General features: G+C 36.2%; 2 protein-coding genes, 1 non-coding gene and 1 pseudogene across 4 annotated transcripts; 2 read left to right on the forward strand and 2 right to left on the reverse strand.

Annotated features, from left to right (window-relative positions):
- The first annotated feature begins 18,499 nt into the window (after positions 1–18,499).
- LOC106432084 lies at positions 18,500–21,184 on the forward strand (annotated as a pseudogene).
- Positions 19,516–22,397, reverse strand: LOC106432086. Of its 2 annotated transcripts, XR_002662019.2 has the most exons (4): positions 22,175–22,397; positions 20,727–21,972; positions 19,859–19,988; positions 19,516–19,759 (listed from the first exon to the last, which is right to left on the reverse strand). XR_002662019.2 is itself a non-coding variant. In XM_048744354.1 (2 exons), the coding sequence occupies exon 2, from the start codon at positions 21,927–21,929 to the stop codon at positions 21,501–21,503; it is 429 nt and encodes a 142-aa protein (XP_048600311.1). In that variant the 5' UTR covers positions 21,930–21,972; positions 22,175–22,397; the 3' UTR covers positions 19,516–21,500. The 2 variants fall into 2 exon arrangements, 1 of the variants encoding a protein (XP_048600311.1); XM_048744354.1 differs by having other exon boundaries at positions 19,516–21,972.
- A 16,437-nt stretch (positions 22,398–38,834) lies between these two features.
- On the reverse strand, positions 38,835–39,917 carry LOC106432069. The gene has a single exon (XM_013872915.1). It carries the CDS (start codon positions 39,915–39,917, stop codon positions 38,835–38,837), a length of 1,083 nt encoding a protein of 360 aa, XP_013728369.1.
- Positions 39,918–40,566: 649 nt separating this feature from the next.
- Positions 40,567–40,673, forward strand: LOC125581121. The gene has a single exon (XR_007318832.1). It is a non-coding gene; the product is annotated as a small nucleolar RNA R71 (small nucleolar RNA).
- The last annotated feature ends 31,416 nt before the right edge of the window (positions 40,674–72,089 follow it).

Below are 72,089 nucleotides of genomic sequence, written 5' to 3' on the forward strand. Positions count from 1 at the left end.
CGGCATTTGGAAACTCTACATTCCCACCTGCTACTGCCTTCAACATGGGAGCGGTGCTGGCCGCAAACTTAGCAGGATACAAGGGGAAAGTAACCAAATCCAAGAGCAATGCATGTGGATTTGGTGCAGTGATTACTCGGATCCTTAGACATGTGGGTGTAGACTGCGAGAACCAGCAGGTAGCACTGGACAGATCGAACAACATTGCTTGGAACTACCTGGATGTCAAAAATCTTGTAAGTAAGGAGTTCATAGCTGGTCCCCACTCGAGGATCGATCGGGATGGTCCTTACGTCTACGTATTCCAGGACCGAGCGAAGAAAACACTCTACTGCCACCTGCCTCAGATCGGCCTGACTGCTCTACTTTCAGAGGCTGCAGTTGAGTTCCTACCCCCTGCTACCGCACTAGTAGACAAGCCATCCTTCTTCACGCCAAAATATCAGACCAAAGGCAAGGCCGTGGTTGATGAAGAAGGAGAAGATGAGGCTGCACAAGCCATTCCAGATGATTCACAACCCCATCAGCTACTCCCATCAGACTCCAGCCAGTACAAGCTGCAAGAGCTTCCACCGAACGCCACTTCGCGCCAGCAACAACATTGGAGAGATCAGAGCATAAAGACAAACAATGACATGCTACACAAGATCTGGGCTGCCATTTCACGTATCAGGCCGTGTCGTTGCCAAAAGGATGATGTAGTTCATCGGGACAACTCTCCATCCAGCTCTGGTTCGGGTTCGAGTGGTACACACAGGGTAAGAAAGAGGTCCAAGAGACCCAACAATGCAGGAACATCTGGAGCAGGAGACGAGGAGTAGGAGCTATCACCGGCCAGTATTGCCATTTGATTTCCGACCGCGCTATTTTATTTTCTTTTCTATTTTAACGTTTTATGGTCTTATTTTTGTTAATTTTGAACTTAGTTTTTTTTTTCTTAATTATGAGTTCGTATTTCTTTTACATGGTTTCTTCGTTTTATTTGGTTGTGTTTTGAGTAGTTTTTAATTCGTATTCAGCTTTGCCTTGCTAGATAAACCAAATAACTAATATCCGAGGAAAGAGGTTATATCAAGTGTTCCTCGGAATTTCCTCGGTATTTCTTAAAAAAAAAAAAATCAATGGTAGTCTGTTTCCGAGTCATCATCACCAGATGAATCTGAATCTGGATCTTGGTGAAACTCTCCAATCACTGGTTCATCCTCTACGTGAACGACGGCTTCCTCTCCAAAGTCGGTTAAATCGACAACAAGGCCAACTCCAGCTAAATCTTCTGCTGCACTTAAGTTGCCGGATGTGCTTGGTTGTAGTGGGTCTTCCAGCTCAGAACTTCCCTGAACTCGGCCTCTCGGGTTGAGTCTTGTAACAGTAACCCATGGATCATCTCTGTTCCTTACCGGGGTACTTGATATAACAAACCTGTAACATTTAGAAAAATTATAAATTAATACACATGATGATGAATCATTCTGAATAATTAACATTTAATTACCTGATCGGCCTGAGAAGCAAGAATGAAAGGATCATAATATTGCAGCTTTCGCCTCGAATTTACTGATGTAACACCAAATGCATCTGTTCTCACACCTCGATCTGGAGTGTTGTCGTGCCAATCACAATAGAAAACAGTACAGCGCAATCCAACCATGCCCAAATACTTGATTTCCAAAATCTCATGTATGTGTCCGTAGTATACATCATCTCCTGATGCAGAACAAACGCCAGCATCATAAGTCGTACTCGAACGTCTCCTCTTCTGAGTTGTGAATGCATATCCTCGAGTACAAAATCTCGGATATGACTTCACAACAAAGTTTGGTCCAACGACCATCTCACGTATCCAATCGTCAAATGTTTCACCTCTGGCCAAACCAGCAGACACCTATTAATAGCACATATATATATGTTATATCAATAAATGTGAATTAGTATAAATATGTGATAAAATATATTTTAATTTGTTTAAAGCACTCACATAAGTAAACATCCATCCAGTAAATTCTCTCTGCTTCATTTCTTCTAGTTCGTCCTCTGTGGCGTATCTATACTCGAACCGCTTTTCTGCCATGAAAATCCTGTATATGATGACAATAATGTAATTAATTAAGATTTAAATTTCAACTTGTTAAAATAAAAATTTGTAAGCTCATTTATTTACCTCTCATATTGAAGAACGTCTTCGCAGTTGGTGAGCAAATATGTTTGCAAATGACTGCGCTCCTGCTCAGTAAGTCGACGGTCCTTTGGTTTTCCGCTAAGTCGTCCAACGTCTGTGAAAATGTCTGGAACCGTAACATGATATGTTGCCCGTTCGCCTCTATCATCATGCCGAGCAGGTCTTCTGTTTTTGGTCTGAACTTCTGCTGGAAAGTAGTACTCGGCAAAGTTTGAAGTTTCTTCATTGATCATCTGTGCGACTATAGAACCTTCCACCCTACTTAAATTTTTCACCATCTTCTTCAAATGGAACATATACCGCTCATACAGATACATCCATCTATACTGCACAGGACCACCAAGTTCCAATTCTCTTGCCAGGTGAATAACAAGATGCTCCATAACATCAAAAAATGAGGGAGGAAATATCTTCTCAAGGTTGCACTGAATCACGGCTATGTTAGTCTTCAAATTTTCAATACCTTCAAGAGTCACTGATCTCGTGCATAAATCGCGGAAGAAACCACTTATCCCTGCAATTGCTTCATGAACATTTCGTGGTAATAGTTCCTTGAAGGCGAACGGAAGGAGGCGCTGCATCATTACATGGCAATCGTGGCTTTTCAAGCCAGTAAACTTTCCTTCCTTTTTGTCGATACAGTTACGCAAATTTGATGCGTAACCGTCTGGAAATTCCACATCGTTTGAAATCCAATCAAAGAACGCATCTTTTCCCGCTGCATCAAGTCGGTATATGGGAAAAGGAGCCCTACCATTCTCATCAACATGAAGTTCTGAACGAGCACATATATCGACTAAATCCAGTCTTGACTTCAAATTATCCTTTGTTTTACCTTGAACATTAAGGATCGTGTTCATGAGATTGTCAAAAAAGTTCTTCTCAATATGCATGACATCTAAATTATGCCTTAGCAGATGATCCTCCCAGTATGGCAGATCCCAGAAAATACTTTTTTTGTGCCAGTTATGTAGTTCTCCAACAGCATCTACCGGAAAACGCTCATGTCCACCGACGTCTGGCGTCCTTTCTGCACCAAAATCTCTTAGTTGTATCTTCAAATCTTTCCCACAAATTTCCGGAGGTGGACTGTCAAACACCCTCTTGTTCTTCGTAAACAAATTCCTACTCCTACGATATGGATGATCAGGTGGTAGGAATCTCCTGTGACAGTCAAACCAACACGTTTTCCTTCCGTGTTTTAGTTGGAAAGCATCAGTGTTATCTTGACAATATGGACATGATAGCCTTCCATGCGTTGTCCATCCAGACAACATACCATATGCTGGAAAATCACTTATTGTCCACATTAGTACTGCCCGCATTTGAAAGTTTTCTTTACACGAAACATCGTATGTTTCAGCACCTTGAGCCCATAGTTGTTGCAACTCATATATTAGTGGCTGAAGAAACACATCAAGTGATCTCTTAGGATGCTCTGGTCCGGGAACGAGAATCGAGAGAAACAAAAACTCTCGTCGCAAGCACAAGTTTGGGGGTAGGTTGTATGGTGTAAGAATGACGGGCCATAGAGAATACTGTCTTCCACTCTTGCCAAACGGACTGAAACCATCAGTACATAATCCAAGGTAGACATTTCTTCTCTCATACGCAAAGTCGGGATACTTTGATTGGAAATGCTTCCACGCTTTTGCATCTGAAGGATGTCTGATCTCACCATCTGTTGAGTGCTCCGCATGCCATCTCATTGGTTGCGCTGTGCGTTCAGACAGATACAACCTCTGCAACCTTTCCGTCAAAGGTAAATACCACATCCTTTTATATGGCACTGGAACTCTTCCACTCGTATCTTTATAACGAGGCTTTCCACAAAATTTGCATGTAACCCGCTGTTCATCCGCCCTCCAATAAATCATGCAGTTGTCGCTGCATACATCTATTACCTGATACGATAAACCAAGACCAGCTACGAGTTTCTGAACCTCGTAGTATGAACCAGGAGCTACATTATCCTCGGGTAGAATACCTTTTACAAAATCAGCAATCGCATCCACACAGTCTTCAGCCAAATTATAATCTGTTTTAATGCCCATCAATCTTGTAGCAGATGATAAAGCTGAATGACCATCTCTGCAACCTTCGTACAATGGTTGCTTTCCAGCATCCAACATATCATAAAATCTCCTAGCTTCTGCATTGGGTAAATCTTCCCCTCTAAAATGATCATTTACCATCTGCTCAGTACCTACACCATAATCTACATCCGTTCTAATTGGTTCTTCTAATCTAACCGCTGGCTGAGGTTCGCTAGTACTACCATGTTCATAATCAGTTTCCCCATGATGATACCAAATTTTGTAACTTCGTGTAAACCCACTCAAATATAGATGAGTCCAAACATCCCACTCTTTAATAACCTTTCTATTTTTACAATTAGAGCAAGGACATCTTAACATACCTGTTTTTTCTTCCGGTTGTCGGTGAACTAACCCCATGAATTCGGTTATACCTCGTTGGTATTCTTCCGTAAGCAATCTCGTGTTCGGATCCAAATGAGGTCGATCGATCCAAGAACGAAAATAATTTGAAGAAGACATATTTTTTATGAATCAAATTCGTGTGTAAATAGAGTAAGAGGGAGGATGAAGATATGGAGTGAATGAAGAGGAAGAGGAGTGCTTGTATTTATAGTTTAAATCCTGCCGACAGACCGAGGAAATTCCGACGGAATTCCGACGGAAAAGGCTAGTTCGTCGGAATTTCCTCGGAATTTTGTAAAATCCCCCAACGGCTCTCCAACGGCTATAATATTTCCTCGGAATTCATCGGTTTTTTCCGAGGAACCCATTTTTCCTCGGAATTTCCTCGGAATATTCCGACGGATTGATATTTCCTCGGAATTCCGTCGGTATATTCCGAGGAAATTCCGATGAAACCCAATTTTGTGTTTCCTCGGAATTTCCTCGGAAATTCCTCGGGATATTCCGAGGATTTCATTTTCCGTCGGAATGTCCGTCAGAAAAACGCTGTTTTTATGTAGTGTTAGTCTTTCTCTTGAACTCGTATGTAACACACTGTGATCATTGTGTAACACAAGCGGTTGGTAAAAGATTAATATAGGAATGGGAATGGTGGCAAAGGTTTTGCGGATGATCAGGGTACCGCTGGTTTATCGAAGAAACCTAACAAAGACATAGTTGAGCATGACCGTAAGCGTCAGATTCATCTTAAGCTTGCTGTGCTTGAAGACGAGCTTTCTGATTCTGAGATTGCTCACAAGATTGAGGAAGAAAGGTTGAATTTTGAAGCCACTGCTGCTGTTTGTGATGCGAAGATCTCTGATACGCAAACGCACAAGGTTGCTGCGAGGAAAGAGAAGCAGATGGAAGCGTTTCGAGCTGCGCTGGGAACATTCTTTTTTTGGACAGAGGTACTGTGAGGAAGAGAGATGTGAAAGATGGTACGTGTGAGGAAAGCAAGAAGCAGCGGGGTGATGATGGTGTGAAGCGTCACAATAAGACAAGACATGATGATATGAAAATGGTCGTGACCGCAGAAGGCGCTCTAACAACAAGTTTAAGGCGCGTAAACAAGAGAGTGACAGTGATAGTGACTCCAGCATCTCGAGTTCTGACTCTGACAGTGACAGTGGAGACAAGAGGAGAAGGAAGGCAACAAAGAAACGCTGTAGAAGTGTCTCTTCTGAATCTGAAGTTGAGAGTGACGACAGCATGAAACTTATGAAGTCACACAAAAAAAGTCGACCCTCCAACCTATCTGGTTCGAAATAAGTAAGGGGCAAAAATGATGAAGAACGAAGAAGTGGGCGGAAGAGGTATGATTCTGAGGATGAGACACAACAACTGCGCAAAAAAGAAGAATCTAACCGTGGAGGACCAAAGCAGAAAAGAGAGGAGCCCAATCATCTGAAGGACAAGTAAGGTGCTTCTAGTGGCAAGAAAGCTGCAAGAGACTATTCTGGATATAGTGAGACCGATTATGTGGACAAGAAACAACTCCGCAGTAAAGTAGAAGCTTACAGTGGAGGAATGACCCAGCAGAGAGAGGTTAAGAAGTGACTGTGTCCAAACATGACAAGGACATATATATAAGTGATTCTCGTAGCAAGAAAATTGCAAGAGACTCTGATGACAGTGAGCCTGAAGGATGAAAGTTACCAAAGAGGAAGGAAGCACGTAAGAGAGGACGAGGACTACAATCACCATGGGAGGGACATGGATGATGCTGGTCAGAGACGTGGAACAGTCAAGGATGACGAAGATGAGGATGGCTATAATCAGCGTAAGATGGATAGGTACAGAGGTCGAGCCAGTGATGAAGAAGATAATGACAGGGATAGAAACAGACAGAGACGTGAGAGGGTTAAGTAGGATGATGAAGAGTACAAGCATGGCAGGGACAGGTGCATAGGCGAAAAGGAAGACAGGTTTAGAGGTGATGTTGCTGCTGGAAAAAGACATGCTATGGATAAGGAACGAAAATGATGAAAGAGTTAGCAGGGAGCGTGAGTACTCATACAAGGGTCGAAGTGGCCGATCTAGTGGGAAGAGATCTTCCTATGGTGATAGAGATCACTGATTTTGTTTCATATGTATGTCTTAAGTTTCTCAAACGTTTCTTTTTTTTGGGTTTGTCACAACGTAATCCCTGTTTTGCTTGCAAACTATCTTTGGGACGTTTTGCTTCATATTTGCATTATATAATTAAGGCTACATGTTGGCTCAAAGGTGGTAACATGTCAGTTATATTTGCATTATATAATTAAGGTTACATGTTGGCTCAAAGGTTGTAACAGGTGAGTTGTATTTGCATTATTCTATAACATGTAGCAGCTTGTTTATCTAAAGCCTTTTTGTTTGTCAACATCTTGAGCTGCGTTTATCCAAAGTAAATGTGATTATTTGCATTAGACTGATTAATCTTTATCCACTATTTTTTTTATCCTCGTTAGGTTTGTGAGGAAGCCTTGAGTTGATGCTTGATGCAGAAGCTCAGTTACTCTGAAGGAGATGATTTTTCGGCCTAGTGCGCAGAAAGGAGGCTCCAAAGTCAATCTTAGAGGCATCTAACTCGAGCTTTGAGGTGGACCCTCGTACTTCCAAGCGTTCTCAGAGACTCGGAGAATTAACAATGTGAAGCAGACCAGCCTGAAAGTTTCTGTAACAACCACTGTGTACCAGTTAAAGATGATATGGCAACTACTTGGGGGTAAAATTAATGTTTTCTGACACTTTTTTTTTGGAATGCTAGTCTTAAAAAAATTTCCTAGGCTACTTGTGGATTATATACATCATACATGCATGCTTTACTAATATGCAGGTGATGAAGGAGAACCAAGAACTTCACAAAGAGAACCCTTGCAGACATTAACATAGTCCCTGGCGATAAGTTTGGTTGAGAGATACCACGATGCACGAGTAACCGCCATATTCCTGGTTAAAAAAGACATTTTACCACATTACTTAGCTTAATTATAGATTTGTCTGTTAAAGAATAAAGATCTTGATGTTTTTAACAGATGATGATGAGCTTCTTCGCTATACAAAGACAGGACCTCAAGATATGGAAGAAATTTTTTTCAACACGTTTTAACTGGAGATATCACTTCTGAAATCTGCTAGTTAGAGAATTTGCAGTGAGGATATCTTCCATAGTTTTTCACCGGTAAAAAAAAGAATGTAAAAGAAGTGCATGAAAGAAGAGAGAAGGATCTCTTATAAGAGACACCCATTTTCATGTCTAAGAAACCCAAACAACTGTCCGCTGTTTAAGTGATCCCTAAAGAGTAAAACAGATTTAAATAATTAAAATTAATTTTTTTTTTTCTTTAGAAAAGCTTGTAGTATCTCACCACTAAGGAGGGCCTTAGTTTTGACCAAAAATAAAAAAGGAGGGCCTTAGTAATGCAGGAAATGCATAGCAGCTATTTTGGGTAAGTTTTACTTAATATGTGACTATGTTGATGATCAAATCAAATCATAAGAACTTGAAGCCAAGAGTGTTAATGGAGAGTTTTCCTAAATGTCCTCTATTTAAAAGCTTGAACTTAAGTGAAAACAAGAATCAGTATGTTTTATCACCATAAAACTTTTTCATTTGGTAAAGCTTCTATAAATGTAACTATACTGAAATGAAAATAAAAAGATATCAAACTTTACTAGTACATTACATATGTGCATATTGATTAAACCGACCCTGCAAATGTCTACGCATTAATTAAACCGAAGTGAACCGAAAAGAACAGTATTACATGATTTGGGAAGAATAAATGGGAGAAGAAAGCAGATACATTGAACCTTTTTTTTTTTGACATCAGATACATTGAACCTAGACATAAAAAACTCAAACAAGCTATGTGGGGGGGGCTGGGCAATCATCCCTTGTTTCAAACTAAGACAATTTTCCCAAAGACTTTTTTAGTTTTTGTCACAAAAATATGTTTCAATAAGGAAAATGATCAAAATAGCCTCATCTGTTTTGAAAATTTTAATATTTTTGGTCATTTTTTTCATTGGAGGCTCATGAAATTCTATCCTCAAAACCTCACTCTTAACTCTAAACCCTAAGTCTAGGGTATAAATGTATTTTTACTTTTTAATAAAATTTATTTTGGTCATTTTTTTCATTGGAGACTATTTTTGTGACAAAAACTTAAAAAATAGTTATCCTAAGAAATTTCTCTTCAAACTATCTTGGCATTTTTAATAATTGAGCTAAATCATAGTACTTTATTGTATATAATTGTTTCAAAGAGCGGGTATATTTTTTTTTTTAATTTTTTTGAAAAATTTAATTTTAAATAAAGATTAGGATCTATATTAATCTAGATTTTGATCCGCGCTTCGAAAACGCGAGCTTTTTCGGTTAATATTTTTTTTGTCAACTTTAGGTTAATAAAAATGTGATATGATTAGTGTTTTTCATTAAATTTTGATGATTTGATTTCATATATAATGATAATAACCGCTATTATTACATATATGCGTATAACCACATTTTAATCATAGTATATAGTTATTATGTAGTCGATTCCAGAAAAAGCGAGACTATGAACTAAAAAGTGTGATTTTATATAACTAAGGAGGCGCATAAATTTCTAAAAGGTATAATGTTCGAATCGATGTACTCACTAATTTTCAAAATATAGAATTGTACACGACGAAGGTATTCTTTGTAATCAGGAAACAAAAGAAACCAGTTATATAAGTTAGTGGATCCCTATTATTATGGAATTGAAGTGGTGGTTACAAAATATATATGTAGATGGAGTTAGAAAATATATGATTTTTTTTTGAAGTAAGTAACATGGGAAAGTAATCGGTGGACTACACATATATTCCTAATTTAATAGAATAAACTAGCTTCTAACCCGCGCTTGAAAAACACAGATTTTTTTTTATTTTTAATAATTATGAAATTTGGGTTTTGAATCATATAATTGTGTTTTTATGTTATAGGTTTTTTGATATTTTATTTTGTAAAAGTGAGTTTTTTTTTGAAATTACAAGCGAAAATGATATGTATATTTAATTAATAGTGTTGTTATTTAATATTAACAAAAAAATATCTAATCAAATAAAAAAATTATCGTATAAAACTACGAATTCAACATATTATTGTATTTTGTTGTTAAGGTTTAAATTGGACTTCCGTTTACAAATTATGATATATGGGCTTCAGACAATCTAATTTTAAGTGGGCTTCGATTAACAAACTCTAGTTCATATAGATGGATTAATAAAATAATATTTTTGTGTGGGCAGAGTATAGATGTGGCCAAGATCTGATATTAATTTGTACAGAAAACGTGGGCCTAATAAATAAGAAGTATTGAGTAAATTATTGGTAGAAAAATATATGGTAACATATTGTTAGTATAAATTTAAGTTAAGACCAAAATATTAATAGTCTAATAAAAAGGTGCAACAATCTTGTATAAGTAGATTTTTCAGAATGTTTCTATTTTAATAGTATAGAAATTGTTTTTTGTTTTTCTTGTATCAATTTATTCATCATTTTGTAACTACATTGGATTTGGGTTTTTGCTACGATATCCGTTGTCGTAAATATGATTGTTTATCAGATTATAATTACCTACATGAGTAATTTATTTCTACTGTCCATTTATACAAATGATAACAAAGCAAACGATCTTTACTAGTCACTATTTTTACCACATTATGAATTTCCGAAAAGATACACGTTTTAGAAATTTTTACACATATTAAAAAACATATCGGTTTTTGCTTGTCAATGCATTTTTGTAGTTAACTATTTCACATAATTTTTACCAATAAAATTTTAAATACACAATTTTTTTTTGAAATTTACGATTTGTCATTAAATAATGCATTAGAAATATAAAAAATGTACTGTTTTAGAAATCAATTTTCACTCTTCCTATCTTATTTCTTATGCACTAAAACATCTCTTTCACTTTCTCTCTTTGTTTATCCAAAAAACTCAAGATTTTGATTCTAAACTTTTTAAAGTTCATAGAGCCATTCAAGCTCAAGATTCTTGGTCCTTAACAAGTGGGTCGCTTTTGTGTTGAACCTCTGTGTGCTTAGAGAATCTAATCAAGTTATCTTACTAGTCAAATGTATGAAATCAAATTTTTTTCCAGATCTGTTTGCTAAAAGTCTTCTGGTCGTAGAAGACTTATATAAAAGTCTTTTGGTCAATTTAGAGGTTAGTTTTAAAATTGACTTAATGTTTGTTTTCTAGAGAAGACTTCCCTCGAAGTCTTCCAATTTTTCTTTGTTAACAAAAAAAATCTCAAAAATGCTAGAGAAGACTTACACGTAAGTCTTCTCGGATAAGCATATTAGTTTTGTAATTGACCGAATTGTATCAGAAATTTGACTCTTTCTAGAATACTTACATGAAAGTCTTCCGCCATAAAACTTCCGGAGAAGTCTTATAAACTGTCGGTGGAAGTCTTCTAATTGTCAGTGGAAGTCTTCTTATTTTACTTTTGCAATTGAAAAATAAAATTTAAATATTCAATTTTATTTAGAAGACTTCCATGTAAGTTTTCCGAGAGAAGACTTACACAGAAGTTTTCTAGAGTTTTATTCCGAGATTCTGGTCAAACCTTTGGTTATCACAGAAGACTTACGTGTAAGTCTTCTGCCGGAAGATTTACGTGTAAGTCTTCTGCCGGAAGACTTACATGGAAGTCTTCTAGTTAAAATTAAATATTTAAGTTTTATTTTTCAATTGCATAAGTAACATGAGACGACTTACATGGAAGTCTTCTAGCATAAGTAAAAAGGTCAAATTTCTGACACAATTCAGTCAACTGCAAAACTAACTTGTTTATCCTAGAAGACTTACCGAGAAGTCTTCTCTGGTATTTTCAAGATTTTTTTCAAAAACAAAAGTAAGCTAATATTTACAAAGGAAGACTTCCAAAGAAGTTTGCTGAAGAGTAGACTTTCCTAGAAGTATTCCTTTGTAAATTTTCAATTGCAAAAATGACTTAAGTGGAAGACTTCCTCTTCTGGAAAACTTCTGTGGAAGTCTTCTACGCCAATGTTTAATAAACTTTCATTTTCTCTAAAATTATAAAGATTTTTTAATATTTTCTTGTTAATTCATGTATATAAGTCAATATTGGGCTTACTGAATGAACTTGATAACTTATTTGGTGATAATTATGAGGTTACCAACATTCATATTTATTAATGTTTCTACGTTAGTTTTTGAAAACTTGTTAAATAACTTTAAGATATTTTTTTTTAACTTTCAAAAGTGTTAAGTAGCTTCAACAATATCAAGTCATATGGTTTAATATGTCTTCTTAGATCATAAGATATACTTTTAAACTTTCATGAAACTTGAAATTTCAATTTTCACTAAAAAATTGAGTTTCGCACTTAAATTTTAATTTCCCGCTTTAAAATTCCGCTTGAAATTTAAGTCTTCCGAGAAGTCTTCTCAGAAGAATTCTAATGAAACTATTATATGTATGAACTTATGTAATGTCTGATTGTTTATGAATTTGACTAAGTTTTCTTGAGAAGTTTTCTCCCTTAGTTGTAGTAAATTTGATTAATTTTTTTGTGTTATTGTGTTTTGCTATCGAAGTTGTATCAATAACTTTTGACAATATAATATTGTAGATATGAATATATTTACCAAAATTTTTTTTATTAATATATCTTCAAATTTACAAAAGAAATCTAACTAAAAGAGTACACCTACAAATCACAAAACATACCATAAACAAAACTATTATGGATCATTCATCCGCAAAGACAAGCTTGGACTCCACTTGACATGAGAGAAGACTCCACCAGAAGACTTCCACAAGACTTCCAGCTGTCTCAGATCTAAAAAAACTTGCATATCCAAAAGCATTCAAATGGCTTCAAACATAGAAAAGCTTCAAAAATAAGGTAAGATCTTAAAACAACCAAAAGAGTTTTAAAAAGAAAAAAAATTAAGCAACAAGAGGTTAACAAATAAAAATGATTTATAGATCTATATTTAAAGGAGTGCAAGATGAGAACCATGTAATAAAAAACCTAAAAAAACAAGATGAATTAGTGAGAAAGACATGTGACAAAAATAATAAATTGATATAAATTTTGTTTTTTTTTTAAGTTCTAAGAGATTAGAGAGAGGTTGGAGAGTCTTAGTTTGGAAAAAATCTAAGAGCTTTAAGAAATCAGAGGTTACCAAATGAAAAAAAAAATCAGACATAGAAACTTACCAAAACACTCAGATTTGTTATGAAAGAGGAGATATGAGAGAAAAATCCGCTAGAAGACTTCCAGGACTGGTATCACCAATGTTTTGTCTGATGGTATCATAGCCAAGGTTGAGTAGGCGTCTAAAGTTTTGGGTGTTGGTGATCTACTATTTTTTCGATCTTTGGTTCTTATAGGATTAAATCTTAGTCCTCCTGAGTTTTTTTTCCGGTCTAGACAAGGTCCACAGTCCCGTAGGTGTTGCGAAAACAAAACCTCTCTCTAGACAGGATTGTAAGGAGTCTTAGATTTTCACTTTTATTATCAATGATGGAATCATATTTTAGATCATCATCATACAAATCTCAATCCGCCTCTTCTTCTTACAGATTGGAAAAGAAAGCTATAAAAGATTCAAAAAAGATAGTAACTAGTCAAGAAACAACTATAGATGATTTCCAAGGATCAATTGATAATTGGGAGATCCCGAAAATTCATAAAGATCAAATTTACCAAATCTCAAAAATGAATTTTCTAAGAACAAATTTTTCTATTAAAACTGAGGAACGTGATATTCAACTTACAAAAACTTTTGAGACGATTCATTTATTTTCTCAAAAGCTTTACAAAGGCATAAAAAAAAACACTTTAAATATATTTATATTGGCTTGGTTCAAGTCGGTATAAAACCTCTTTCTAAAGAAGGGTTAAATACTTCAATATTAGCTATTTTAAGAGACACAATTTAAAGTATTTGAAGATTCTTTGTTAAGCTCGGTTGAATCTAGTATATGTACTGGACCAATTTCATTTGATTGCTATCCAAACTTAACTGCTTCTCTAAATGACAAAAATATTTTAAAATCTTTGGTGTTACAAGTAAAACGTAAAACTATGAAATGATTGAAGGATCAATTCCAATTGCTTTGATCTTTAGAGTTCATTACAAAGCTATGACAAGTGTTTTTTCTTCAAAAGTAAAACTTTCCAGCAAAAAAAGGGGAAACCCTGTTGCTTCAAACTGATCTTTCAAGATCCAACTCCGTTATTCCGAGATCCATCCAATGGAAAGATATAAATCTTCCTGACGAATGGGTCCTCGAGGGAGCTGTCCAACCAAAACTCCCTTCAGCCAAGAATCTATAGAACCAAATACATGTTTAAAACATATTGAGCAATTTCGTGATGGAAAAGTAAAACTGTCATTTATCAGAAATAACCAAGATAGGATTGATGAATATTTGTGTGGATCTTCTTCTAACACGTGTGAATCTTCTTCTAATCCAGAAACTATTGATTTAGAAAGAGTCTTGCAACTAGGTCATGATTTTTCTAGAGAAGAAAAGAGTATAAAGTTCCGTCCCCGGTTTTCAACCTCGGCTTTTCCAAATTCTGTTTTAAGAAATGTTAACTTTCAGTCACAAATTCCAAAACCGGTTTACTCTGCTGAAAACGATCTTTCACAAAATGATTTTGTTATAAAATCTGAGCCAACAAGTCCAAATTTTTCAGCAATTACAGATAACATGTTAAATGAATTAAATGTTTTAGAAAAAGAAACAAGAAAAATATGATTGAAACTTTATTTATTAAAAACTTACTTAAAAAGATATTGTAGCAATGTTCTCGATTACAAGGACGAGAGAGAATGAAAGAGAGGATATGCATGAAAGAGTAGGAGAATGAGAGAATGAGAACTTGGTTTACAACTGAAGCAAAGACTCCTATATATAGGAGTTTACAAGGGTGCAGTTATACATAAAATTAAAATAAAAATAAAAGTGGCATATATGGATAACTCCACTAGCAAAAGCTTGCTCCATTAAGCTCCATAATTGTTTGATGTCTGCTGGAAGTGGACCTTACTCTTCATGGCTACAGGAGATAGCACTTATTTGATGTTTTGGATTTTTATCGGGTATCGTGGAAAATATTCGTAACAATGTAACCGTATCCGACAGAGTTGCAACAAAGATACGTTTTGGATTTTGAGGAGATTTGCATTTCTTGGGGAGATAGATTTAAACTCCATTGTTGCCAAAAATTTCTTCACCGATATCTGGCACTTGGGACCTTGAATCACTCCCTGAAGTACGAGAGATTTGATCTGACATTGACGGTAGAAATTGTAAGGAGATAGCCTTAATTTCTTCTTCAGATTTTGCACCTGCCAACATTGCTAACATTTTGGATTTTTGAGCCAAGAAAAAGGTTATCTCTGGTGTTTGGTTTGGTGTTTGGTTAAGTGTTTGGATTTTTGAGTTTTGTTCCTTTATCCAGGTAAGAATATTTGATGTGTAAAGGTTTGAAGGAATTTTGTATTTATCCCACCACTTAATTCTGAATTTTCTTCGGATAACTGGAATTGGATCAGAAGTAAATTCAAGGGTCCATGAAAATACCCAAGGAAAATGACATTTTGAGTGGAAGAGGGCTAGTGGGGGAAATTTCTTTTCTTCTTCAGACGGAATGAAATTTGTCTTGAAGATTTGGAATGATTTTTGGATATTGGGTTTAAATATTTATGTGAGAGAACCAAAGTAGTTCCACTACGGTAAGAACCAATAGGGAGATTTGGATAAGTTACAAGTGGTGTCAAAGAAGATCAACCACATGTGTTTTTGTTAAGGAGATTGGATCAAAAAAGAATTGTACCATGTTTGGCAATAATCCCAATAGTTAAAGAGTACATTGTAACAAGGGAGATTTTTAAGATCTTCTGTAAAATTTAGATTGTCGTTAAGATCATATTCCCAATCACAAGGTGCAATGATTTTATGGATTTTGAAGGTGGAATAAGCAGCATCAATGTGGTTTTCGTTTAGATAAAAATGTTAGAAGGACACTGAATCTGTAATTTCCAAAATGGTTTGAAAAAATAACACAGTTTTATTTGTATAATGTGGTTTAAAGAAATTATTTTTGCCAAAATATTTTTCGATTTTAAAAACGGATCATTGTTTACAAAAAATTACTTTTCGATATTTATAATATTTTGGTATGTATGTTTTTCAAAATACTCCGATGGAGCGGTTTCGGATATCTCCTTCAGAATAATTTGTGAATTATTTGAAGGTTTTGAAACAATTTTCGAGGTCTGGTTTTCTCTTGAAATCATTTTTGAAGGGACTTTATTATATTTTGAAATAGCTTGAGAAGGAAGGTTTTTGGAAGATTCTCCCAACTCTTGCTTTGAAAAACTAAGCTCGAAAGCTTTTTGCAATTGTAACATTTGATTCATGATAGCTTCTCAAGATTGGAGAGATTTTGGGGTTTTTGGTATTTCTTCCTTTTTAGCACTCTTTTTTGTTACTGAGATCCAGGGTTCTGTTTTTGGATGAGTGTTTGTAGGTTCAGGTTTTTCTGAGATTGGTTCAAGGAAAATTTCCTTGCCTTTGTCAATCATCTTCTTCGGAGGCATTGTACCTGCTTTGGAGAAATTATCGTGTCAAGAAATTTGGGACAAAGTTTGAATCTCCTTTTATAAATTCAATTTCAAAATAAAAAATACTCAAAATCGCTTGCCATCGCGCAAAAATTTGTTTTGATGCAAGGTTTTTCACATTCTTTTGTAAAACATCCTTAGCACTTTTGCAATCAATTTTTAAAAGAAATTTTTTATTTAAAAGATCGCTTTGAAATTTTTGTATACACAAAACAATACTCAGGATTTTCTTTTCGATAGTAGAATAGTTCTTTTGGGTATCGTTCCAGTGTGATGACGTAAATTGCACAATACTTTCGCGACTATCTAAATTTTTTTTTTAAGAATACCCCCATATCCTAAATCAGAAGCGTATGTTTCTACGATTTTTTCTAAATCCGGATCTGCTATGTGCAGACATGGGATTTCTAAGACATGTTTTTTAATCTTTTGAACTATTTCAGTATGTTCTTTTGTCCAAAGAACCGGATTTTCTTTAGAGGATTTTCACAACCTGTTTTTAAGTAAATGTAATTTAGAGAAAATATCTGCCACCCGTCATATAAAATGGCTTAAAGCGTTGGGATGAACTAGTGTTCGTAAATGTTCCATGCAAAGACGTGTGAATAGTCATGTATACTATGCGCCAGGTGTGGCTACTTTTCAAAGAGAGACTATAGATAACGACTTGACATAACAAAATATTGAACAAAAACAAGAACGCGGGGTACATTGAACCTGGACACTCCCGATTCCATATACCAAAACGCAAACGAGGCTTAGACCATCTCCAATGTATTCCCCTATTTTTACCTCTAAAATAGAACATCTCTAAAATAAAGATGAGTTTCTCTCTAACGTATTTCTCTATTTCTGCCTCTATAAAGGAATATTTTCAAAAGATTCTATTTTAATTTTACAAAAGATACATTTTGTTTATAAAAATTGATAACTAACCCTATTTATTTTTAACTTTTAAAATATTTTCATAAACTTATGAATTTTCTTAAACTAAAGTTTTGTTAAAAGACTATTATGTAAATAAAAAATGTTATTATACTCCTACAAAAGCTGTATTTCTCTATAAATATAATTATTTTGGTTACAAATATAAAAATTTGAAAGTTAAAAGACTATTTTGAAAATAAAAAAGTATGATTCTATAATAGAGGAATGCTATTTTTTTCTCTATAAATAGAGGAAAAAATAGAAATCTCTATTTTAGAGGTGAAAATAGAGATGAGATGAAACACTTTTACCTCTATTATAGCATATAGAAGTGAAAATAGCTAGGGGTTGGAGGTGCTCTTGATAAAAGGATCAACACACAGACAGAACTACTACACCTACAGAGGTAATAACACCACCAAAATAAATAGCTTTCTCTATACAAAAGAAGAAAATCTACGGAGAATTAGCAACTGAAATTAGAGCATCTCCAAAAGAAACTCTATAACTTCAAATATAGAGTTTTTTGCTCTCCAAAAAGAAACTTCAAAACTTCAAATTTAGAGTTTTAAAAAGTGAAACTTCATATTTGAAGTTTCATTTCTTAAGACTCTAAATTTGAAGTTTCATCTTTTTATTTGCATCTTTGTTCTTATAATTAATTATACATCACATTTATGATTCTTAAATATTTTCTCATCCATAATTTTAATCTTTAAAACTTTTTTATACTTTAAATATTTCAAATTTATTTCTATAAATTAAAATTTTACATATAGAAGTTTTTTTTTAAATCAAAATAAGATTTATAATATTTTAAAAGTAGAATTAGACAACAAGAATATTACAAAAGAAACTTAATAATTTTTTTTTAAGAAGATATATACATGAAGACATAATTAGTACGCAAATTTAAATATTACATCAACACTAATAGTCTAGTAAATTTTCTTCAGAACTTTTAAAATATTTTCCAAACAAATTTTGTATAACCGAAAATGGAGCATTTTAAAATAATTTTATGTAATAATGTAGTATTTTTCTTGTAGTTTAATATTTAATTAAGTATTTCTATTTATAATTTTATATTTTAGTGTAATATTTTATTAATTAATATTACTATAATATTTTATATATGTGCTAGTTATCTACAAAAGTTTTATGGATTTATATTAATTATGACAAATATAAGGAGCATAGTGTAAATTATAAATAATTTTGAAGTTAAATTTGAAGTTTTGCTTTTGGAGAAGAACACCTTGAAACTTCAAATATAGAGTTTGCAAAACTCTATAATAGAGAGTTTTTTTGGAGATGCTCTTGATGGGAAGAGGAGGAGGTTACGTGACGGTGGCGGCGGACGAGGTGGAGGAGCTACGGAGGAGAAATGGAGAATTGGAGAGATAAATGGAGGAGATGAAGAAAGAGATGGTTCAATTGTGGCGGCGGACGGTGGTGGCGGAAGAGGCTGAGGAGAGACTCTGCTCGCAGCTGGCGGAGCTAGAGGTAGAGTCTCTAGATCAGGCGCGTGAGTATGAATCTCGTATACTCTTCCTCGTCGACCAAATATCTCGTCTCTCTTCCTCCTCGCTTGAAGTCATAGTTTCGAATTCGTAGACTGATAAAATGGATAAGAATCCTAAGATCAATGTCATCTTTTAATTTTATTTTTTATTTTTTTAATCTCGTATACTCTTCCTCGTCGACCAAATATCTCGTCTCTCTTCCTCCTCTCTTGAAGTCATAGTTTCGAATTCGTAGATTGATAAAATGGCTATGAATCCTAAGATCAATGTCATCTTTTAGTTTTATTTTTTATTTTTTTTGAAAATCCAAAACCTCTCAGGAGGATTTTGATGTAAACAAAAGTAAAAGTAAAATAGAATATCCTTATCACAAGTTTAAAAATTTCACAATTATAGTCATGCTTGTTTAGACTGTTGATACTATTCAAATCGATACTACGTACGTCCTTCCGTTTTCAATAAATGACGTTAGAGATTTTTTTTTTGTTACAAACTACATGAGGTCTTAAATGTTCAATGTAATATTTATTGATTTTTATACTATATGACCTTTTATATTTTGCATATTATTTTTCTGTTGGTTTAATTATGATTAATTAGATAGTCAATGATATTTTTGTTTAGAAAATGTATAAAATTAAATATTTTATTAGTTTGTTGCACGACTCTAAAGCTTTAAAGAAAAAGAAAACAAAAGACGTCTAATTTTTATTTTACTGTTAAAATTTTGGTTGTTAATTTTAATTTTAATTTATAAAAGTATTTGTGTTTAAATTGTCTGCGATTTTAATATCTCAAAACTCTCAACAGATTTTTTGTACGTACACAATTACTTTTTAAATAGAATCCTATCATAACTGACAGAATGTTAGATTTTCCTCTCGACAATATTTCAGACAGATTTATAATTTTCAACTTCATCATGTCATTTGCTCTCTGTTTCTCCAGTATCTGATCAACGCCAGCCCTGGTTAAGAGAGTGTTATCTTCCCCTAACACCAGCCACCTTGCTCGGAGGAATATCAGAATTAGATCGTCTTAATGGTCGAACACACCTAATGCTGAGAATTATTTAACAAGTTAGAACTACCGTTTTGGAACTTACTTTTCCGGTTTGAATAACATTCACAGAAACTAATGGGAGGCTTGCCCGTCAGCAACGAAGAAGCATCCGCGCAAGAAGAAGTTGCAAAGCCCCCAGCAAGACATACAATACAACCAAGACACTATCCTTCCTGTTCAAGTTGAGGACATTAATGTTGGTGACTTAGAACGAGGTACTAACCAATCAGATCATCCATGATCTATAACATGACACCGTAACTTACTTCACTATGTTAACATGAGTTTCAGTTAACACAAGGACAGAGAGGGCTTTGAGGATGGAGAGACTAATCACCAAGAGAGTAGCCACAGGCCCACAGCAAATAAGAGTACAAGTGCGAACCCTAGCGCCGGAATACCCCTAGTATAGCTATATAACATGGCTATATGCAATCTTTTTTTATCAGGCTATCAATGAAAACAACTAGTGATAGAATTAAAAAATGTTGACCTTTGGCCTATTTTACTAGTCTGAAGGAATGATTTTATAACCAAAACTAAAGTTTTATGTATTCAGCTACTAAGAACATTAAATTCAAATTCCAACGAGTATGAAACCTTCAGTATAATATAATAAATGAAGAACCAGTAATTGCTAGTATATGCTAATACATACCAGGACCTCGTTCTCTCGCCAAGATGTAAGATGTAAAATGTCCAAATCCGTTGACGTAAGATGTCAATACTTGTTATCTTAATCAACAAACTAAAGTTTGGGAGATGTTGGAAAAAAACAGATCCTCAGACACATGAAGAGAGAATGAAAAAAAAAAATGACTGGGTGATACAGAGGCCAAAAAAACTTGCAGCATAAACAAACCAAAGAAAATAATTTGACATTTGCCACAGTTTATCGAATGCAAAATTACCATGTAGTCTATGTCATTAGCTAATGTATTATCTTTCTTCTATACCCGTCCTTCCTCTCCCCCTAGTTGCCTGTTGAGATCATAAATGTACCTACAAGGAAGCTTCCAATTGTTAGACTTACCCCTCAAAACACTTGAAATTTGAGAAACATATCAGTCAAAATAATTGATTCATTGTAAAGAGAGTAATGACAATTTAGCTGTCCTGCATGACAACACTATGAAACCTGCACGCACATAAAAGAATTCAGGACTTGTAGGGCTCATCAATCATGTAAAAGAAGAAACTTGATCTTAAACAAAGTATAGGTTGTAATCAATCATGTCTCCATCAAAAGGACAAAAGAATATTCTGCAGGATAACAAACCAAAACGATTCTTCATCTTGAAGAACCTGTCGTAATAAACTTATCAGGAATCACCAATGCTATCTTGTAACAGTTAAGAACAAACCAAAACAAGATACACAACCAAAGAAAGGCTGCCTCTACCCTGTATACAAACACAAGGACAAACTGCGAATATAAGACAGAAACAAGTGGGTTATTATTCTACTTAACCTAGTTATATTAAAAGAAGAAAGTCCAGAACAGAGTAGCAGAATCACAAAGTCTCTCCTAAGTTATAACTACTACATAAAGTTCAACAACACTAAGATAAAATGCTTCATCAGACAGGGAGCTACAACCCAGTGTCCCTGGAAAAGCACATGAATAACGTCTCTTATTGTGCAGTGTTATTATTCTAGGTGAGCAGATAAAAGAAAAGCCTCTTCTAGTTCATATCCATTCCATCCCCAGCTCGGCTGCAGATCGGGCTAACAACACCGAAAGACCTCTCGAAAGGAGAAGAATGAAAGTGAGCATCACGCCGACGACGCTTAACGAAGCTCTCAGAGGGCTGACTCTCATCATCAAGCTTCCTACGGACACCTCTAACCGCCTGTTCCTCAGCCGAGGAGAGCGGGAACATCCGGCCACTAGCTCGGCACAAAGAGGTATGGTTATCATAAAGGATCCTTTGGTTGCAGTTCTTGTCACAGACGTGGGTTAACCCGGTTAGCTTGCAACGGTACATGTTCCCACAAACGTTCTCGTTCTCGCATTTGCAGTCACATTTGTGACTCGGGTCGGGTCCGTCACGACGGCCCAGTATCGCAGACAAGTAAATAACATTGGCTGAAGATTTTCCAAATACCTCCATCGTTGTGTGATCTCAAATCTCTGAACAACACCGTCTTCACACTCTGCATCATAACAAGGTTAGAATACGATGTGCAATCTACAATCTCTCACATTATGTTCCCAGATCGAATCGATTTCGTTTCAGATCTAATCGGAATTAGATAAATTGCACGAAAAATCAATCAATTAGACCTAATAGCGTAAGAGAAAGGGAGAAGATGGAGAGAGAGAGAGAGAGAGAGAGAGAGAGAGAGATACACACACCTTAGCGGAGAATCTGTAACTCTAATTTTGATTTGATGCGAACTGTATAATAGCTAGAGAACAAAAGTGGATGAAGAAGACGATGTGAGGTATTTATTCGTACTTTCTTTACGGATATATTGCAACTCCGTTACTAAACAAACGGTGGAGGTATTTATAGAACTCGTACTGTCTTCCTATAGATATAATGTAACTCCGTTAACCAAACAAACGGTGGAGGTTACCGGGGTCTACCTTATCTGTACTTTCTTCCACTTCGTATCATTTATTTATATTTTCATTCATTAATTTTTCTCGATTTGTTTTGTATTGTATTGGCGGTAAGTTGGGGAATTCACGTGTCAGTTCATTAACCGGTTAGATCCCATGTTCAAAATTGCGTTAAACGTGACGCGTGCGTTTGATCTGGACCTAGCGCCGAATCGAATAATTAGAGATTATATGGGGATTATATATACGAAAAATGCTCTGAAAGGCGACAAAAAAGGCGAAACCGAAACGGTTAGATTTTTTCAAATTTCTCGCCACTCTTTGGGTGGTTGATGATGAATTCTTGAGCAATGGGGTGGTTAATTCTAAGATTTCGACCACGTTGCTGACTATCTCCACGATTGTGGATCGTGACGAAGTGGTATGGAGGCAGTTATTGTCGGAAAGACTTTATAAGTTCCCAATCAATTGGGGATATTATAGATTCATACTTTCTCTTCTTGCAATCCATCTTTGGAGATTTTCATTTTTCAAAACTTGATGGCTGATAATATTCGAAGAGCGATGCAAGATATAACTTTGGGAAGTGAAGATCTCCCTTTTGTGTTACCGGCGGAGGTGGTGCGTCAAGCCGAAGAAGAAAATCGATTCATCTTGGTGGGTCATCCGGTGATGCCACGACGACAGAATCTCCGAGCACTCCTTGCTACAATGCCAAGAAACTGGGGCTTTGAAGGTTTAGTTCGTGGACGTGTCATTGAAGGCCGACGTTTCCAGTTTGTCTTCCCCTCCGAGGAATCAATGGATATGGTGATCCGAAGGGGGCCGTGGGCGTTTGCGGATCGTATGATTGTGCTCCAGAGGTGGACACCATTGATGGACATGGAGATGCTTAACTACATTCCCTTCTGGATCCAAATCCGGGGAATTCCTCTGCAATACATGAATCGACAAGTAATTGTCAACATAGCAAGACTTTTGGGAGAGTATATCCAGATGGATTACAGTGAGGAGATTGGGAGCCGTCTAGAGTATGTCAGAGTCAGATTGAATTGGAATGTCAATCATCCTCTCCGGTTTCAGAGGAACTTTCAGTTTGTCCCAGGAGTCAACACGCTACTGAGGCTGCAATACGAGAGGCTTTCGTGGTTTTTGTGAAGTTTGTGGTCTGATCACTCATGACTCAGGCGCCTGTCTGATTCAGAATGGAGGGCCTGATAATGACGATGGAGCTCATAATGGAGATGAAGAAGATGATGACATTGAGATTGTATCTAATCAAGGAGTGGCCATTGAGGAAATAAATGAGGAAGTTAATGAGGGTGCGGTGGCTGATGGTAATGAGGCAGCGGAGGAAAATGTAGAGCCGTTGGTTGAGGAAGAGGATCATGAGCAGGAAGAGTATGAGAGGAACATAAGGATCATGGAGGAGGAAGCAGATGATGAGCAACTCTGGAGCGGTAATGGAATGCAAACCATGTTCACGAGTGATGTTGATCGAGACGAGATGTATAATCCTCTTTATCCAAATGGGCAACGTTTTCCTAAAGATGTTGAGGAGGAATCGGGGCATAAGCGGAAGAGCTGGTTGTCTGGTGCTAATGAGAACACATTGAAGTTCTCTAGGGGTGAAAGAGGCGAGTCTAGTGATTCTTCCAAGTCCAAACGTAAGAAAAGCAATGAGGCGGCGAGTGGTGAACAGGTTACTCATGATGGGACTGTACAAAACGATTCAAACACGGTGAGAGGCGCGGTGGGCCCTGAACCACCTCTTCCGCCATGAGGACAGCCTGCTGGAACTGTCGAGGCCTAGGCACAGACTCAACAGTTCGACGCCTTAAGGAGATAAACCGCAAATATCTCCCGGACATTCTGTGTTTGTCAGAAACCAAGCAGCAAGACGACTATGTGCGAGACGTTGGTGCTCAATTAGGATTCCCCTCTTCTGTTATTGTTTCACCTGTTGGTGTAGGAGATGGTTTACTTATTTTTCACAAGTCTTTGGTTCAGTTAAGTGTTGTTAGTCAGTCTGCACATCTTATCGATTGTAAATTTGTGTTTAATGGAATGGAATACTATTTCTCTTACGTGTATGGGCATCCTGACACCTCTCAGACACTACTTATGGGAAAGACTAACAAGACTAAGCTTAACCAGAAGACAACAGGCTTGGTTTCTTCTTGGGGACTTTAATGAGATATTAGGGAACCATGAAAAAGATGGTGGAAGAAGGCGATCAGAAAGCTCGTTTCAGGAGTTCTGACAGATGATGAGGATTTGTGATTTGGTCGATCTTCAGTCGGTAGGGGACATATTCTCATGGGCAGGACAAAGAGGAAATCATCTTGTTAAATGTTGTCTAGACAGAACAATGGCCAATACTAAATGGTTTGAGATGTTTCCTGGTTCTCAAACAGAATTCTTGGAGATTGGGGAATCAGATCATCGACCACTGGTAACTTTCATCGCAGTGGAGAAAGAAGAACCGCGCAAGTGTTTTCGTTTTGATAGCCGCATGATGTCAAAAGATGGTTTTGAAGATACTGTTCGTAGAGGATGGAAAGGGATAGGGCAAGCTCAACTTCTACAAATACCTTTAGTTCAACGACTAAGTAGATGTAGAACCCATATATCTCGATGGAAGAGACATAACAGGAATAATGCAGAGGAGAAAATAGGAATGCTGCGAGCCTTGTTGGATCAAGCTGTAACATCTACAACAACAAGCCAGGAAAGGAGGTCAGAGATCATACAGGAATTGAATCAAGCCTATATAGATGAAGAGATCTATTTGAAACAAAAAAGCAGAATCAATTGGTTAAGGTCTGGAGATCGAAATACAGGTTATTTCCATGCTGTCACAAAAGGAAAAAGAATCAAAAATACTATCAGTGTAATCCAAGATGACCAGGGAGTTATTCATAGAGGTCATAAGGCGATTTCGACAGTGGCGATCAACTACTTTAATGAGCTGTATATATCTGAAGGGGTTAATCCACAAATGTATGAGAAGGTTTTTCACGACTTTCAGAGACGAGTTACTCCAAATATGAATCATGATCTGACTAGAATGGTTACTGAGGAAGAAGTCTATAGAGCTGTAATGGATATTGGTGCACATAAGACTCCAGGACCTGACGGGTTTACTGCGGTTTTCTATCACAGTTATTGGGAGGAAATTAAAGAAGATGTGATGAAGGAGATTACGGGTTTCTTTGAGACAGGAGAGATGGATCATCAGCTCAGTCATACTAATATATGCTTGATACCAAAGGTATATCATCCCACTGGTATGAAAGAGTTTAGACCTATAGCACTTTGTAACGTCTCATATAAGATTATTACTAAAGTCTTAGTCAACCGGCTCAAGGAACATCTGAGTAATATCATCTCAGAGAATCAAAATGCTTTTATCCCGGGAAGAATGATTTCAGACAACATTGTGATAGCTCATAAGGTATTCCACAGTCTTAAAGCTAGGAAAAGACATGCTTCTTCTTACATGGCAGTTAAGACAGATATTACTAAAGCATATGATAGACTGGAGTGGAATTTCTTAGCTGAGACTATGAAGGTTATGGGTTTTGACGGCAAATGGATTCGATGGATAATGAGTTGTGTCACTGCAGTTAAATATTCGGTGCTAGTGAATGGATCTCCGGAGGGTCTTATCACGCCAGCTCGTGGACTGAGACAAGGGGATCCTCTGTCCCCTTATCTGTTTATACTGTGTGCAGAGGTGCTATCACATTTGATGACAAGAGCAATGCTGGATAGATCACTCTTAGGAGTGAAAATATCAAACAATGCACCAACGGTCAATCATTTGTTGTTGCGGATGATTCTTTATTATTTTCCTTGGCTAATGAGAAGGCGGCAAAGAAGCTCAAGACTACATTTAGCATCTACGAAGCAGTTTTAGGCCAAGCAATCAATCTCTCCAAATCTTTGATTACTTTTGGAACTAAGGTTAACCCCACGGTTAAGACAAAAATGAGGTGTTTGCTAGGAATATTTAATGAAGGAGGAATTGGTAAGTACTTGGGACTGCCAGAACAAGTGGGAAGCAAGAAAATTGAGATGTTTGCCTATATTATAGATAAGGTTAAATGTGTTACACAAAGCTGGAAACAGAGGTACTTATCTACAGGTGGAAAGGAGGTTCTATTGAAAGCTATTGCAGTGGCGATGCCAATCTTCTCAATGAATATATTTCGGTTACCAAAAGAGGTATGTGCTGAGATCAATGCAGTCTTAGCTAAATTTTGGTGGGGAGCTGGTGATAAGAAAGGCTTGCACTGGTATTCGTGGGATAGAGTAAGTGTGCCATAAAGAGAAGGAGGTCTAGGTTTTAAAGATTTGGAAAATTTTAATCAAGCTCTGCTAAGCAAACAAGTATGGGGAATTATGAAACATCCTCACTGTCTGATGGCTCGTATTCTGAAAGCGAGATATTTTCCTGAGGAGGACATTCTGAATGCAAAGCTAAAAAAGAAAGCTTCTTATGCTTGGAAATCGATTCTACATGGGCGTGATCTTATTAGTAAAGGAATGCGTTACATTATTGGTGATGGAACTCTGGTTAATATGTGGACAGATCCATGGATACCGGATCACCCACCTAGACCACCAAGAGCCCGTGGAGTGTATCAGTTAGAGGAAAAGGTGAAAGAATATTTCAACACTACTGGAGATCAATGGAATGAACAAAAACTGTGGGAAGTGATCATTGATGAGGATGTGGATAAGATTCTAGCTCTAAAGATAAGTTCAGTGGCACGACAAGACTTATTGGGTTGGCACTATAATGAAGATGGTATTCACACAGTGAAATCAGGATATTGTCTAGGTACGCACTTACCGTCCAACACACCTACAACTCCAACTCATGGACCTGCAGTTTTGAAACACAAGGTTTGGAAAACAAAAACTCCTGCTAAGCTAAAACATTTCCTGTGGAGGCTTCTGTCTAGGAGCTTAGCGACTGCTAATAACCTGAAGAGACGTCACATAACTCAAAATGATCAGTGTCGAAGATGTTGCTCTGCAGTAGAAATGGAGGATCACATTTTCTTTGAATGCCCTTATGCGAAAAGGATATGGAGAACATTCGGAATCTCTAATCTCATTATCAACAACCCGAGTTCAACGCTAGAAGAGAAAATTGATGCATGCTTGCAATGCTCCTTATTAACTCGATTGTCACACATGCAGGATTTGCCCTTCTGGTTGCTATGGAGATTATGGAAGAGTAGAAACATGTTAATATTCCAGCAAAAGGAAATTCTCTGGAGAGGATTATTGAGATATACACGAGAGGATGCAAAAGAATGGAAACAACTGGATAGTAAGATTGAAGAGATTCATACAAGACGGAGACAGAGCCATCAATTGCCTGAGTGTCTACATTGGAAGAGAACTATGATTGGGTGGGTTAAGTGTAATACAAATGGAGCTTATAATCCACTACTAAATCAAAGCTCGGCTGGTTGGGTTATAAGGGACGCTAATGGTTCTTATAAAGGTTCGGCTCAAGCGAGGGGGAGGGTGAATAATGATGCTTTGGAAAGTGAACTACAAGCTATACTGATGGCTTTACAACACTGCTGGAGTTTGGGTTATAGAAAGGTTATTATAGAAAGTGATTGTCAGAAGGCGATAGATATCATTAACAAGAAGAGACTTCACTTCGCATATTGTAATTGGAGAAGAGAGATTCAATGGTGGGCGGCAAAGTTTGAGGATGTTAAGTTCCAATGGACAAGAAGAAGTGCAAATAAAGTTGCAGATTTGTTGGGAAAACAAATTGAAGATGGTGTTGCATTTTCTTTTCATTATTATGTACCGCAGTACTTAAGTGTATTACTCCATGATGATCATTTACATTCAAGTTAAATTAATAAATCAACGTTATAAAAAAAAAAATATATATATTTTATATATGGTGAATTTACCTTAATGTTGTAACTGGTTTGGTGGTCTGTGTACTAAAACTTTCTTGCTGCCCCCAAGATCGAAAGGGATAACGTGTCTGGTGTCTCTTTTTCTTTTTTTTTTTTCTTTTTTTCAGTTTAATGAACGAAAATTACGTTTGTATCCCTATCTTCAACCTCTCTTCTCTGAAACCTGTAACCTAATATATGTCGTTTACATTTTTCTCTTCGATTTCACCATTTCACATGTTTTTTCTTGTGGGTTTTACATACATATGGCATATCTAACACAAAACCTGTGATTTCGAACTTGAAAATCTGAGATTAACAAGCTTTTTTTGAATTGACCAAATCGATTTTGGCAAAACTAAACGGGGATTTGATCACTTCCACGGATAACACGGGCATAATACGGCTCACCGCCAAGCCCTGCCGATTATCACCTTCTCGCCACGGTGATCTACCGCTAAGCGATTAACCGCCGAGTTCTCGGGTCAACTCGCCGCGTTTTAGAATCTGGGTTAGATCTATACGTTTTTAACGTTCATATTTATTAGGCGTGGCAAGTCACGCGGTATTAATTATCAACGTATGTATTGGATATTTAATGATATAGTAGAAGAGGATCGTGTTACAGGGAAAAAAAAAGTAGAGGATCAAATGCTCTGGTTTAAAGAGAACTTAGCTCAATATATTATTGGAAAAAAATTATTCTCTTTATCCTCTCTCTCTATTCTCACTGACCTTGTCTCTTTGTCATCCCTAAATTACACTCTAATTGTTTAATATTTTTTTTTACCTCACCAATTCATAAATTAAATAAATTATTAATAAATCAATTACCAGTTTGATTCTACAACAAGTCTCAACCAATTAAAATTCAGGTCGGGCTCAGTTTTTTTTTTCTTTTTCTCTATAGATCGTATATCCTTTCCTCGATGGATGAATTGAAGCTTTAAAGAATATGTAATATACATCTATTTTTGATGAAATTTGTTCAAGAATATCATTATAATGAATTTTACATCATGAGTGATAAGAAGATTGTAAGATCTGATGACTATTTCGAGAGACTGAAAATGATTTTTTAAAACTGTATTTACGGGTTGGCGGGGTTTATTATGGCTGTTTTTGGAAAAAAGAATTATGAAATATCATTAAAACAAAGTATACATCATAGGTAAAGTAAAAATATAAATTTTGATGTGTATTTTGAGAGACTGGAAATAATTTTTAAAACAGTGTTTATGAATTGGTGGGTTTATTATGGCTGTTTTTGAAAAAAAAATTCTGGAATATCATTCAATAAAGTAGACATCAAGGGTAAAGTAAAGAACGTAAGATTTGATGAGTATTTTGAAAAATTGAAAATAAAAATTAAAACTGTTTTTTGGTTGGTGGGTTTATTATGTCTGATTTTGATGATATCTTTTCTGGAATATTATTAAAATAAGATGTATATCATAGAGATAGATAATGTAAATAATGTAAGGTTTAGTGAAAATTTAGAGAGATAAAATATTTTTTTGAATGTGTTTTATGGGCATTGGGTTTATTTCACTTTTGTGAAGAAAGAAAAAGATGGGTTACCTACTACATATATTTGAAATGGTCATAGAAAATGATAGTATTGGTTTAATCAAACAATATCGTCCTAAAAATTAAATAAGTTCGTAAAAGGAAAATTTCTGGGTATTTTTAAGAGTACTAGTATTACTGAGACAAAATAGTTTTATTAGAACTATTAGTAAAACTATGTTTAACAGTTCTACTGGTATTACAGTGTTGTATAGTAGTACTTAAATGATTTAGTATTAATAATAGAAAGATGTATGATGTTAAAATTGATTTTATTGTTTAATAATAATAATTCTAATGATAGTTATTTTCCAATGGTATTGTATTTTAACTGATAATGAAAATATTGATGGTATGCTCACACTTTATAAAAATATACTCCATCCGTTTCTGAATAAGTGTCGTTGTAGAGAATTTTTTTCATTACAAAATAAGTGTCGTTTTCGATTTTCAATGCAAAATTTATTAGTTTTATTCAGTAATTTATTTTTCTATTGGTTGAAATATGGTTAAGTGTATTGGTAATTGTGTTTTTATATAGAAAATGTACAAAATTAATTGTTTCCTTAATCCGTGTGCATAGACCAAAACGACACTTAATATGAAACAGAGGGAGAGGGAGTAAGATGCAAGAGAATGTTGAAAATGTCATCGAAGGAGATAGACATATGTTTGAAGAGCTAGAAGAATAAGTATGGGAAAGTGGTTTGAATATAGAAAGTGATATGACGCCTCCGATCACCGTTGCAAGGACGGTGACAAAATTTGTGTATACGCCAACAAGGTCGACCATGCTTCACAATCCAAGGTAATCAATAAGTTTCTCGGTAGGTTTCCTTTGAGATTTGGTTACCTTTCTATAGAGCTAAAATTGTATCAGTTTCTAAATTGATCTTCATGCGATTGACTGTAAAATCTGCGAGTGCGAATAAATGTGCAATGAATATGTTAACCATCGAGATATTGTAATTCGAGGGAGTTAAAAGAGATACACTTTGGATAGTACGTTTTCTTGTGCATTGACACACTAAAATTGGATCTTTGTCTACTGCCAAGTTAACAGTGTAGTTGTAATATCTTTAAATTTAATTCCAGAGGACCAGTTCACACTTTATCTTTATGGGATCAAAATTTAGCTAAAACGAAGTGGGTTTTTTTAAAGAAGTAAATAACGTAAAGAACAAGTAACAAGATTAAGTTGTTTTGAATTGATTTAAAGGCGCTAGTCTAGGGTTTCTTCTTCAGATATGGAATCACAAGCCAAGCAATTATTCAAGTTCAGTTTATAATAAGTCGAAACTCGGATCACTCAGGTTGAATCAACCCACTCTCGTGGTATTGATTCCTTTGCAAGTCGGTCTTGATGCCTAAACTCTCGTTTGGATCAAGACACGATGGCAAGCTCTATAGATCAAGTCCGATATGTTCACAATACACCCTAATATCTACTCTCGCTAACTAGGGATGCAATGCTCATTCAAATCATATCAGGTTGTCAATTAACGGCTAGCTAAATCGATTAACTCTAATTCATGCACTGAGTAATCGGTTCAATGCAAGCAATAAGAACAGATATGAATGTAGACAATCTCAAGATGACTTATTTATACTTAGCTCACGAATCCAAAATCCTAGAACCCTAAACTAACTCGGTGACTACTCAGACATAACACAAGAACATAGAAGCATGATTTCTGAATAATAGTGCATATTATAGATCAAAGAAATAAGAGGATTCAGGATAATTTTCTCTATGAGATAGATGAGGTCTTCTCCCTTACAAGTAGCAATCGCTAAAATCAAAGCTCTGTCAGATATTTTCTTGCGTAAAAACTAAGGTAGGTCTAAAATAATAAATAGAAACCTATATATATAGGAGCCACAGGCGGCTAGAGGAAAGAAATAGGAAATCTAGGGCAAATCCCGAAATATTTGGAAACTTCCTTTTTTATCTCTGTCGCTGGAGCAGACACTCAGGCTGCTCCAGTTGGCTGTTCCGCGCGCAAAACTCCAAATCATACTTTTCTCTCTTTTTTTCCTCTAGCTGGTCCATTTTCCATCCAATGCAACTCTAGACTTGTTATGACTCGAAAGGGACTAAAAAGACTCGATAAAACCTTGAAAACTATTAGTAAGACATACGTATAATGTGCCAAAAACACAATATATCAACTCCCCCCAGACTTAGATCCTTGTTTGTCCTCAAACAAAATCAAGTACCAAGAACCGAGAGATAGGTTTGAAAGTGTGGGAACTCGCCTATTCTCAGCAACCATACAAAAACCACGAATCTCTGAACCATATAAGCAGTTTAGCTAAAACGACACATCCTTACCAAGAACCCCACTGACTGCTGTTCAAAATGGCTCCATACTCTGTATCTCATACCTGCCAAAGTTAAAACCTTCCAGACAAAACTCTTTATATTTACTTAAGAGTAGTGTGAGCTTCTCATCATAGGCATTAGATAGGGTAACGGTCTAGGTATGAAACAGGTATTTTTGTGTTTAAGTGGAGCTAATCAGTGTTTAGGGGTTACCAAATTTCGTAGAGGATGCAGGATATCGCGCAAAATTGCACGAGAGGATAGATCCATTAATGTCCACAGCCTCTACTCGTTTTTGCATGTTCTTCTTTAGGAACAGTCGCTCTGATCTGCATGGTTCTCATCTCTTTTCTTTATACTCCTTCTAATTTACCAGCGGCGTCTGTCTTTTCTTTAGAATCTTCTCCTTCTTCATCACCTTATTTTGAAGTACATAAAGCTAAAATATTATTATTATTATTATTTTTTTCTATAATACATAGGTGATGGTGACTAAGCAGGAGGTAACAATTGTGATAGTGACATGCCACTGGAGTTCTTGACCTCACATTCATTCTTGTCTCTCTTCTTTTCTTAGTTAGATCATTGGCGGTGGAGAGGCTGCTCCATGTGCTTCCGCCTATTCCTCAGCAGAAAATTATGTTGCATCAACGAGTAAGAGACTGTGTCGATCCTTTTCTCTCCAGCCCTTTTGTACATATCTGCACATAAGATACTGAATAACAAATGCATGAGGGCGGAACAAAGGCTTTAGGGTTTTAAGGTGGTTACAAGCTAAAGATGAGCTAGCCACTCAGGATCAACAAGATGAAAAAAAGAAGAACAAGTTCTGAGTGTTGATCACGTTAAACCCTATTCTAACGTCCATAACAAGAAGAATTGCAGTCAAGATTAAGTCCAAGTTAGATGGAGTTAAGTCTTTCCAGAGTAACCTCGACAAGCTGAAAGCTTTTGGAGAACAAGATGATGTAATGTCAGGGTGTTCTGGATCCACATGTGCGTCTGTCGCTTCTGCTAAGGTCACTGAATAAGATGAATTAGAGCACGAGGGTGGTTAATACACATCATAGAATAAGGTCCTGATTCCCACAAAGTTTGGACTGGCTCTATTTTAACAAACTGACTCGATCTTAACAAACTGACTCGATAAAGACATCAAAGCGGAATGACTCTAAACATTAAAACCAAAGTTAAACGATTAGTAGCAGATAAACGCCTCCTCCAGACTTACTTCTCACCATCCCTAGTGAGAAAATAATTCAAAGAAAGGCTAAAATAATAAACAAGTGCAGGAAACAAAAACAGAAATAGAAATAGTTCAAACGGATATAACAATGGAGATAGAACTAGGAGACTGCCTAGTCAGTATCATCGCTCTCGGACTGGCCCGCGGAACGCCTGTTCCTTCTGTGTGGAGTGGCCCATGGAGTCTCTTCGTCACCCCTTGCAGTTCCTGCTGGCTCCTTCCCTTGACGATGACTGCGCGGTGTAGGCTGGTCTTGACGAGGTTCAGCTGTGCTCGGAGCTCCCACGCATCCTCCAGTGATCGCCTTCAGTATCCTCTTCATAAGGCTGTTGTTCTTGCGCTGAGAATCTACCAATCAGCGACGGTAGGCGACGTCATCTGCGTTGTCATCAAGGGGGCCCAGGTCATATGCATTGTCGCCTCCATCTATGCGGACAAACTCAACATCGTCCATAGTGTCGTCACGGTATGATGACTTTGGGTCGGCTCAGAGATACTGAGCATCAGGGACGAAACAGATGTTGGTCATATCACTTAGCGAGGTGATGTTCGGCTGAGGCACCTTGCAGTAGAGGTTTTCCCCGTCCTGACTGAGGAAACTGTAGGTGGTCTCGTCGCGGAGAATCTGGCAGTTGACCAGGTAAGGGATATTAATGAACACCTCTGTCTCGTTACACTGATAGACGCTGAGATCAAACTCTAAGTGGCGGAAGAGAGGAGTAAGCAAACTCTCAGAACGGTCTTTCTTCAAAGAACCCTTAACCACTTTGGCTTTCTTGTCCACAAATATCTGAACAAGCACACAACCGGGACTGGTTTTCATCGGCGAAGTCGGAATCCCAATGTTGGAGGATTTGAGCTCGTCCTCAACACCGGCACATAACATCTGCAACTCTCCCCGTGTCACCTTTGACGTCTGGTCGTTTGTGAAGAGCAGATTGCTCAGGACCTTAGCAGTAATTCGCAGAACAGGGTTACGGATGTGAGACTGACTGGCTGATCGAGATTTTAAATCCCCTGAAGCGATAAATTTCCAGAATGCTTGCTCTGAGATAAACTTCCTGGGGAAAGAAGTCTGAGTGTACTCCTCGGATATCTCATAAATCTCAGCCAGCGTCTCCAAGCTAATGGAGTGCATAACACCATTCGCAAAGAAAGTGAAAGAAGCTTCCTCAAAAATCGGGAAACCGGGCCTCTTGAAAGTTAGCTCCGCGGTGGTGAGGACTTGCCTCACCAAATCAGGGTACAGCGGATGAGTTCTGTGACAGAGATCAGCTATTCCTTGCACTTGGAGAACCGCATGTAATTCCTCATGGAGGCCTAGGTCGCTCAAAACCCCGGCGTCGACGAAACGGGTGGGGAAGATGTTGGTGTTGAGCAGAGTGTTGTAGTAGCGTGAGGCTTCCTTATCCCATCTTGTCTCCGAGGACTTAGGGGTGTTTGGGTCTGTGATGGAGATCTCGGTTCCCTTTTCTTGTGGCCATGGGTAGGTTGGGGGAACAGTGTAATCCTCCGGTTCACCCCGAGCGTATGGTGGCTTGATCCTAGATGCTGCCTTGGTTCATCTGGGAGCCATCGTTCGATTGGTGATGGTAGAGTCCTAAAAATTAGCCAAACAGTTCGAAAGCAAGCAAGTAGAAACGAAAAAACTCACAATAAGTTGAAGAAGTTGAAAGAGTTTTAGGTTTTTAAAGGAGAGGGGAGAGGGACGATAGGGGGCGGTTTTTTTTGTGGAAGTGGGAAAGAGATGGGGAAAGTTCCCTTTTTATAAGCCCACTTCGTGCCCCACTTCCTATTTCCTAGGGTTTCCCTCTATTTTACAAAATTAATTCAAATCTAATAAAAACATTTTTTTTTGGCCCCGAGGAACTTACCTTAGCGGAGCGGCTGCTCCGAAAAATCGGAGACTGTTCCGGTTTTTAGTAACTCGGGGTTTTTGATTTTTATCCTGCAAAAAAGTAAAAAGAAACACAAAAACGAAATCTAAAAGAAATATTGACACTCACCAGTGGGTTGCCTCCCACCAAGCGCTTGGTTTAAGTCACTAGCTTGACTTGGTTGGCCTATTAGGCTAAGGGAGGATCACTTAGGGGAATCTCTTCACCCTCTTCGATTGTTATCTCAGCATGGTATGGCTTTATGCGTTGGCCATTGACAACAAATTCTTCCCTTTTCGTGTTCAGCAACACAACAGCTCTGTGGGGGCGGACTTCTTTAATGGTGAATGGTCTGGACCACCTAGATCGCAGCTTTCCAGTGAACAATCGTAACCTTGAGTTGAACAGGATCACCTGATCCTTAGGTTGAAAGTTGCGGTTGATGATCCTCTTGTCATGGTAAGCATTAGTTCACTCCTTGTAGATCTTAGAGCTTTCATAGGCGAGATGCCTAATTTCCTCCAGTTCGTGAATCTGCATGGATCGTCTCTCTGCTGCTGGTTTGATGTCGAAGTTGAGTAGTTTCACAGCCCAAGCTGCCTTATACTCCAACTCAACCGACATGTGACAAGCTTTACCGTACACCAGATTGTAAGGAGTGGTCCCGATTGGTGTTTTGTAAGCTGTTCTGTAAGCCCAGAGAGCGTTGTCTAGCTTGAGCGACCAATCCTTGCGACTTGTGTTAACTGTTTTCTGCAGGATGCTCTCGATCTCTCTGTTTGAAACTTCCACTTACCCACTAGTTTGAGGGTGATATGGCGTGGCTACCTTGTGTTGCACGCCGTTGTTCTTCAATAGACCTGCAAAGATCTTGTTGATGAAGTGACTACCCCCATCACTGATGACTACGCGTGGTACCCCAAATCTTGGAAAGATTATGGTTTTGAACATCTTAGTTACCACCCTTGCGTCGTTTTTGGGACTGGCAATCGCCTCCACCCACTTAGAGACGTTACTCAACTGCTACCAAGATGTACTCGTTCTTGAAGGATGGTGGGAATGGTCCCATGAAGTCGATTCCCCAACAATCGAATACTTCAACCTCCAAGATGAAGTTCTGAGGCATCTCATTTTGTTTACTGATATTCTCTTGTCGCTTGCATGAATCGCATCTAGAGATGTAGGAATGGGCATCTTGGAACATTGTTGGCCACCAAAAACCGGCTTGAAGGATCTTAGACAAGGTTTTAAATGTCGCAAAGTGCCTACATAAGAGGAACCATGGCAGTGATAGAGGATTCCTGGAATCTCAGACTTAGATACACATCGTCGGAATACTCCATCCTTGCAACTACGGTACATATAGGGTTCATCCCAATAGTAATGTCTTGCTCCTCTTAGAAATTTCTGTTTATCATTGCCAGTGAATTTGACAGGTTCTTTCTCAGAAGCCAGATAGTTGGCGATCTCAGCAAACCATGGAAGATTGGGATGTTGCTTTTTGATTGCACGGGCAAGGTGTTCCAGAACGCTGGAGCAAACTGGATGGAGCGGTTGTTCTGTGACGCTTCCCAGACTGATCGAGTAGACATGCTCGACTGGAAAGCTGTCATCAAGTGTTGTATCTTCATCTATCTTCATTCTGTAAAGGTGATCTGCAATGCCATTCTCAATGCCCGTTTTGTCTTTGATTTCTAGGTCAAATTCCTGGAGTAATAAGATCCATCGGAGTAGCCTTGGTTTCGCATCCTTCTTCGTCAACAAATACCTCAATGCTGCATGATCTATGTGCACTATCACCTTAGATCCAACTAAGTAGGATCTGAACTTTTCAAAAGCGTAGACAATTGCTAGAAGTTCCTTTTCTGTAGTTGCATAGTGTCACTGAGCTTCATCTAATGTCCTGCTCGCGTAATAGATCACGTGAAGCTTCTTGTCTTTTCGTTGTCCTAGCACAGCTCCAATTGCAAAATCGCTTGCGTCTGTCATGATCTCGAATGGGAGCTCCCAGTCTGGTGGTTGCACGATGGGTGCACTGACTAGAGCTCCTTTGATTGTGTGGAAGGCTGAAAAACAATCGCTATCGAACTCAAATCTTGTCTCCTTGCAGAGCAGGCAAGTGAGTGGTCTTGCGATTTTCGAGAAATCCTTGATGAATATTCTGTAAAAGCCAGCATGTACGAGGAAACTCATGATTCCTTTGACAGAGTTTGGAGGTTTTAAGCTCATCATCACTTCTATCTTTGCCTTGTCCACTTCGATCCCCTTTTCTGAGATTTTGTGACCGAGAACAATCCCATCTCGCACCATGAAGTACACTTCTCCCAATTCAAAACGAGATGCTTTTCCTCGCAGCGCTGAAGGACCCTGCACAAGTTTGACACACACACAGAAAAGGAGTTCCCATAGACGCTAAAATCGTCCATGAAAACCTCCATTATATCCTCAATTAGGTCATTGAAAATAGACATCATGCAACGCTGGAATGTCGCATGAGCGTTGCATAAACCAAACGGCATTCTCCTGTAGGCAAAAGTGCCGTAAGGACATGTGGAGGTCGTTTTCTCCTGATCGTCTGGGTGAATGGGAATCTGAAAGAAACCTGAATAACCATCTAAAAAGCAGTAATATGGATGGTTAGCCTATCTCTCAAGCATTTGATCAATAAATGGGAGCGGGAAGTGGTCCTTTCGTGTAGCCATATTTAATTTTGGAAAATCAATATACATATGGTGACCGGTTACTGTCCTAGTGGGTATCAATTTATTCTTTTCATTAGCAACCACAGTGATCCCCCCTTTCTTAGGAACTGCATGAACAGGACTAACCCACTTACTATCAGAAATCGCATAAATTACACTAGCTTCTAGAAGTTTCATTATCTCTTTCTTAACAACATCTTTTAGATTTGGGTTTAACCACCTCTGATGTTCTACAGAAGTCATCGATTCATCTTCTAGGTGTATTCTATGCATGCATAAATCAGGTAAAATACCGGGAATATCAGCTAACGAATATCCTATTGCCTTGCGGTATTTTCTCAATTCACACAATAGTTTAGCAGTTTCCACATTATTAAGCTCAGAGTTCACGATGACATGGTATGTTGAATTAGGTCCAAGAAACGCATACCTGAGTCCCACTGGAAGGGACTTTAATTCGATCTTTGGAGCATTGAGTTCGCTCCACGAATCATCGAGCTGGCTGGTTGGTTTGGTCGGCTTTTTAGGAGCAGTTGCTCCTTCTGGTGAAATCTGATTTCTCGTTTCCCCAGACTTAGAAAAGCGACCGTCTTCTCGATGCTTTCACATGAGTCTAGCATCTTTTCGTACCCGTCAGCATCAACGTTGCACGTGTTCTGCTCAGACTCTACTCGTATCAGGGCTACTTCCAAGGGATCATCTGCGAGGATTTCTTCGATCATCCCTTGTTGAGGGGTTAAGGCGGCATTCTCGTAGCTAATCGTGAAGTTCTGACCATCTAGCATAGGTCATTTGAGAAGCTCATCCATCTCAAAATTCATCACAATATCTCCCAGTTGGAGATCAATCCTCCCGTTGCGGACATTAATGATTGCACCAGCTGTGCACAGGAAAGGTTGGCCTAGAATGAGAGGGTCTTTTGGTTCATCTTCGAGCACTAGAACCACGAAGTCTGCCGGAACAGTGGTGTCACCAATTTGAACATGTAGATCTTCAAGAACACCTACTGGCAACTTGACTGATCTGCCTGCGAACACCAAAGAAATCCTGGTTGGCTTGAAGTTGGTTAGTCCCATGCGTTTTGCAACTGAGTAAGGCATGAGATTCACACTGGAACCCAGATCGCATAAAGAACAAGCAAAGACTGTCTTTCCAATCTGAACAGATAGGACAAATTTTCCAGGATCTTCTAATTTCCTGATTGTTCTGTTTTGAAGGACTGCGCTGCATTCCTTCAAGACCATCATGATGTCGCTATCTGCAGAGGTCTTCCCGGAGATCAGCCATTTCACAAGACTGCGCATTGAACGAATCATCTGAATAGCATCCATGAGAGAGATATTGACATTCAACTCTTCAAGCATCTTCGTGCACTTCATCTCTTCGCAATCCTTGCGTGATTTCTTAGGAGGGACTGGGTAGGGAAGTTTTGGAATGTAGACGCGAGTGGGAACAGGTTGTTCTTGCATCGTGGGAGCTACTGGTTCTGTGGCTGTTGGATGTTCCGGTTCATGATCGTCGTCGTGGACATCCTCAAGCAGAGGTTGTTCTCCCTCTTTTTGTTTTCCCTTCTCTTGAGCAGTGAGCTTCTTGGGGACAGGATATGATAGATGTCTTCCACTTCTCAGCTCGACTGCGTTACAGTCCTTGGGATTCTTGTCTGTTTTCCCTAGGAGTGTTCCCTGTTGCTTTTTTATTGTTTCAGCAGTTTGAGCAATCTGAACGTCCATCTGCCTTATGTGGCTTGCTACAACATCGTATTTAGAATTCAATTCCGTGAACACATTGTCCATCCGAGTGTTTATCTCGGTTGTAACCTGGTTCAGTGCTTTTCCTTGAATCTGTTGACCTTGCAGAAGTTGTTGCATCATTCCCTTCAGCTCATCTGGCGGACCGCTCGCGGTTACAGGAGCAGCCTGTGGATTATTCTGCTAGTTCTGAAATTGATTATGAGCCTGGCTGAGGATGAACATCTTCCCATTCAGATTCTGATTCTGATTTTGATTCTGAAAGTATGGCTTATGATATCTAGTGTTTTGGAACTGATTTCCCTGAGATCTGTCGTTGGGGTTGTCTGGATTGGTCTTGTATGAGAACAGATGTGGGTTGTTCCTCACATTAGGGTTTGGATGATAATTCTTGAACTGACAACCCTGCCCATTGACGTAACTGACCTCTTGCTTATCTTCTTCCGATGTCTCGGTTTCTGCTGCAGCATCTGTAGTACCTGGTTCCAGATTGGTTTCTTCCATGACATAGATCTGATTCTGATTGTTCTTGAGCAGCAGATCGACCTTAGCGGCAAGGTCATCAATCTTCCTGGTGTCCATGCTGTTCACCTTCTTGGATCGGCCTGTCTCTTCGTTTTTGTTGGACGAACTAGCTGCCATGTTCTCTATTAGCGCGTGAGCTCCTTCCATGGTTTGAGTCATGAAATCTCCGTTGCTCGCTGCGTTCAGAGCATTGCGGAACTCCCACTCCACACCATTGTAGAAGATTCCTAGAATATGGTCATCGTCGAACCCGTGATGAGGACACTCTCTGAGGGTATCATTGAACCGTTCCCAAGCTTCGTTGAAAGGTTCATTAGCGAGTTGCTTGAAGGAGGAGATCTTATTCCTTAGGGCAGCTGTTTTGGCTTTTGTGTAGAAGTGTCCCAAGAAAGCTGCTCTAACCTGTTCCCAAGAAGTTAGGGAACCTGTAGGTAATGACTTAAGCCATCGTGAAGCCTTGTCCGCTAGAGAGAATGGGAACAACATGCATTTGATGTAGTCGGGTGTGACGCCGTTTGCACTAGTGAAACTGCATATCTCTTCAAAAGCTTCAATGTGTTCCATCGGTATCTCAGCTGAAAGTCCATGGAACATCTTTCTCTGGACAAGATTGATCACGCCGGGTTTTATCTCAAAATCTGCCCTTTGACATGGTGGTGGAGCGATAGCAGAGCGCGTAGCAGGGATGTTATGCGGTAGGTTTCTCTCACCAATTGGGACAGGTGGTTCCCGTTGTGCAGCCAGTTTCTGCGCTAAGATTGTTTGCTGTAACTCTTGCATCTGTTGTATCTGCTGTTGCATCTGTGGCATAGACGCGGCCATTTGTTCTGGAGTGCCAAAGTCGGCCATTGTTGCAGTGATTGATTTTTGTTGACGGTTGGTTCTTTCTAAGCTTGCGAGTTCCTGATTTTTAAGCGAAATTAAGCCCCCTTGTGTATTGCTTCGTATGTCTACTGGTCATGCACCTGAGTCATTAACTGCAAAAAAGATTAAACAAGTCAGAAATTTTAGACTAAGTAAATAACCGAAAATAAAGGTAAAAAGCTGGTTCCCGTCGCAACGACACCAAAACTTGATACACTAAAATTGGATCTTTGTCTACTGTCAAGTTAACAGTGTAGTTGTAATATCTTTAGATTCAATTCCAGAGGACCAGTTCACACTTTATCTTTATGGGATCAAAATTTAGCTAAAACGAAGTGGGTTTTTTTAAAGAAGTAAATAACGTAAAGAACAAATAACAAGATTAAGTTGTTTTGAATTGATTTAAAGGCGCTAGTCTAGGGTTTCTTCTTCAGGTATGGAATCACAAGCCAAGCAATTATTCAAGTTCAGTTTATAATAAGTCTAAACACAGATCACTCAGGTTGAATCAACCCACTCTCGTGGTATTGATTCCTTTGCAAGTCGGTCTTGATGCCTAAACTCTCGTTTGGATCAAAACACGATGGCAAGCTCTAAAGATCAAGTCTGATATGTTCACAATACACCCTAATATCTACTCTCGCTGACTTGGGATGCAATGCTCATTCAAATCATATCAGGTTGTCAATTAACGGCTAGCTAAATCGATTAACCCTAATTCATGCACAGAGTGATCGGTTCAATACAAGCAATAAGAACAGATATGAATGTAGACAATCTCAAGATGACTTATTTATGCTTAGCTCACGAATCCAAAACCCTAGAACCCTAAACTAACTCGGTGACTACTCAGACATAATACAAGAACAGAGAAGCATGATTTCTAAATAACACTGCATATTATAGATCAAAGAAATCAGAGGGTTCATGATAATCTTCTCTATGAGATAGATGAGGCCTTCTCCCTTACAAGTAGCAATCGCTAAAATCAAAGCTCTCTCAGGTCTTTTCTTGCGTAAAAACTAAGGTAGGTCTAAAATAATAAATAGGAACCTATATATATAGGAGCCACAGGCGGATAGAGGAAAGAAATAGGAAATCTAGGGCAAATCCCGAAATATTTGGAAACTTCCTTTTTTATCTCTGTCGCTGGAGCAGACACTCAGGCTGCTCCAGTTGGCTGTTCCGCGCGCAAGACTCCAAATCATACTTTTCTCTATTCTTTTCCTCTAGATGGTCCATTTTCCATCCAATGCAACTCTAGACCTGTTATGACTCGAAAGGGACTAAAAAGACTCGATAAAACCTTGAAACTATTAGTAAGACATACATATAATGTGCCAAAAACAAAATATATCATGTATGTTATGTGACTGATTTTTGTTTTTTTCGATGGTGATTTGCAGTGAGACTTGTCAGTATTTTGATCATTCCTTTTGTGTTCCAGGCATATACACATGGGCGGACGTAGGTGTACGGGTACGGGGTCACGTGCCCCCTACCGTTTTTCTATTTTTTCTTGAACAAGTTAAATTAATTTGATGAAATTGTTTGTAGTTTACTGAATAATCATAAAAAGTGCCTTCAATTCAAAGTTGTTTTTGTTATTTATAGCAGTGTGCCCCCAGCTAAAGTTGTGTCTAGATCTGCCACTGTATATACATATATCTTTCTACTTTTATTTTGATGGTGATTGCATTGAGACGTATCGGTAACTATTAGTTGAGTAGGCTTCAACTGAAAATAACTCAAAGTTTTTGTTTTTCATATTTGATATGTAGTAAAGTGAGGGCCGTATGTTGTGATCTTGTCTTTGTATCTGATCCCATTAATTTTGGTTTTTAGGGGGTGTGAAGGAGAAGAAGGAAGCATTTGGCGGGGTTCTGAATGGTGATAGACTTGTTAGTGCTCCGTACAAGCTCAACTTCGTATATGAAGAAGATTCTTAGGCATACTGCAAAAAGAAGATAAGAAAAGAAGAGTTAAACAATTCAATATTGTTGGCCGGATAAAACATTATATTTTCAACTAAGAATAATATTAGTTTTTTTTTTTGGTAAAATAAAAATTAATTAACCGATTAAAATATAGAATAATATTAGTTGCCAATAGGGTATGATACAATTTTGTAGGATTGTTTATAGTAACTTTTATAGTGGCTAATTTGATATTTATATGGATACAATTTTTTATATCAAGTTTTTAGAATAATGTTTTCATAGTAATTGTTCGATCTAACATGTGAAATGCAGTCTTTTCTATCACACATATGAAATCTTTAGTGAGGCAACCGGTGTGTATTAAGTGTGAAGGATTTGGTTACAATCATTCCGCATGTACAAGGCTGTTATAGAGAATATGCATTTATAAGGAGGAAATTGACACGAATGTTAGGGTGTATGGATTATTGGATGTACAAAAATTTATACATTCGGCTAATCTTAATATTAGCGATAATTACTAAGCATGGGCGTTCGGTGGTCCGTTCGGTTTCGGTCTGGGTGATTCGAATTTTTGGATTTTCGGTGTTATGCTCATAAGAACCATTCGGTTTTTACTAACTATCAGATCGGGTTCGGTTCGGATCGGATTTAACCAATGTTTAAAATCGTACAAAAATATATTTTTAAAAACTTCGAAAATTGACCAAAAAAATTTCAAAATATATAAATTAGTTACAAATCTAATTAAAAATTAGTTAAACTATCTGAATTAACTAAAAAGTATTAAAAATAACAAATAAAACAAACTACAAAAATATTTTGAATACTCTAAAATATCTAAATCACCTTAATATATATAAAAATATTAACATATTTAACTAATTTCGGATATCTTCGGATCCTAATTCGGATTTCGGTTCGGTTCGGGTTATAACCAAAGTCCAAAGTAGTAAGCTCATAAGTCTCATTCGGATATTTTTGTAAAACAGTTCGAATTCGGTTTCGTTTTTTTCGGTTCGGGTTAAGGTCGGTACTTCGGGTTGAGTTAAAAACGCCCAGACCTAATAATTACTGTTGACTGGATAAAAAAATTAAGTATAACTAACAATTTTATTAGCTGTCGCTTGGAAATTGTACAAATTGGAAAACCCTCGAAAAAATAATACAATAATATTTACTATTATTATCATCTGTAATCTGCTCATATAGCTTGCTAACAATGTTATCCATCCCGTCTAATAAAATATGTAACCATCTACTATATTTGGTGCTCATATAGCTTCCTAACAAAATATGTAATTTTCTAATGAAATATGTAACTGTCTACTATTTTTGGTTTGTTAGATTAGGATCTCTCAAATCATTAAAGACATTTTCTCTTACGATGTTTGCAAAAAACTTCCATCAGATTAACTCCCCTAACTCGGTTGCATATAAACTAACATCAAATTTGGTTGTACACAAACAATTTTAACCAGCCAATTCCATATTCAGTGATGTATTCAATTGGCTGGTTACACAGTTAATAATAGAGATAACTTCAAAAACTCATGTAGTGTGATTGCTATTACGCTTCTCATTAGCAAAAAACCAGAAACAAAGTGATATGCATATAAAAGAGCCATATGAATACAATTACAAAGACTATATGAGAACAAAACAATTCAAATAAATAAGACTTTATTTGGCTCTTACCAACAAATATTTATTTTAAGATTGGTAATAAGAACCTTGGCTGTAAAACTTTTAAGAAGATATTCTGATGAAGAAACTGATATCACACGTCTTCTTTCCTCCTTGGCCAGACTAAATCTGAAAGTTCAGATTTTTAAATCAAAAGACAAATTTTGATGATGGGATCGAATGGCCCACTAAAAATTCAAGTTGATCAAACCAAAGAGCTGATCAGAAAAGAATAAGGTTTTGATTTTGATGTCCTTCCCTTAAAAGAACAACTTGGACAAGGAGAGAGAGGAGGACAAGGAAGGAGAAGGCGAGGACGAGGGAAACAATTTTGGCGTAAGGTTAACTTTGAAATAAGCAAGATTCTTACGGATCCGGGAGATGGAGTCAGTTAGAGTGTCAGGTCTAGCGAATGAGCTCCAATGTATAAGTTCCATCCATGGTGTTTGAACCGAGATCAGTCGATAAACTAGTAAATGAAAAGAGATGAGAACTCGTCGATGGGTCGAGACAAAGGCGTTTTATTAGATCAAGAGGTTGTTCTGTCGTGTTACAAAAGAGGAAAGAAACAAGGAAATGAGCTGGCGAAGGCTAGTTCGCCGGAGGATACAAGTCGACGAGAATAGAGAAGTGAAACCCTAGTTTCTAGCCGAAAGTAAGTGTGTAATGATTTCCGGATCAAAAGGTTGAACCTTTTCGACAGGTGGATGGTGATAGATCGAGACACAGACACTGGTGATTGGCTCGTCATCTCCGCTCTTGCCGAAATCAAACTGAATGTATCGAGGCTGAATCATGGTCGCCGTATCGCCGGTTGTGGAGCTCTAGGCTTCTTTTGTCGGTTTGCAGGAGGCGACAAGTTTGACCAACAAGAAAATTTCGCACTTTGGAGGATGTAAAGTTCGAAACTTTAAGCCCAAATCGCCTAGCTTGTTGTCGGACTGAATGCTTGAGGTAAAGCGTCCCGTTCCTCTCGATGCACTGACAAGACTCATGAGCTGTTTCGAGAATGGAAGAGTAAAGAGTCGATCTTAATTCTTTTTTTTTGTAGATCTTGATTTTTCCAAGTTTGATAATGCTTTGAAGATAGTTCTCCTTGTTCCTCCTCCTTCTAGCACCAACTGTTTGACCCAAAAACGGTGTATTTGCTGGTGATGTTTGTTGGAATCATACAATAAAGAATCTAAGGATAATGATTCTTGAGGTTTAGGAGAAATCTTGAAAGAATCAAATGAGAAAAAGAAACATCGGGATTTTATTGATCAAAGATTGTATTACAAGAATTGTAGATCCTAAAATCTACACTAAGAATTTGATAGTGATCGGAAGTTTAATCAGGAGAAGATAAATGATGTAGGCAATGATACCTTTAGAACACAACGATATAATCAGTTTCCGGTAGGAAAAAATGAACTTTTATTGATGAAGGAGATCGAATACAATGAGTAAAATAAGATTGAATGTTACAACGAGATCGCTAAGAGAAAAGATCTAAAGATCGATGAAAACAAGGTCGAAGTGTGGGTATAGCTCTTTCTAGGGTTTTCAATGTGTCATTCTTCATGTCCGTTCCTCTTTCTTTATAGTGGGTCGACACCGTGATCTTTGTAACGGCTCCGCGATCTCTGGGCCCTCGAAATCTCCGTCTCGAGCTCGTATACTCTCTATGGGCTTCGGCTCTTTACGGCCCACATCCTCGATCGTGGCCCATTATCATATTGACTGATATTGGGTCCAACAAGAATGATTTCTATTGTAAAGTGAAACTATAATCTATAAAATCCTTATGGGAAGTGTTCTAGGTGTAAAATGGAAGAAGAGAGAATCTCATTGATAAAGAGAGGTGTATCTCTATTTATACAAGAAGAAGCTAGGGTTTCACAGTAAAATGAGTTTAATTAATTGTCTAACGGGCCTTGAGATAAGATGTAAATCCACCTCCAACAGTAAGCCCCTCCAAGTTCGTAGAGAGAGATGAAGTCGATCTCTATGAATTTTACGAATAGGGTTTATTAGACAATTAACTAGACACATTCACGCCTATGACGATTTAGACGAGTTTATTTTGAATTTGTGCCTAGTAAAAGGCGAGTTTGCTTTAAACTAGTGCTTAGCGAAAGACGAGCTTATTGGACTCACGATGAGACAAAGGCGAGTTTGCTGAGAACTTGTGCCTAGTAGAAGGAGAGTTTCTGTAAACTCATGCCTAGCCAAAGGCGAGTTTTTGTAAACTCGTGTCTAACTATAAGCGAGTCGACTGCAAACTCGTGCCTAATAACAAGCAATTTCAATTTAAACTCGTGCCTAAAATACAAGTTTACCGAACTATTGCTGACCCGAAGTCTCGTGTTGAGATCGTGTGTGCCGAGCAAGTTGTTGGCTTGTATGTTCGTCACGCTGTGATGACGTTGAGAAATGTTCTGGCTTGCTCCGCTTGTACCGCTTCCGGCAAGCTCGGAGGTTCGACCCCTCCTTCGAAGCATGAGGACATGATGGTGGCAGCCGCTTGTCTTTGGCTCAACGATCGCTGGCTCACAAAAAGGATGATCATGATTAGATCAATATAAACCACAAGAAATAATCAAGTTTTGTGCGATGGGTAAGCAAGCGATGGTTTAACTCATGTTAATGCTCGGCTCTTGCATATGAGGTTAGTAATTTATCAATTACTAATCATTATGCACAGGTTGCAAACAACAAAGCAAGTAATCATCTCATAAAGGTTATAAGATAGTTATATTTGAGGATGAGCTGTCGTGAGTTTTGTATTTTCACTTGTGCTGAAGGTCGTGTTCTCAAAGGGCCTTAACGTGGGAATCCATATCATGCTCTCCATTTTTAATATTTTTCTTTTAACGTCGCTAGTGGTGGAGAGCTTGGATAGGTCACTGTTGACGGAGCATTAGATGTTGAGCCTTGTTTGTCACTTGACGAAGAAGTTATTGTGGTCAACACGAGCAGCAACGCTCTTTGAGAATGAGCTGAGCATAAAGAGAGGGCGAGCTGGTCATGGTACATCGCATGTTTCTCTGTTTCTCCCCCTTTTTGATGTTATGCTCGGGTTTTGATGTTGATTGAACTTAAAGACGTTGTCGGTTACAGACTTTGCCGATATGGTTAAGTCATCTTCTGCGCTCGTCTTCTCCAATTGAAACAGATAGGAGGGCTTCTATTCCTCCTTCTCCTCTGCCGTGTACTCTCTTATACTCCATGGAAGAGGGTTCAGCGGGTTTCAGAAATGGCGGAACAGACGACGAGATGACGAGGCGATTGATTCAAGATCCCTCTTTTCTTGTGCTCTCTTCCCGTTAGGAGCCTTTGCAAGCAAAAGGACGAGAGGACAAGCTCTTGTGACGAGTGTTGATCATAAAGCAAAGATAAGTAAACTTATGAATGTAAATTGTTGTAAATGTAAAATGAGGTTGTTTGGTGAGTGGAGTATTATGCCCACATATCATGCACTATCATTTCTTTATTTAGTTAGTGTATGAGAGCCTCTCCTTAGTGCAAGGGAGCCTCACTTAGTGCATGAGAGCCTCTTTGTTTTGGCTCCCCATTTGTTGTATATATAGGTACTCTTGATACATGAAACAATCAAGCAATTCAATTCTTTCTTTCTCATTATCTTTCAAGAAAGTCTCTCATTAGTCTTCATGTTCTTCATTTAATTTCTCTTTTCTTTCTTAATTCTCATAAAATCTCATGGTATCAGAGCCACAAGCTCTTGAAACCTAAGTCTTCCGCAATCTTTCACTCTGTTTCTATTTATTTTTTTTTCTTAAAAAAAAAAAAAAATTACTTTGTTCTTCTCATTGCGAAGCTGTTCTTAATGGATTCTGGAGGAAATTCAAAGATGGTTGTGATTCCAGTTACTCTCAAGGGAGCTAACTACTTACTTTGGGCAAGGCTAACTAAGACAGCTCTTGGAGGCAGAGGTCTCTGGGAAATTGTTGAAGAAGGCAGAGGCCTTAAGAAGAAGACTATCCTAGGAGAGGATGGTAAGGAGATAGTGGTGGCTGAAGCTGGTGATAAGAAAAGAGTTCAAGAAGATCTCATGGTGTTATCTATCATCCACAACAGTCTTGAACCCGCAATCTTGGAAGCTTACTCCTACTGTGAAACTTCTAAAGATCTGTGGGATACACTTCAAAAGGTGTTTGGAAATGTCTCCAACATCAGTAGAGTGTTTGAAGTCAAGAGGGCTATCAACAACTTGTGTCAAGAGGATACTGAGTTTGATAAACACTTTGGAAAGTTTAGGTCTTTGTGGGCTGAACTAGAGATGTTGAGGCCAAGTACTTTGGATCCTGAAGTACTGAACCAGAGAAGAGAGCAAGATAAAGTCTTTGCGCTTCTCTTCACTCTAAACCCCGCGTATAATGACTTGATCAAACACATCCTAAGAGGACATGAGCTCCCATCTCTAGATGAAGTGTGCTCTCAGATCCAAAAGGAGCAAGGATCAGTTGGACTCTTTGGGAGAAAGGGAGAGCTCATCATGGTAAATCAAGCTGAAGGGGCAGAGACCAAACCAGAAGGCGTAGCTAACAAGGGATACTACAAACCAGAAGATAAGAAGATTTGGGTGTGTGATCACTGTAAGAAGAAGGGTCATGGCAAAGACAAATGTTGGATCCTCCATCCACACCTCAAACCTCAGAAATTTCGTACTCCATATGCAGATGCAAGGGCAAACTTCTCTGGTGAAGTAGGAGAGCCATCTACTCCTAAGCGCACTAATGGTGCTAGTGAAGGAAAGACACTGTCTTTCAGTGGCTGCTCAGCTGTGAGAACTACACGAGATGAATCTATCAAGAAGTCAGACCTTGAGGCTCTCATCAAAGCTCTAAAAGAGTCTGGTAACACACTTGGTATTTCCCTTAATGCATTATATAAACCGCCTAGAGTTCTGGTTACTTCTCTACATGCATCTCATTCATCTAGTGGTATTAAACCTTTAGTCATAGACTCAGGAGCCTCTCACCACATGATTAGTGATGCTAAGTTGATTAGTAATGTAGAACCCGTATTAGGTAATGTAGTGATTGCAAATGGAGATAAAATACCAATTAAAGGTGTAGGAACTCTTAAGCTATTTGAAAAAGATACAAAAGCATTTTACATGCCATCTTTTGCATCAAATTTATTATCTGTCAAAAGAGCTACCACTGATTTAAATTGTAATGTGATTTTCAGTCCTAATGAGGTTATTTTTCAGGATATTGAGACTCTTAAGTTGATTGGAAAAGGTGTTACAAAGGATGACTTGTACCTACTTGAAGACACCAAGACTGTTTCAAATTTATCTTCAGCTTTCAGTTCAATTCCTGTTTTAGATAAAAGTGTTTTATGGCATGCTAGACTAGGTCATCCCCATTCTCGTGCACTAAACCTGCTGCTTCCTGATATTTCCTTTAAAAATGATGGCTGTGAAGCGTGTATCCTAGGCAAACATTGCAAGACTGTGTTTCCTAAGTCATCTACTATCTATGAAAATTGCTTTGATCTTATACATTCTGATGTTTGGACTGCACCATGCATATCTAGGGAGAATCATAAATATTTTGTCACTTTTATTGATCAAAAATCAAAATATACTTGGCTAACTATGATTCAAACTAAAGATAGAGTGCTAGATGCTTTTATTAATTTCCAGAACCACATAACTAACCAATTTAATGTTAAGATCAAAGTATTCAGGTCAGATAATGGGGGTGAGTATACAAGCAATGCGTTCAAAAATTACTTAGCCAAGAATGGGATCATACACCAAACCAGTTGTCCATACACACCACAACAAAATGGTGTAGCAGAGAGGAAGAACAGACACCTTATGGAAGTGGCAAGATCTATGATGTTTCAGACTAATGTACCTAAGCAGTTCTGGAGTGATGCGGTCATGACAGCATGCTACCTCATCAACAGAACACCAACAAGGGTGCTAGATGATCTCACGCCATATGAGGTACTAAATAATAGAAAACCATATATTGATCACTTTCGTGTGTTTGGTTGCTTGTGTTATGTTTTGCAGCCAATGGAGCAAAGAAATAAGCTTGAGGCTAGAAGTACTAAGGCTGTGTTCCTTGGTTATTCTTCAACCCAAAAAGGCTACAAGTGCTATGACCCAGACATGAGAAAGGTACTGGTCTCGAGAGATGTAAAGTTTGTGGAATCAAGGGGATATTATGAAGAGAAGAGTTGGGATAAGCTCAAGGACATCTCTCAATCATCTTCTGATAGGGCAAACAATCTGAAGCGTATAATAGAGAGTCTTGGCATCAATATGGCTCAACCATCAGAGACTGGAACTGATCAAGAGGATACACAGGTTCCAAGGACTGTGATTGAAGTGGTTGATCACGCTGGAGACAATCCCTATCCTGATCCTGAAGGGGGGAGACAAGATGATACACATATTGGTCAGGATCATGATCAGGATGTGAGACAACAAGAAGAGACAGTGGAGGAGCCGCACACTGAGGTCACTGAGGTACATTCAGGTGGAGATGAACATGAGCAGCATGTTACTGAAGAAGTCCAACCACTTAGGAGAAGTACAAGGGAGAGAAAGCCTGCCTCAAACTGGATCAACAAAAAATTTTACTTCAACAGCCAAGCAGTAGCTCATCCTATACAAGCAGTATGTTCTCTTGCTCACTATCCCACAGAGCATCAAGCTTTCATCACCAACTTAGATCAAGAGTACATTCCAAGGTCTTATGAAGAAGCAATGGTAGATGATGAATGGAGAGCATCCGTCGAGGATGAGGTCAATGCCATGATCAGAAATGACACTTGGTATGAAACTGAACTCCCTAAAGGCAAGAGAGCAGTGACAAGCCGCATGATACACACTATCAAGTACTTAGCAAATGGAAAGCCAGAAAGAAAGAAGACAAGGATAGTAGCAAGGGGATATACTCAGGTGTATGGAGAGGATTATTTGGATACTTTTGCACCAGTAGCCAAGCTTCACACTATCAGGATCATTCTCTCATTGGCTGTCAACCTAGAGTGGGACTTATGGCAGATGGACGTGAAGAATGCCTTTCTTCAAGGAGAATTGGATGATGAAGTCTACATGAGACCACCACCAGGGCTTGAAAACTTTGTCAAACCAGGGAATGTGCTGAGGCTAAAGAAAGCAATCTATGGGTTAAAGCAATCACCAAGAGCATGGTACCACAAGCTGAGTACAACTCTTAATGGAAGAGGATTCAGCAAGTCTGAAGCTGATCACACCCTATTCACCCACACATCTCAGCGTGGGATTGTAGTCATATTGATCTATGTGGATGACATTATCATTACTGGAAGTGATAAGGAAGGTATCATCTTAACTAAAGCCTTTCTTAAATCCTCTTTTGATATTAAAGACTTGGGTGAGCTAAAGTACTTTCTAGGGATTGAGATATGCCGATCTAAAGAGGGGCTATTCATATCTCAAAGAAAGTACATACTTGATTTGTTGAGTGAGGCAGGTGATCTTGGAGAAAAGAAAGCAAAGACCCCACTGGAAGATGGTTACAAAGTGCTGCGACAGGGGGAGTTTGAAAATAAGCCTTTTGGAGATGAGAAGCAGTACAGAAGAATGGTGGGAAAGCTCATCTACCTCACAATTACAAGACCTGATATTTGCTTTGCTGTGAACCAAGTAAGCCAGCAGATGCAGGCGCCAAAAATTCACCATTGGAACATGGTGGAAAGGATATTAAGGTACCTAAGAGAGGCACCAGGCCAAGGAGTTTGGATGGGATGCAACAAGAGCACTGAAATAGTGGGATATTGTGATGCTGATTGGGCAGGAGATAGAGTTGATAGAAGATCAACCACTGGATATTGCACATTTATTGGTGGCAACCTTGTGACTTGGAAGAGCAAGAAGCAGAAAGTAGTATCATGCTCAAGTGCTGAAGCAGAATATAGAGCTATGAGAAAACTCACAAGTGAACTGATATGGATCAAGGGGCTGCTTAAAGACTTGGGGATTGAGACTACAACACCAATCACTATGCATTGTGATAATCAGGCTGCCATACACATCGCTAGCAACTCAGTCTTTCATGAGAGGACTAAACACATTGAAGTAGATTGTCACAAGGTGAGGCAAGCTGTGGAACAGAAAATCATCCTCCCTTGTTACACAAGAAGTGAAGATCAGCTGGCTGACATCTTTACCAAGGCTGCAAGCACTAAGGTTTGTGAATTCATACATTCTAAGTTGGGACTCGTGGATCTCCCATCACACTGATCCTTAGCCATGAAGTGTTCTACTCTTTTTCCTTAGCTTGGTTTTTTATCCCATGTGGTTTTTCCAAGCTAAAGGTTTTAATGAGGGAATGCTTCATGGTTTCCAAGCTTGATACCTACCTGTGTCAAGCTTGAGGGGGAGTGTTGATCATAAAGCAAAGATAAGTAAACTTATGAATGTAAATTGTTGTAAATGTAAAATGAGGTTGTTTGGTGAGTGGAGTATTATGCCCACATATCATGCACTATCATTTCTTTATTTAGTTAGTGTATGAGAGCCTCTCCTTAGTGCAAGGGAGCCTCACTTAGTGCATGAGAGCCTCTTTGTTTTGGCTCCCCATTTGTTGTATATATAGGTACTCTTGATACATGAAACAATCAAGCAATTCAATTCTTTCTTTCTCATTATCTTTCAAGAAAGTCTCTCATTAGTCTTCATGTTCTTCATTTAATTTCTCTTTTCTTTCTTAATTCTCATAAAATCTCAACGAGATGGTTCTTGCCGGGATCAAGTCTTGAGCTTTGATGAGAAGAATCACCATGTTTGTCGAGATACATCTTTGGGCTGGTCGGCATTATCTTGAATCTAAAGAGCTAATCAAGGCTCTGTTAAACTTCAATCAACGATTCACTTCCAAACTCAACCTTCAAGACTCTCATCTGTTTCTCCACGTCATCGCCCCACTCTTCCTTCTTCACGATCTCACACACCCTATCGCAACTACTCTCGGCAGAAGAACCATCCGATGGATCTAAAGGGAAAAGCTTTCTCAGCCTCGAGAGGTCACTCACGAGCTTCTGAGAATCATCAATGCCATTGCTGATATCTCATCTCTGATTTGATTGGATGGACGTGGAACCTTGAAGTTCACGATGTGGATGTCACACGTTCAAGTGCGCACCTATGAGGTGAGAGAGAAGGGATGGGTTCGTCGGATTGGTGTTGGAAACAGAGTCTGCTCGATAGAGGTCCGGGTTCTGCAAAGATGAGGACATGACTGTGGCTTGCCGACAAGAAGGCTCAGTCCTTTACGTTCCATCAGTGACAACGAGCTCATCATGAGATCATCACAGTAACAGTTCAATCTCGGCATTATGCTCGTCTTGTTTCTTACTGTGAAGCTCTACGCAAGAACTTATCCGGTGACTTCTTCCGTCTCTGTCTCTGCAGTAACTTCACCTTCTTCAGTTTGACAACGAGAACAAGACGCTTCAGCGAAACCAGAACCGATAGTGCACTTCTCCAAGCTCCATCAACACCAAGGAGCCTGAGCTCGACTTCACAGATAAAGCTCGGATCTGGTCTTGAGGACACGACCAACAGCCTGATCAGAACCTACTCAAACTTTGGACAAGCTTGGCCAATCATCTCGTCACAAACGTAACTAGCAGATGAGCACTTGAGTTTTTTCTATCAGTCAATTCTTCAGTGTGAGCCGAGAACGCCTCTCATCTCAATTCCACAAGCTTGCCACAACCGGCACAAGCCTCTCGTTAAGAAGGAGCAGTAAATGAGACATGAGCTAATCTTCGGATCATCTCAACAAGAAACCTTCTCGTCATGTTGATCTCGAGGTAACAACAAAGCCTCTCAGCAAAAAAGGCTATTCGTCACAAGCTTGCCATCTCGGTTGTGTTTCATCGCACTGGTCATGTTCTCTGATTTCTTCTATTCTTTTCGGAGACTGAATCAGAGCTCGAAGCTGTTTAAAAAAAAAAGAGAAGAAAAAAACTTTCATCTCCAACAACTCGTGACCACTAACCACTCATCATCAAAGATAAGTGTTTGATATATTTAAGTTTTATGAGATAGCTCAGCTTTGATTGCTTTATTGTTCGTGACCTTCGCATAATGCTTAGTAATTAATTAATTACTATTATCATTTGCAACTCGTGAACATTTAAAAACAAGTTCGCTTGCTTGTCATTTATACAAAGCTTGGCTATTTCTTTTGGTTAACCTTGATCTGATCATCATGTTTTTTGTGAGACAGAGTCAACTGCCATTGTTGAACCAAAAAGAAAAGAGCTCAGAACTGAGAGCAATACGAAGCCCTCAAGCCACGCTTTGGAAAACAAACTCAAAGTCTCATGTTCCACATGCTTCCGTACCGGCTTCATTCTTGGCAGTCATCCCATCTCGTCACTCTTTTGCAAGATCACCAAGGAGACACCAAGACGCTGTTACGAGTCGGACAGGAACGAGATCCATCTCGGGAGGTCATTGTGAACCAGCCACCTTGACACAGAGACGTCCGAAAGCTCGAGACAAAGCCATCTGCCCGTCTAGGCATCTCGTCGTAAACTGAAGGTGATACTCGAGCTTCCCGGTCAGTCAACTGGTCATCATCACAACCGAACATCGGATGTGGAGAAGAAGCTTCACCTCGCTTCCTCTTACAACGCTTCACCAATGGCAAGCTCGTGACTTGATCGCTCACAACCCTTTGCCTACAAGAGACTGAAGAAGAAAGGAGTTCGAGCTCATCGTCTCTTCTCGGCAAGCATGCCTTCAAACTCTGTCTCCTCACATGTCGGCATGAACATCAGTAGCAGCACAAAGCACGTTTGTTCTTCAGTTCAGCAGCAACGTTGCCACTGCATGCGTAGATGGAGCTCGACCTCAGTGAAAGCGGCGAGCAATTACCCGTGGCGATTTGATTTTGACGGTTCGTCCATGGCGGTACGTTCGTGATTATGTCTATAGCGACTTGTCCTTGGCAGTTAGTCGATTGACGCTTCATCCATGGCAATTTGCTCCGGTGGTTCCGAACACTATCCCACAGATCGTTCGCGCAACCATCCCGGAGTAAGAAATCTGATCGGAATCAGAAGTATGTCGATGACAGCCCGCCCGAGACAGTCCGTCTATGACACTTCGTTTATGGCAACCTAACCATGACGTCCCGTTCATGACAATCATCTGCGGCATGGGTACGTGCCTAGTTCATTGTCTCATAAACCCTATTCGTAAAATTTGCAGAGATCGATTCCGTCTCTCTCAACGAACTTCGGGGGGGGGGGGGGGGGGGGGCTTACTACTGGGGGTGGATTTACATCATTAGACAATGAATGCCCACTTCATTAGAAAACCCTAGACATCGTTCTTCTATAAATAAGGAGTTATTTCCTTATTAGATGAGCTCTTCTCTCTTTTCCATTTAGACCTAGAACACAACCTATAAGGATTTTATAGATTCTTGATTCACTTTACACTAAAAATCATTTTTGTAATGCAATATTTGATCAATAAAGTCTCTTGATGTTCTTTTTTTCATTTGATTCTATGAAGATTTCTCCTAAACCTCAAGAATCTACTCCTTATCTTTAGATTCTTTATTGTATGATTCCAATAAATAACACCAGCATAAACACCGTTTTTGTATCAAACACATGGGCGTGTTTGAGAGAGGCAAACACATGGGCGGGTTTGAGAGAGGCCATCACGGAGATAGGGGAGAGTCGGTAAAGGAATGTGCAGAAGGCGTGAGAATTGACTGAGTGTTGGGGTTGAGTGGCTTGTTGGTCAGTGATGTGGAGAGTTGTCGGACAAGCCATTGGTGCCGGTGACGTTGTGTATGCGGCAGATTGACCGATAGAGAATGTAGAGAGTTTGATTTTAGATAGTAGAAAGAGAAACAAAGGGTGCAACTGGTTATTCCTAATAGGAATGTTAGGAATAAAGGGAATGATTTTTTATGAAATAGGAAAAATTGGAATGATGTTAAAAATGGAATAAAAACTGAAATTATAAATGGAATAAAGATTTCACACATTCCATTCAGTCACGGAGGTTTAGAATCATGAATAAAAAGAATGACTCTTACAAAGGATTTATTTTTTTGTTTCATTCCAAAAATGGAATAAGTAGAATTGATTTTAGAAAACATTCATAATAACTGGTAACTAATTCATGGAATCCCATGGAATGATCCATTCCAAATGATTTTATTCCAAAAAATGTCATTCCAGTTGCAGCCAAAAAGTTTTGAAAATGTAAACAAGAGAAAATGAAAAGCCAAACATCTCGTTTAGATAAAAATACAAATTGGATAATAGGTTTGTTTAGGATAGTAGGGGTATCAGTGTCAATATAAAAAATATTACAGCAAAAAATCTACTTTTGCAAATTGAGAAATTATCTTTGTACATGAGGTGCAATTTCTCTTTTTTTATTACATCGCCTAAACTTTTATATAATATAGATTTATGTTAAATTTCCAAATACTTAGTATATATATAGAAAAATTGCCAAAAATACCACATTCACAGTATCTTTTGTCATGTTTATACTAACCACTTTTACTGAACGATAAAATACATTTATAACCCTAGAGTTAACTAATCTAAACTTAGGGTTTAGAGTTGATGGGTGGGGTAAGTTTTTGGAATGTGAAATTTAGGATTCTAATAAATATATAAATAAATACTTAAAAATATAAAAAATGTTAAAAAATAGTTTCAAAAAAAATTTCGATTTTCAAAAATAAATTTTGAAAAAAGAATTCAAAATTTTTTTTTTATAAGAAGTTCAAATTTGAAAACGTATAATTCGAAAACATAAACAAATTTTTATTTTTTTTATTTAAATAATTATTATATATATAGAAAAAGGGTATAAGAGTCTTTTGCTACTTAATGAAGAATGTATTTTTTGAAAATGTCTCTTTACTGGTGGTAAACATGAATAATGGTACCAAAAAATGGTAAGCATGAAAATTCTCTATATATATATGAGTCAATTTCATTTCAATTATTTATTTAGTAGTTTGCCTTTTTTGATATTGAATTCCTTTTTGTATTCAAATAATAAATTTTTGAAATTGTAACATTTTAAATAATACTAAACTATAATTATGTTTTCTTATATTTTGATTGGTTGCTTATAATCCTATGTGTATTGGCTTTTTAGCCTTTTTATATAGTAAATAAAATGATGATTTGGCATATTTTGGTGTTTTAAAAATATTATGTGAAATTTTTTCAATTATTTATACCTTCAACTTATACATAGTATATGTTATTTGTGAATTTTTTCATTAGCAGATAGCCTAAAATTTGAAAATCATGATTTAAATTTATTTATTTATAATTTTTTGGAAGTTTTATATTTTTAAGTTAATTAGTATTTTATATATATATTTTTATTGTTAAATTTCAAAAAATATTTTATATATTAAGTTAATTTATTTATAATGTTCTATTTTGGTTAACTTAACTAATTTGATATTGGTTTATGTTTTATTTCGAAATAAACAATTTTTAGAAATATTAAATTTTTTGAAAATAATAAATAAAAACAAATGATTTGTCATAATATAATTAGATTTTTTAAACCCTACGTAGACGCTCTCAATGGCTTATAGCCTCAACTTTTATATAGTACTAGAATTTGATCCGCGCGTCCGCACGGGTGTTATTTTAATTTGCAATGTCAATTTTTTTAGCAATTTTCTTGATATAGTTGTATATATGTAACCATGTTAATTAGGGGTGGGTTTTTCGGTTTAATTCTGAATTCGGCTTGGTTTATTTGGGTCTAGGAAAACTTTAACCAAAGTCAACTCAAATTAGTTTAGTTTGGTTTGTGTTCAGTTTGGTGCGTATAGGGTTTTGTTTGGTTTTGTTTGTATTTGTTTAGTTCATGTGTGTTGATTTTTTAGTTTTTTTTCTAGTTCAGTTACAAAATATAATTAATAAAAATATAAAAAAATCATCATTTGACACGAAATCATTATTTTTTCCATTTTTAAACATAAAGCCAAACATCACAATAATAGTTTTATGTTGTTATTTTTAAACCTAAGATAAATAGCATAGGTAATTTTTCAGTTGTGATATTAATGTAAGAGATTCATATTCTTTTATTTTATTTTTAGTTGTGTTTTTCTGTTAATTTTTAAGTAAAATATAAATTATATTTAATTGTTTAGGTTAAATGGTTAAATATATAATATCTTAATATTATTAGTATATTTAATTAATCTAATAAAAAAATACTTCGGTTTTTTGGTTCGATTTTAAAGCGATCCATTTGGATTGATAAAATCTTCAACGAAATAATTTAGATATATACTTTAGTTTTGTTTGGATCGGTTTGGGTTCGGATGGGTCGGCTTGGTTTGCTTCGGTTCGGATTTTTTGCCTATCCTATTGTTAATTAATACTTAATAGTGTATTTTTTCATCACTTAATAATGTATTTATGGTGATAAAAAAAACAAAGTTATAAATTAACATAAGTTACTCTTGTTAGATATATATCTTGTGTTGACAAAGAAAGATATATATCTTGCAAATGGATAATATACATTGTAGGAATATAATAAAAAAATTTACAACGAAAAGTATCTTTATTATTGTTATTAATGTCATAGCTTAAATTTAGGGGTTAGTTATGTTAAGTTAGTAGGATGTTCAATGATTTTAGAAATATTTACTTGATCTCTTAATGACTAAAATGTACCGTATCGATAGAAAAACTTTAATTTTTTAGTTAATGATATGTCTAACTAAATTATGATTTGCTTGTTAGTGGGGTAAAAAGTTAATGGGTTTTTTATTGCTTAGTGTAATATGCCGTGGAGTACTATGAATAATTAGTAAAGTTTTAGAGTTAATATCAGTGGCATTACATTGTAATTATTTAGGAAAACTAAGGCTCAAATCTAATTTGTACTCTTGTTTTAATAGTTTAGATAGATTCTATTTAAACGCTATCGATAGCTTACATATCCTTTTTACTTTTGATTTTACATTTTACTATAACAATTAACATTTTAAAGCAAGTTGTAAAATTTTAATATTTATTTTGTTAGTTTAAGTTATATATGGAATATTAATTTTGTTTTTAATATAATTTTGGAAATATTAATATTTTCTATAAAGAATAAAATAATGTAATGATGTGTCATAATACGATCGGTCGTTTTATTAAAGAATGAATATGTTAAATCCAGTTTAACAAATCTATAATATAATGTTTAATTTTTTAAGTTTACCTTATTTGATACTGATTTAAATTTTATTTTTAAATAAAAATGTTTTGGTAATATTGACAATTTTAGAAATAACAAATTAAAAATTAGTTTGCATCCTTTTGGTGCTTTAAAATAATATATGGATATTCTCAATGATTTATAGCATCAACTTATATATATTATATGTTACTTTTGAATATTTTCAGTAGCATATAACCTAAAATTTTAAAATCAGTGTTTTAAATTTATATAGTTATACTTATTTGAAACTATTGCATTTTTAAATTAATTAGTATTTTGCTATTTATTTTTATATTAATTTTCTAAATATAGATTATATATTATGCTAACGTATATATAATGTTTTTACTTTTGTAAGTTTACCATATTAGATAATGATTTACATTTTATTTCAAATAAACGATTTTTTTGGTAATATTGACATTTAAGAAAATATCAAAGTTTAAATAATGATTTGTCATAATAGGATTGGACGTTTAAAGTAGTAGGTCGATGTTCTAAATGGCTTGTAGCCTTAATTTTTATATAGTTAACTTATAGTTTAATTTTTTAAGTTTACCTTATTTGATACTGATTTATACTTTTGTTTTGAAATAAAGATGTTTTGATAATATTGACATCTTTAGAAATAGCAAATTAAAAATTAGTTAGCATATTTTTGGTGTTTAAAATAATATATGGATATTCTCAATGATTTATAGCATCAACCTATATACATTATATGTTACTTTGAATATTTTCAATAGAATATAACCTAAAATTTTAAAATCATTGTTTTAAATTTATATAGTTATACTTCTTTGAAATTCTTGTATTTTAAAATAAATTATTATTTTTTGCTTTTTTTATTTTTATGTTAATTTTCGAAATATATGTTATACATTATGTTAACGTATACATAATGTTTTTACTTTTGTAAGTTTACCATATTTGATAATGATTTATATTTTATTTGAAATAAACTTTTTTTTGCAATATTGACATTTAAAAAAAAATTCAAATAATGATGTGTCATAATATGATTGATTGTTTTAAATCTTACATGGACGCTCTCAATGGTTTATAGTTTCAACATTTATATAGTATATAATGTTTTATAATGTTTTCAAAAAAATTTATTATAGTCTTTTTCATTCGTATGACATAAAAAATTAATTTATATGCACATATCGAATTATGCTTTGTATTTACCAAATTCTACAATAAAAGTATGATTGTTATCTATTTATTTTGTGCATATAAGTATTTGAAATATTCTTATTTAATTATTTAGAAGGTATATATAATATTATAATATTTCTATTTAAGTATCTTACGTTATATAATATATAAAAATAAACGAATTATTAAGCATTAAAAAAAAATTGTGGTATATTAGGTTTAATTAAAGTTCTTAGATTTTTTTTATTTATGTAGTTTTTTTAAAATATTATAAAATGAGGTAGATGTTAAGATTTGAGAGAAGATTTGTGAGAATGTGTTGTATATTTCTTATTGCTTACACCACTATATATAGTGGTTCATACAAGGTGGAGTCAAAGGGAGAATTGATTACAAAGATACTCTACATAATGACATGGTCAAACTCATAAAGACATAAGGTTGAATGGGTCTTCCATGTGGCTGGATGTAAACCTCCAATGGACTCTAGTCTTGAACTTGTATGGTCTAGGTTATGGACCATCCACTTCATGATTCATAACACTCCCCCTTGGATGCCATAACCATATAGGGTTTGTAACATGCTAATGTTGCCTCATTAAAACCTCTCCCGGAAAACCCAAAACCCAAAACCCAATGTGGTAAAAAGGGAAACCAGAGAAAGGAAAAAGAGTACAACACACATTACTCCCCCTGATTTGGACATCACTGAAGGTCCTTGAGTCTACGCGTGCCAATCTTGTTGCGTGAACTTCCTGAATCTGCAAGAGGGCAATGATTTGGTGAAGAGGGCAATGATTTGGTGAAGTGGGCAATGATTTGGTGAAGAGGTCGGCTGAGTTTTCACTAGACCGGATCTGAAGGACGTTGACCTCTCCAGCTTTCTGCAACTCATGGGTAAAGAAGAACTTGGGTAGAATATGTTTGGTTCGGTCACATTTGATACACCCGTCTTTGAGTTGAGCAATGCAAGCTGCATTATCTTCATATATGATGGTCGGACCCGTTGGGTCGCATATGGACGCATAATGTGGTCTTATACCTTTTGTTCAAAGATGAACTTCGATCTTATAGCTTATCTTTATGATAGCTTATTCATTCATACCACAACTTGGTTGGTTCATGCTGAGAATTCGACCAACCATAAGTATTACCAAAATTTGGCTAATTTGCGGTGATGGTCTATAACCTTTTCTAAGGTTTAATGAATAACCATTTAACCTATCTTAGGCTGGTTAGTATAAAACACAAGGAATTTAAAATTCCTCTATGGACTGATTTGAATTGTTCTTATAGAACTCTTCACTTGCTTACATGTAGTAATTTAATTCAGTCCATGAACAACTTTAGGAAAATGCTGTTCAAGAGAACTTCTTTTCTCATCTTTTGATTCTGAGCTCAATACCGTTTGGTAAACCTTTTGGTACCAATAATATTATCATCATCATCCAGTGAGTCATATATAGCATACTACATCTTTTAAATTTCTTCCAGACATCATATGTAGTGAAATATGTAGTAGTATCCACCACATTGGATTATATAGACCTTTCCCGGTCTGTCTCACGATTTATCCTTCTTTCAGGATTTATATATTCACTGGGCATCATATGGCGTTTACATATTCATGTCCAATACAATACGCCTTTTATATATCACTTTAAACCCCACATTTCTTTCATTATTCATTATGAGTACTCTTGTGTGGGTTTATGATCCTCGATACATATCTTTGTATTCATGTGCTACATACTTGCGCATTTTCTATGAATGTATATGTTGATACACTTATATATATATAGTTCCTTTTAGTTCCAGACATGGTATAAATCAATTTGAGATTTCATTATCTAGGACCTTAATAACCTTATAACTTGGCGTCCCAAGCTATATGGTATGGTACCTAGTTGTTCAGCTGGCCAGCCTTATATCTCAATGTCTGGAATGGTTTCCTTTAATAAAACTCGGATTTTATCTCATGCACCTTTCTTTCTTTCCGAGGTTCCTTAGAATTTATGGAACTTTATTTGGAACATTTATTTGCTCTATCTTATATAGACTTTGTAGCAACTTGGTTGTGTCTTTAAGACATCAAAACCGTGTGGTGCTAAGCTGGGATGACATAGTCATTCTTTCTCTCGGGTCAATGTGTCTGGCATTTTATTTTGCTATCATTGTAGCATATGGATGTCTATAAATTATTTTCTAGTCCGAGGATCTTTGCCAAGACATTGATGGTTGATACCAGATGGTAGATACCATTTTTTATCATTCTTTATACCAGCTTATTACTTTTCTCCTTTCATTGTTGGATATTCGGATTCATAAACCTTATGTAATCCTTGTTCCTTGGTCTATAATTAGATCACCCATTTTGGCTCAAGGTTTCTTTTAAACTTATGGAGAAAGTATATTCATAATATATATCCAACATTTATTCCCAATCCTCTTTATGAGATTCTAAGATCACATGATCTTAGATGGCACATATATTTGTGGTGGATTCTTTCATAATATCTTAAGATGATTTATGTCTGGACTCATGACCCGTATCAGTCTGAGGTGGGAATATCTATGATCACTTCTATGGCCTGATATAATTACTATGGCATGATGCATGTTCATTTTTTTATAACCCATGGTGTCCCCAAGCATATGGACTTTTAGAATTTGACCTTATAGGTATGGTCTTTATATCAAATTCAACCAATATGTAATATGGTTGTGGACCATGTGTCACGGATTTTAGTATGGTCATGTATCATGGGATTTGTCCTCACTCTCCCTCATGAACATACTCAAATTCGTGGTGCTTGGGACAATAAATTCCCTTGTGCATAGATATATTGCACACACGTGAGATCTTATGGGATAACATTTGTGCCCTTTTAAATATTTGCATCATAATCCGAATGGCTAAGTATGGTAATGCCATCTAAGTGATAAATTTCGTGGGTTAATCAAACATGATTGCCCTGGCTATTTGCCTAATATCATATTGATCACTAGATCAATAGAGAATGTAGTCTCGACCACTTAGGCGATTTTAATTTAGGTACTCTTATTCCCTTTTGTCCATTGCTGGAAACCATTTTTTCTTCTTAATTCAATGGACCTTATAGGGTGAATATAATGACATTTAGGCAAAGCCTTGGTCGAGCTTCTTTTCCTTTCTTTCAAGGAATGTCCAGTTGAGTTCAAGAGTATTTTATAACTGAGCCTGGATGGCAGAGCATGTCGTGCCATTTGTCAAAGGCTTCTTTGACTTTGGAAGTGAGTTGGGGTATTAATCCTCAATCATATTTATCTTGGCACAATAAAGGCATATAGATATAGTTTCTTATCAAACAACAGTTTGAATAAGATAATGATGAACTCAAAGTAATTCATTTTATTAATGAAGTCGTGTATAAAGCAAAGTATCAAAGCAATTCATGAAACATAAACTCAGGAAACATGAAAATGAGAATGTCAAAAGACAATTATATAATATGGCCTTCACAATGCATGTGTTGCCATATGGCGCTCAACTTCAGCTTCATCAGCTATAGGAGGCCTCATCTCATTATTTTTTTAGCTCAATGTATCTTTTCTGAAGCTTGTCAAATCTGTTGATGGTATCTTTGATTTTCTGCTTTCTTTGTTCATAAGCCAAAAGATATGACAAAAGGTCATTATAAGTGGTGAACTTCTTAGCCGTGTGTAGCAACAGCACATCCTTTGGATGGAATGTGGAGTAGGTCTTATATAATAAAGAATAATGTGTTATCCTTTCACCACATTGTTCAAGACTATAAGCAATATCCATCAGAGCAGAATTATATTTGTCCACGGATTCAAAATCCTGGAATCTGAGGATCTCCCATTCATGGTTTGCATTTTGCCACGATACCGGTTTGAACCTTTTCCTTAATTGTAACCAAAGGTCACAAGGATCCTCAACATGGAGATACATGTCTCTTAATTCCTCAGTGAGATGATAACGAATAATTGTTATAGCTCTATGCCTTTCACTGTCAATGATATCATTGTACTCATTGATGCATTGTCCGAATCCTCTGGATCTCAGGGCAACAAGAGTATTCTTTACCCATTCTAGGTAATTATCTCCAGAGAGATTTAGGGCAGAGTAATCTGAGGGTTCAAATCTCGACATCTGAATATTTAACGAGTAATTCAAGCACTCAGAATTCTATGTAAGCAATAGAATAAATCAATGTATATGATTTCAATAATTCAATAAGGCTTTCCCCCAAATCATATAATCTATTTGCTTAAGCAATCTTAGTATGAGAATGATCAATTGATCATTGCATCTAGTAATCCTTTTAATTATAATTCAAATTGGATTGATTATATATATAGGGTATTAAGGCCCTTTAGAATTTGAATAAGGATCAATCATCATTTTATTAAATGAGATCAAGCAAGATGGATGTAATCAAGCAAATGCATGGATCAAGAAATAGCTGAATGCATGTTCAGAACTAAGCATTGGACTTAAATAATCTATATGTGATTCCTAATGCATGAGGATATTTGTATTTCAAAGATCAAAAAACTGATTCCTTCCCCCTTTTACAGAGTAAACCAAGACAAGAATTTTTTTATAATTTTCAGGATATGTCTAGAACAAATTCAATTAGATTTTCAATCAATCGGTTTCAAAGCTGGTTTATGTTTTCAAATTAAACAAACATGCTTAACTTTAAAAATAACTGATTTAATCTAATTAGATGCAAGCAATATGAACCAATTTAGATTTTATTTTAAATGCCCCATGATTAGAATGATCTATTATATGTATGCATGCTCAGTTTTAATAAAACTATATGACAAGCGGATGCATGGAAATGATCAGTTCATGATATGTGTATGATCTAACAATTTACTAATCCATGTTTGATCTAATAGATGCTATCAGGTATGTACATATGATCAGTATATAATTCAATCATCACAAAATCAGTTTTCAAGGTTGGTTTTTAGATCAAGATAAATTTATATCATTTGTTCAAACTATAATGAACCAATTTCAAGGCCGGTTTAGATTTAGATAAATTTTGACAAACAACTATGTGATCAAATGATTTCAACTTAATATTTATTTTAGCCTATGTCATAACTATTTAAATCAAGACTATATGTTATAATATTTTGATAAATACTACCTAGTCAAAGATATGCATTTAAAACAATCATAAAAGTTTTAAATTTTGATCAGTTACAATATAAAACATCAATGGTCAAAGATATGCATTGATTAGGATTTAAGTTTTGATATCTTTGGGTTTGACTGAAAGATTATGGCTGAAAAGATTGTGGCCGGAAAAGGTCATGGCCAGAAAAAAAAATCATGGCCGGATTTGGATTTAAGGGTTCAGCTGATTATTGCTTAGAGTTTAGGGGATTGATAAAAATCAAGCAAAAAGGATTTAGGGAATTGATATGTATAATGGCCATCAAGATACATATCCGGTTATAAAACAAACAAGGGGATTTGAGATTTTGATGTGGATAAGGGCCGATTTGGATCGGTAAGCACATCGAATGGGATTAAGATTTTGATGGCCAGCTTATTCATCCGGCTATGCAGCCGGTAATACGGCCAAACAAAGATTATGGGTTTCAATCCTTTATTCAATCCGGATTTAAGGCCGGATCAAAATAGGAGAAAGGGGAACCGATTTTAAGGTTTGCTAGCTAAAAGGGATTTATGATTTTCTCTAATATCTTTTATAATTTCAAATAGTTCTTAGAAACAAGATTCATATAGATCTTAGATTATTAATAAGTTTTATAAGTTTTTTAGAGATTCTTAGATCTTTAGAGATTCAAATAATTTTAGAATCAAGATTCATATAGATCTTAGATTCAAGATTAATATTTGTGATAATTTTAGATCTATAGATTTTTATAAGTTTTATGATTCAAATAGATCTAATAATCAGGATTCAGATATGTGGTGTTCTTAGATTTTATGGATAGATTAGTTTACCTTTTAGAAAACACCAAATTGATCTGAATGGACCACCGTGAGAGAGAGCTGATCCGCGGATGAGCTGGTTGAGAGAGAGGTGGAGGAGCTGGCCGGAAAAACGTGAGAGGGATAGACTTGGCCGGCGGAGCAAGGCTGAGGGCCGGAAGAGATGGCCGGAAAAGAAATGATCGCCGGCGGATGGGATTGCTCAGGTGGAGAGAGTCTCGTGCTGATAACGTGTTAAGATTTGAGAGAAGATTTGTGAGAATGTGTTGTATATTTCTTATTGCTTACACCACTATATATAGTGGTTCATACAAGGTGGAGTCAAAGGGAGAATTGATTACAAAGATACTCTACATAATGACATGGTCAAACTCATAAAGACATAAGGTTGAGTGGGTCTTCCATGTGGCTGGATGTAAACCCCCAATGGACTCTAGTCTTGAACTTGTATGGTATAGGTTATGGACCATCCACTTCATGATTCATAACAGTAAAAATGTTTAGGGAGTGAGAGTTTGAGGTGCAAAATAAATGTGAAATCCATTCAAAATATAATGTAAGAATAAACGAGTTCTGTTAGATTACACATAAATAAATTAAAATTATATTTGAACTGAGTAACTAAATACTCATAGATTTTTTAAATATACTAAAGCTATTTTCGTTAACATCCTACTAACAGTATTTTCAGTATAAAACAAAACAAGAAAATAAAGGTTTTCACAATGGAGGTGCCAAATGATCCAAAAGTTGGTTTTTGTAAATGAAAAGTACAAACACAAGATTTTTGTTTCCTATAGTTCGTTGGGGATCCTAAAAGAAGGATTCTTTCTGTTTTACCCCTTACAGAATTAAGGGACTAATAAGAAAGAAAAATTGATGGATTTAAGCAGTGATATATATGGATTTTTACAAAACAGTCTTTTTAAAAGATGATATATAGGGAATAATTAAATAAATGGATCAAAAATGCAAACACATCTCTTATTATATAAAGAAGAGTTTCCTTCACTCCTAGACCATCCACATCAGATTCTATGTCACTAATTCGAAATTTGTGGTGACGACACGTGTCACAGTCAATCAAAAGTCAATGTTTCATTAATTCTTGAGTTTAATGGGTTTTATGTTTACTACGGTCCAAATACAACTTTTCTAAAAAAACTGTATACGAAACTTAGGGAAAGTGGCCGTCGAGCAACAATTTCCGTTCAGTCAACTGTCAATAGAAATCCAACTGTTTCACCGGTGACGAACAATTTCGATCAATGTCAGTCGGAAGCCGAATAGATTTCTTTAATTTGGCGCCGTTACGGAAATTAACTTGGTTCATTCATCTTCATTAACATTCGCATTAATACCTACTCTCTACTTCTCACACAATCTCACATTCAATGAATCCCTTCATTCATTCCTTTGTATTAATTCTCCATTATAAATATCAAGGTTTTCTTCCAACAAAATCATCAGTTCATTTCTGTTAATAAACAATACAAAAAGGTGATGAAAAAAGATTTGTTAAGCCCATGGTTGTACTTAAAGGATTGTGACAGAAAAGTGATAAGAAACAGAAAAAAATGAGATGAGAAACAGAATAAACATAGAAGAAGAGAAAAGAGGAAGAAGATATAAGAGGAGAGATAACTTTTTTTAGTGAACCTTTTTTTAAAAAAATCTATTTATCTTTAGCTCATAATAATTTCCAACATCTTGATGTTGATTTTTCATTAATGTGGCTCCCTAAAAGGTTGTTGGCCCTGATCTCAAGGATACAACAGTTAGTGCAGACACTTATGGATATAGAGTTCTATGAGAGTATGAATGATTGTGATTTATGAGTATATTTCAATTACATCTTTTCCATACCGACTACTGGACTGTGAATTCTATTTAACTTGGTTGCTTCTGTGTCTCCAAAATTGGCTAAGTTTTGATATATACATAGAATGCATTTTTCTTATTATACTTCTAAGTTTGAGTCTCCATATATCACAATAAAATGAAGACGGTGGATGAATGGGCTGAGTGTGGAATACTAAACATGTTCTTACATGAAATTGAAGCGTTGTAGTTTTGTCCAAACACTAACTTATGCCTTATTTAGAACACTCACTTCCCATAACATATATACTCTCTTCTCGGCAAATAACACCTGCTAGCCTAATAAAAAAAACAATCACAGCGTTGACACATTTGAAAGAAAATTTGTCCAACCGCACCTCCTATTTCGGATAAAAACAACTAAACAACGATATGAAAAGAAATAGTTTCAAATATATATATAAATAATGTTTCATTTGACATCAACCTAAAATAATATTTTAGCACATAATTAATAATATAATATCAAAGACATAAATTTTAAAAATATTCATAAGAGAAAATATAATCTAAGATTTTTGTATTAAAAAATATTTTACTTATTATCAAAATTATCATAATTACAGTAGAATAAACAAAGAAAATATGTAAAACTATTATGTATTCATGAACATTTTAATATTAAGATGGTCATGATCTATAAAAAGAATAACAAAACATATACAATAAAAGTTAATCTCACCTTAAATTTTAAGTAAGCTAAACATTTTGAAATACTCTTTAAACTGATATATTTATGTATTTTTGGTTACTAACACGCCCGTAGCATGAATAGAGAGAGAGAGAGAGAGAGAGAGAGAGAGAGAGAGAGAGAGAGAGAGAGAGAGAGAGAGAGAGAGAGAGAGAGAGTAAAATTATGCTAATAGTAAAAATTAGTTTTTTGGTTAATTTTAAATTAAGAAAATATTATATCTCATATACATTTCTTGAAAATGTAAACCTAAAACACAAATCACAAATCATATAAACGATAATAATGTTGATTACAAGTAAAGTATATCCCGTCCGTAGGGCGGGCCTACCCTTGTATAAAATACAGTTGTGTACGTAATTCCATATACATTTACTATGACTGATCGTTTTCGTCAATAGTATATTTTTCCATAAATGTAATCTTAAGATAATCGAATTACAATTTATTTTCATTTTTCTCATGGGATGATAAAATTAAAAATGCAGGAATATTAAATACTCCATCCGTTTCATAAAAAAAGTCATTTTGACATTTTTTACACAGATTAAGAAAATGATTGAAATGCATTAAAGTTCTTATTAATTACACATATTCAACCAATAGTATTTGAGATAAATAAAATTATTTATAAAATCAATGCATTTATAATTAATTTTAAGCTGAAAGTTGCATTGGATTTCTAAAATGACTCTCTTTTTGTAACAAGAAAAAAAAGCTAAAGTAACACTTAATATGAAACGGAGAGAGTAGTATAAGAAAAAAAATGAATCTATATTAATTGAATTACAATTTGTTTTCATTTTTCTCATGGAGTGATAAAATTAAAAATACTCGAATATAAAATACTTCATCCGTTTCATAAACAATGTCATTTTGATATTTTCCACACAGATTAAAAAAATGATTGAAATGCATTAATGTTCTTATTAATTACACATATTCAACCAATAGTATTTGAGATAAATGAAATTATTTATAAAATCAATGCATTTATAATTAATTTTAAGCTGAAAGTAACATTGGATTTCTAAAATGATTATCTTTTTGTAACAAGAAAAAAATGTTAAAGTAACACTTAATATGAAATAGAGGGAGTAGTATTAAGAAAAATTTAAATTTATATAAAAGAAGACATATGAAACGGAGAGAGTAGTATAAGAAAAAAAATGAATCTATATTAATCGAATTACAATTTGTTTTCATTTTTCTCATGGAGTGATAAAATTAAAAATACTCGAATATAAAATACTTCATCCGTTTCATAAACAATGTCATTTTGATATTTTCCACACAGATTAAAAAAATGATTGAAATGCATTAATGTTCTTATTAATTATACATATTCAACCAATAGTATTTGAGATAAATAAAATTATTTATAAAATAAATGTATTTATAATTAATTTTAAGCTGAAAGTAACATTGGATTTCTAAAATGATTATCTTTTTGTAACAAGAAAAAAATGTTAAAGTAACACTTAATATGAAATAGAGGGAGTAGTATTAAGAAAAATTTAAATTTATATAAAAGAAGACATATACCCCCCCCCCCCCCCCCCCCCCCTCTCCATTCTCCTTCCGTAATCTCTTCGTTGATTTCTATCTTGGAGTATTCCATTAATCTCTTATATACTAAAGCACAAGTCATATGAGCAATTAAATTTTGACATGTGGAATATATTTTATAAAAAAAAAATCTATTTAAAACAAATTCTCATCCTTAATTTCCAGCAACTCTATCCTAATTTTTCTCAGAATCCACCTTCAAAATCAGTTGCCATGATTTCAAACGGTTTTCTTCTCCTATATACTTTTTGATCTTTTAGTTCACTCTCTGTTTTATATTTTCTATCTTCTCCATTATCAAATCTCCATGCTTATCAAGGACAAACGTTAGTATCCGAGTTTCCAATTCTTTTATATAAAATTGAAGATTTATAGGTATGTTTTTTGGCTTATCTTTACGTATCTTTTGCATTAGTTTTAGTATTTCAAAAGGAACATACAAACCTGTAACATGCATGAAACCCCACATTCTAATAGTACGTCTAATATCTTTAAGTTTTACATCTATTTTAGTCAAGGTCAGAGTTCATCTCATGTTGAAATATATTCATGGTCAATTTTACATTGCCATATCAAGAGTCGAAAGTATAAAGATCTTAATTGTTATTGAGGAGGGGGAAAAGGATACAAAACAACTAATGTTTCTAGATATTTTTCATTACATTAGAGAATCGTGAATCATCTTTAGGTGAAAATAGAATAATAAGTGTAGCCACCACACACAAAAAAAATAGAGATC

This window comes from Brassica napus, chromosome C1 (genome assembly GCF_020379485.1).
Source record: "Brassica napus cultivar Da-Ae chromosome C1, Da-Ae, whole genome shotgun sequence".
In the NCBI taxonomy this organism is placed as follows: domain Eukaryota; kingdom Viridiplantae; phylum Streptophyta; class Magnoliopsida; order Brassicales; family Brassicaceae; genus Brassica; species Brassica napus.

What these genes read in the sequence shown, in the direction of transcription:
- LOC106432086 (XM_048744354.1), bottom strand. Translation starts at nt 21,929, where the DNA reads ATGGAGGTATTTGGAAAATCTTCAGCCAATGTTATTTACTTGTCTGCG.
- LOC106432069 (XM_013872915.1), bottom strand. Translation starts at nt 39,917, where the DNA reads ATGATGCAACAACTTCTGCAAGGTCAACAGATTCAAGGAAAAGCACTG.